The sequence below is a fragment of the Lycorma delicatula genome, chromosome 13, assembly GCF_047948215.1.
Source record: "Lycorma delicatula isolate Av1 chromosome 13, ASM4794821v1, whole genome shotgun sequence".
NCBI classification, from domain to species: Eukaryota; Metazoa; Arthropoda; class Insecta; order Hemiptera; family Fulgoridae; genus Lycorma; species Lycorma delicatula.
In genome coordinates, this window is record NC_134467.1 from 12454987 (window position 1) to 12527075 (window position 72089).

At 32.4% G+C, this 72089-nt stretch overlaps 1 protein-coding gene across 1 annotated transcript; it reads right to left on the bottom strand.

Annotated features, from left to right (window-relative positions):
- Positions 1-25799: 25799 nt before the first annotated feature.
- LOC142333545 (26S proteasome regulatory subunit 8) lies at positions 25800-54797 on the bottom strand. The gene is made up of 8 exons (XM_075380821.1): positions 54675-54797; positions 47953-48097; positions 42159-42382; positions 37570-37762; positions 31749-31881; positions 30421-30574; positions 28716-28925; positions 25800-26235 (listed from the first exon to the last, which is right to left on the bottom strand). The coding sequence occupies exons 1-8, from the start codon at positions 54693-54695 to the stop codon at positions 26095-26097; spliced, it is 1221 nt and encodes a 406-aa protein (XP_075236936.1). The 5' UTR covers positions 54696-54797; the 3' UTR covers positions 25800-26094.
- Between the last annotated feature and the right edge of the window lie 17292 nt (positions 54798-72089).

Consider the following 72089-nt stretch of genomic DNA (forward strand, 5'->3'; position numbering starts at 1 on the left):
ATGATAATGCAGACGGTGAGTCTGCGTATATTTACTGGTGTGTCGTGAGGTCGCTCATGTATATGGGGATGCTTTATCTTCGGAAATTACCGAGGCTGAAGTGTGTCAGGTTATTTGTAGTTTTGGAAAGGTTATGGCCCCTTCCTTTGATGGTATAACAGTGGAGCTTCTTGTTTGCTGTGTTGGAGTTTGTGTCAGAACTGTCACATGGGTTTTCAGGAGATATTTGTTTGCTGGGTATTTCCCAGTTTGTTCGAGGAAGAAAGGATTAGTTAAATTATTATTTAAATGCGGTGACAAGGAAGCTACTGTTTGTGCCTCTTACAGGCCCTTGACGTTGCTGTCAGCTCACGGTAAAGTTTTTGAGAAGGTTCTGTATCTTCGTGTGAATGAGAGATTGACCTTGTGATGTTACTGAAAATCCTCAAGGATGTACTGAAAATGAGTTGCAAGTTCTGCAAAGTTATTTCAGATGACATTCATTTCATCAAGATGTGGTGCTTTGTGGAAACAGCCATGAAATTAGTAAGACACTGTCTAAGGGTTGTCTCCAGGGCAGTTTGTTGGACCCTCTGTTGTGGGTGGTAGAGTTTGATTCTCTTCTGAGGCATAGGTTGTCCAGCAGGTGTTGTGGTGGCTTATGCTGATGGCAGGCTGCTGCTGGTCAAACAGTCCTCACAAAGCGAGGTTGCATTCAGATCCACTTGGGCATGCAGGATGCTTGAACCGTTGGGTCATCAACATAAGATGATGTTCAGCTTGGAAAAGACCACGATGATACTCCTTAAAAGTCCATTTGGCAGCAAGCGTATATTTTGATGTCAGGCCAGCGAATCAAATATATTCAGGTTCAAAAGTGCCTCAAGGTGTTTCTTCATGGGAATTTTTGATTCAAGGAGCACTTACAATATGTCGCAAAGAAAGCTTGTAGTACCTTCTGTGGTTTCTGTGGTATTCGACATGTGATCAATCCTGATGGGGTTCTTAATTTTAAGACCATGAGTATGCTGTATAAGGGTGTGTATGAGGTAATAATGCTATATGCAGCGCCTGTCTGGGTGAAAAAGATGAAATTTAAAAGTTATTGGGATATGTTATTGATTGAGACCCAATACGTCTTGCTGTTAACATTGACAGGAGGCTACCATATGATGACATGAGTCAATCTTGGTGATTGCTGGAGTGAATCTTGTGTCAGAGGAGCAACAGTGATATGTTTCTGAGAAGTCAGGAGAGTTGACTTCAGAAAAAGTTTGGACTATAGAGCAACAGGGCTATCCTTTATGGCAGGAAGATGGGGTGAAACAGTTGATGGGCATGATCTGTTTCCTGATGTTGCTGGTTTGCAGGGCGCCTTTTGGGTATGATCAAAAAATTTGTGATGCAATTTCTTCCAGGGTATGGCATGTTTAGGGGCAGATTGGCTTGCTTTGGCCTGGTTGATTCCGTGTTATGTCTACAATGTGGTGCGCTGGACAATTACGTTTATGTTTTCTATTAATGTTTCAGTATGATATGAAGCATACAAAAGTGATTTGTTTGCTTGATGTTATTAGGTCGACGTTAGACTTCCATGAAAATTGGAAAAACCAGGCTGAATGGATCATCATTGAAGAAAATATGGGATCTCTTGTAAAAGAAAGGATTGCTGAAGGTGTGTAGAGTAGGTTCCCCCTTGGGTTTTCCATTTGTTGTTCTGTTATGGTATTAGTGTTCATGTTTTATGTTCTTGCTCTTGTTCCCTATTTACTTTTTGCTACGTTCAGTTTTATGTTTTTGTTTTATTTTATTCATGCTGGTGTGTGTTGAACTCAACCTTTCCTATTAGGTGTAGTTTATTTTATTGTCAGCTCAATCGGTCAGTCTTGTTTAAGACTCATTGATAGGTTTTTATAGGGATAATATGGAGAGGATGACATTGCGACCAGAATCATCACATGGAGGGTGTCTATTCCTACAGTCAGGATGGACGTGATACAGATGAAACATAGTTGTGAAATAAAATTTTATTAATGAAATGAAAATAAAATAAATTTTAATTCTGTATTTATATTAGGTAAAATTAAAAAATATTTACAACTAATCCTTCAGATCTGGTGAACAGGGCTATTGTCCTCTGCTGACGCAAAAGTTGTATGAATGTATACTAATAAGTTGTTTAATGTGCAACACATTGACTTCTTCCATCAAGACAAAGAAACAGTCTGTTGCACGTTAAACAACTCAGTATAATGTTTAAACAACGGTTTTTATCCACAATCTTAATCGAGTAAAGAATTCTTGAAAATTGTACAGAATACTTTTGTACTGACAATACAGTAACAAAAATTGTTTCCTCCCATATATGTTCACCAGAAACAGCAGGAAATTCATTCGCTAGTCTTGAAAATGAAACCATGCCCCTCATCTGACAAAAAAGTGTAGATCGGGTGTATCTGATATCGACAATGTTTTTGAGAAGTCAATCTGCATTAATTAAGGTGTTACGGCTAGTTCTCATATGTTGTTACATAGTACGGTTTCAGATTTAAATCGGCAAGAATCTAAAGGCAAAATGTGTAATTTACATCGCTTTATTGTGCTATTTAATATATAAATTTTTTGGACAGGCAGATCCTTCTTTGAATATCAGCAATGGCCTCTGGAGTCATTATAATGGAAGGTCATCTATTTCATTTTTCAATTTGAAATCAACTTTGTTGTATGCCTTTTTGAATTGTGTATGATGCTTTTTGCTTGAATTCTGTCATTCAGAAATTTTTCAGCAAATATTTGATGTGTTCCCTTAAAGGATTCGAGGTGTGTAGAAATGTGTGAGGTGTGTACCACAAAAGTGCTAATTTGTAAGAGATGTTTTTATTTTATAATCTTATATACTTATAATACAGGATTATATTATTGTAATTATATATTATAAATAATGTTTTCTTAGTTATATATATATATATATATATATATATATACATATTTATTTACTTATATATACAATACATACCCTATAATCTACAGGGTGTCCAGACTAAAAGTATCCTAAAGTACAACTTGTATTAAGAAAACCAGGTAATAATTTTTACAACTTTCTTCTTTTTTTTTTTATTAAACTCAACATTTTAATGTAGGTTAGTCAGCTTTAATGTATGCACCTTTTTTAGCTCATCAGACGCCTAGACGATAATGTAACTCTTGCCATGTGTTTAGGAGCAACTGCGGCATTGTTAGAGCAACACCTTTAACAATTTTTTTTTTTACGTTCAAATCTCAAATTTTTCTTTGTTATAACTAGGCCACCTAATAGACTTACCTAGACTGGCAGTGAATGCATCGCTTACTTGATTCACAGTCTCTTGTAACTAAAAAAACCTTTTGATTTCCAGTTTGTGAAACCAAGCTTCCAGTCTCTCTTGAAGTCATATGTTGGGAATATGATGTCTTGGATGTAGGAGAATTGATATTTAATTCAGTTTGTACAAGCCGTTGAACATGCATAACTAATTGAAACTACTAACCAAAGCATGTATCTAGATAGTTGCATTGGAGTCAGCTTGTCTGCATTTGTGTATTCTGCTGAATCTGAGAGTATACTGAACAAATCTTGGGGATATATCGTGTCGTTTGAGCTTATGTTGTAAGAGATTTCAAGGACTGGTTTCCTAAATAGGGCCATAGTTTTAGATACCTTCACCCCAGACATCGTGTATATAAAATGTGTGGGTTTGTTGATCTGATCAATATGAATGTAGAAGTAATAAATATATTGACCTGTTATTAATTTGCTAACTAGTTGGTTTTCTTAAAACATGCATTTGATAATAAAGTTTCAGTCAAGAGTATAAACATACTATAAAATAAGTAAAATTCCTTATTATACTAAAGTTAACTCTATGATTAATTAATATTCAATACCATGTTAATTATGAATATATGTTTAAATTATTCAATTTTTTATACGTATTTAGTGGCTTTTTGGAAGATAACACTTATTAATGTTATTGTAATTGCAATAATTTTTTATTAATTCATAATTATAACAAAAAATAACTTAATTTGCAGGTTGCTATGGATAAAGGAACTATCAAAGGAAGTACCAAGAATTTTATTACTTGTAAGTGCATAAATAATTCGTTAAATGATGGAATTATAAGTGAAAACACCAGTGAATGTAATTATGCTTATGGTGATGTAACGATAAAAAATTTAATTGAGAATATAAGTAGTGAAAACAAGTTGCTCGAGCAGAAAGGAAAGAAGTTGGTTTGTGAATATTGCAATGAAAGATTCAGATGTAACTGTTATTTAAAGAGACACATTAACATTCATACTAAACAGAAAAAAAATAATCGTAACTTTTGTCAAAAATCATTTCATTTTGAAAATGTCTTAAAAGAGACATCTTAATATTAATACAACAGAGGAAAATTATGTTTGTAACTTCTGTCAAAAGTCATTTAATAGTAAATCTCATTTAGTGAGACATCTTAATATTCATACAAAAGAGAAAAATTATATTTGTATCTTTTGTCCGAAGTCTTGTTATGATAGTTCTACTTTAAAATCACATTTAAATATTCATATTAAGGATTATGTTTGTAACTTCTGTCAAAAATCACTTCATAGTGGATCTTCTTTAGTGAGACATCTTAATATTCATACAAAAGAGAAAAATTATATTTGTAACTTTTGTCAAAAGTCATTTAATGACAAAAGCCGTTTAAATAAACATATTAATAATCATACAAAAGAAAAAATATATTTGTAACTTTTGTCAGTAGTCTTTTTATGATAATTCTACTTTAAAAACACATTTAAATATTCATACTAAAGAAAAAAAATTATATTTGTAACTTTTGTCAGAAGTCTTTTAATACTAAATACAATTTAGTGAGACATCTTAATATTCATACAAAAGAGAAAAATTAATTTATAACTTCTGTCAGAAGATGTTTAACCATTTTTCTAATTTAAAGTTGAGTATTAATTTACATCCCAAAAGGAAAAATTATGTATGTAAATTTTCCCTATGTATTATGTATGTGAATTGCAGTTGTGATTTTAAAACACATTAATTTCCACTTAAAGAAAAAAATTAATATTTGTAACATTTATCAAAAATCTTTTGATCAGATTTATATTTTGGAAAGACATCTTAACAATATCTTTATTAGAGAATTGTTATGACCTTTTAAGAAAATTGATTAAGGAAAAAAGTAATAGCATTCTTTCATATGTGTATAATTTAAAACTAGTATGACAAAATTTTTCTTATGTCTATAATGTAACGTTACATTTTTCTCATTTTTGTATGTTACAACTTAAGGCGGGGAATTTCTATCTTGTTTGCCTCAAACACAGATTTGTATATTACTGTAGTTTATAATATATGATGAGTATGTACATTTTAACCTCAGAACGATGGCAGTCAAGAACATTTGGTGTAAAAAAGTTGTGTAAAGTTCTCAAGTGAGACTTGTATAAATCACAAGTTACATTTGTTTTTCTTGAACATTTTACGCTGATTTTGAATGAATCTAAAAGCCTCATTTTGATTTTATATTAATTTTAACTTCACATCGTGTGTCTTACATTTTAGTAATGTTTTCAAATATTAAAACCAAACAAGCTGTGCCTGTTATCAATATTGACCCCAAAATCTTTACTATCTTTTAATTTATTACCAACATACAGGTAAAAAAATTAGTGCTACTTTCATGTATCAAATTTCTTTAAAAATGTCTATTGTTATCTGGGGTTGCGAATTATTTTCCTCTTTTTATAAGCTTTTATTTAACTCGTTTTAGTTATAATCAAATCTTGCAACTGCTATATCTTTTGATCTATCGTATGAAAATCAATGAAATTTGGTACACGTATGTAACTTCGATGACAATACAATACTATGGTGTTAGAATGTGGATATGACCTAACCCCCCCACCCATCCCACGCACTAACCCTACACTATTCATGCATGTTGCTAAAAATTTTTATTTCTCATGAACTATCATATAAAAATCAATGAAATTTCATTCACGTTAAACATTTCATTTTTTATTAATTATGAATTTTTATTAACGAATTCATAATTACGATTACGATTATAATAACGATAACAATTAATCGTTTTTCAGATTACTGTCAAAATGTAATAACTTTGTGCAAGATTTCTAAATTTAATTTTTATTTTTAATCTTATTAACCCTTAAAGGTCATCTCGGTGCAAATTTGAACCGTCAAAGAATTAAAACTCGAGTAATTTTATTACAGATAAATAAAGTATATACATATACTAAACAACCTCATTAAATAAAAAATATATTTTAAAATACAGCAAATGTCTATAAATACTTATTCGAAAAGATTGTTATAAAAACTGCGCCACGCTTTTATTTATTTAAAAATGTCATTTTTCTATGTTTAATGGTCAAATAGTTATTTAAGTGTGTGTTTATACAGTGCCTATACTTCTTATTCTTTTATATGTCATTATTGTAATGACATAAAAGAATGCTTTATTTTCTTGTTTACGGAAAGTGTTAAAGATAATTTGTATCAGCATTTTTTTTTTGTTTTATGAGTTTTTAAATATGTTTATGAGTTTGTATAATTTATGAAATAAAAATAAATCGCTTAACACTTACATAAATAGTGCAGCCACAGTTACATTATTACTATTATTATTAGGTGACTTTAAGATGCCAGGTTTTGCTACGTGTTATCAAAAAATACTGCTACTCACCTTACATATTCTTTAAAAATTGTAATCTTTTACAATCAAATAATTGTTAAAACTCTTGAGGTAAATTCTCATGATTTTGTTTTTTCTAATCTTACTCGCATTAATGTTAATATTGCTTATGCTGAAATTTTTTTATCATGATAAATATCATTTACCTTGGAGATAACGTTATCTAAGATTTTGAATTCTAATTTTATACCTCATAAAATCTTACCAGTTATAAAAATATTAATTTTGTAACATTCACTAAATGAGAGTTTGATTGTAAATAATACTTATTCTTTTATATTAGTAACCTTGAAATTTGTACATGGAACATGGAAACTGAATTTTATAGCATAAAAGAAATGCCATGCCTGAAAGGGATTAGATATTAACCACAGATAAACAAATTTTTTTAAGGAATTGCAGTTATGTATTAACAATATTGTTGATTATCATGTACCAAAAATATTTATAAAAAAACTTAATTTTCAAAGTGGTTATCACAGCTGATAACTTATTATCACAATTATTAATAATAAAAACTTCCAAAGATTCAAAAACAATATAGATCTACTTATAATTAAGAATTATTTAAGAACAAAGTATATGTAATATTGTTAGTCACAAAGATTTATTTTTTAATTATACTGTTTCGTTGAGAAATCTTTATCCAATGATTCAAAATACAAATTACCCACCCCTTTGCTTGAGGATAAAAATGAAAAAAATTAGGCCTTAACGCCAAAGAAAATTGAAAAATTATAGAAGTACTTCAAAAGATTATTAAACTACCTTGAACTCGAGGAAAGATTTCGATTCCAAAATCCAGCAACATGAAAAAATGTATGTATGTAGTAGTGGAGATTTGCCAGTTGAAGCATAAACTTTAATGAATTGAATAAATGAACTGTGAGTCTGTATCACTGTTTGAGCTGATGATTTGTATCAGTCAATTGAATAATATTACAAATACGAGTAATATTAAATAATTTAAAAGATTTCTGTTTAACATAAGGCTTCCTGTGGAGACTGCGTATGAGGCTAGAGTGGTGAGATATACGTGCACCTCATGGGAAACTAGACCAATCATTAACATCAACGGGTAACAATCAGGATGCCCCTAGGGCATTGTTTTGGGAGGTGCAATATGGTGCTCTTGTAACATCTCTGCAAACAATTGTCCAATTTTCAAAATTCGAACAGGGTATTTTTTAGTAGGTTAAAAGCTAACTTTTGCATGAATCAGGTACATTCTCCAGATCATAATTATTTGGAAATGTGTATATATATATATTTATATAGTCTGTTTGTTTGTTAACACATCATGCAAGAACCAAATGACCAATTATTTTCGAATTTGCAGGATAAACTCGTGTTATCCCAGAGAAGGTTTTAATCCTTCAACCGAGTCCGTAGCTCCCAGGGTGGGTGAAGTTGTGGATTAAAGATATTCATTAAGGAAAATATAGATTAATCCTTTTACTTCATTACTATATTTCTGCTACCATTGCAAAGAAATGTTATGAATTTTTTGTCGTCAAAGGTATGAGTACTTTAGTTACCACAGTTTTTATTATTCTTTATTTTGTAATTTAGTTTCTTTTTCAGGTTTCTGTAAAGCCAGAATAATATAATTATTATTTATCAGTATTATTCTCACAACCATGAGGATAACATACAATGCGAAGGACTAGAAGGTAGAGCCCTCTGAGTGGATGGCAACCTAAGCAAACTTTGCGGTGTCCAGGGTGCCAGTCCAGGTAAATTGGGAATGGCTAGCGAAGCGACATCTGCAGCCATGGGGTAGGCTAAGATTCACCTGGGTTTATCTGAGCCCTGAAGGGTCTAGATTCTGGTTAGACAGCTTGGTATTTTATACGAGACCTAACATGTGCTTAATCCCTATTTAGGCAACCAAGTTAGAGAGGTTTTTTATACAGAAATTAAAAAAACCTTTAAATGAACATTTTTGAACATACATTTTTTATAACGTTATAATGCTGTACAAATATAAAACCCTCTACACTACCGTATTTTTAAAATTGCACTAACAATAACTGAAGGTGAACGTTCACAAAAAAAGTGAAGTCATTGATAACATTTTGCATCAGATGACTGTCAGTATGATTACTTTAGCATTTCTGCAACATGTCTGCAGGGTAATAACTTCAAATATCTTTTGTAATAATATGAAAATATGTTAATTTTCCTAATGTAAATACAGAATTAAATTTTATTTTATTTTTATTTCATTAATAAAATTATATGTCATGACTGTTTAATCTGTACCGGGTAAGGTTTAATTACTAACCTAATAAATATTCAAATATGACAAATGATTTCAATTAACAACCGATTACCCAGAGCTTATTAAAATGAGAACTCTATCAACAAATTAAAATACACACATTTTAGACATCACTGAAGTTTAAAAACAACACTTTTGCCCTCACGCATTAACAATTTATCATTTACACACAACTTAATACGTCCGTATTAATTAAATAGAAATAAATAAAATTAAAAACAATCTTTTTAAAACAGAACTCACAGAAATGAAAAAAATACATTAATTAACAAAGAAATACAGTAATAAAATTAACAGGAGACAAAATCAATCATATTTGTTACAATATCCAATAATAATAAATACTTACATGATCTGGATAAAATTCTACCTCTTCTTCTGTCTTCACAGTGTGTAAATAATTTATTTCAAGTTTATCGGTTTTCATGTTAAGATTAAGCTGCGGTAAAACTTTCTCAGATTCCTTTAAAAATAAGATAAAGAAAAACCCTTATAAACTGTGAAAACAAACTAATATTTAATAAATATAACCTGTCAGAGAAAGGTTACTGTTTTTATTCTGATAATTATTATTGCCTCTGAACTTGCTTTGGCTTTGAGCGAATGAAATACGGACTTACAGGTAATGTAAGAAAATACAGGCATAGTATTCCAAAACATAAATTGCAAAAGAAATTAAACAAAAATGAAATTCATGCAGAGTGTGATAAGGTGGAAAAAATGTTGTTGAAGCGGCAAGATAAACGAGATGTTTTAGGTTTGACAACTAAACACAAATTGGATTGTGTAGAAGTAGTATGGAAAGAAAGAAGGCAATGGATCCAGATGTTATCAAAGGTTATTATATTATGAAGGTTATGACCTATATATATATATATATATATATATATATATTAGTCTCTTAAATAACTGCAATTTGTTCAACTAACACCAAGCCCGGTGTCGGTCTTTGACTGCTTTGTCACATTCTTCATTCCACCATTGGTGTTTTTTTCTTGGGTTTATAGGGGCTAGTTCTTCATCTATTTCTTTCAGTTGGGATGTCAGTTCTTTTAAATTATTAGTTAATTTGATTTTTTTTGTTGTTTCTTCAAAGATGGCATTGTTTATTAATTTATGTGGATCATAAGCTCTTTTGTTTTTAGGTTGGGATTTTTTCTTTTTATGCGGGGTGAATTTTATTTTAACTTTAATTAAGTAATGGTCCGATCCAGTATCTGTTCCTCTCAAGACTTTTACATTATAAATCTCCTAGTATACTATATATATATATAGGACTTTCCTAAAGTAATTACAAAAGCAAATTTGTACACATTGCATTTTTTGCACCACATTACTGTACCATATTAATTTTTTCTTACATTGTACATATGTTAAAAATTTATTTTTAATTTTACATGTAATATATATATATATATTTATTACATTTTTTAAATTATCTTTTCCAGTTATCCAGATCTGGCCTTGCAAAGGTTCATCTAGATTTGGTGTTCCAATGTATGCAAAATCTAACACCCTTACCACTTCATTTTCAACTCTACAGTTTTTGATTTAACTGAGTTTGTCTCTTCAATTGCTAAAGGATCTTTTGGAATATCACCATTAATCGTATCAACCTGTTCCTGTTTCAGTTGTACTAAATCTACTTGCTGCAACACAGAACAAAAAATGAATGCTACAAAGTAAATGTTTATGATTTTTTGTATAATTCATAAAATTAAAATAAACTATACCTCTAATTCACTCCCCCCTCCACACACACATGCACATTAACTATGTAGCCACAGTCAAATTATTATTATTATTATTTGGTGACTTTAATGGCCCAGGCTTTGTATGAGAAAACCTAGAAAATGTTTGTTAGGCCAAATTTAATCATCCAAATTCAAACGTTAAAAATGCACTCACCTTACAGATTTTTTCTACATATTGTAATCTTTTACAATCAAATAATTTTTTCAACTGTTGCAGTAATTCTACCAATTCGGTTTTTATAATCTTACAAACATTAGTGTTAATATTGTTTTTATGGTGAAATTTCTGTGACAAATATAATTTGTCACCTTTAAAGATAATGTTACCTAAGATTTTAAATTCTAATCTTATATCTAATGAATACATACCAGATTATAAAAATATAAATTCTGTAAGATTCAACATTTAATGAATGATAGTTTGACCCTAAATATCTATTTATTTTTTGTTGTCACATAAGCTTAAAGCTTGTGTGTTGAATATGGAAATGGAATTTTATAGCGTATGAAACATGTCGTGCCTCACCGGAATTTTATATTGATCATGATATAAAAATCCTTGCTGAAGAGTTGCAGCTATGTATTACAGTGGTCACTATGAAAGATGGCGCTTGTGTTTAAACTATTGCATCTTAGTTTTAAAAAAAAATCACACAATAAAAATGAAGGTATCAGAAACTCCAATTATTTTTGCACTAACTGGATTCAGCCGATTTTAGTTAGTCATTCGTTTGAAAATTAGGGGCGTGAAAGGTGAATTTCTTGCAGTTTTTTTTTGAAAACATGAACTTTAAATTGCTATAAAGTCCAAACCAATACATAAAAAGCTTCTATTTTTAAAATTAGATTAAACAATTGTTTCTCAATAATTGTAATTAAGATTTAGCCCAAAACTACTACTATTTAAGCATACAGGTTGTTTTCAGGTAAAAACATCACATTTCGGTTAACATTAGGTGTAAAAAAAATAAATTTCCATTAATATCAGGCATTAATTTTGTAGAATTTTTATTTGTTGAGTTGAATTAATAAACATTCCTGTTTTATGGTGAGGATCATAATAATAGATTTAAAATTGTGGAAATTGGAAATATGTGAAGGGCTGAAGAAGCATTCTCAGTAGGCAGTACAGTCTCAATATTGATTACAGTATATTAATATTATGTCATTGTATATTAGTAAAAATCAATTGCAATGCCAGTCTTCAGTCTGATGGGTTCATTAAGCCCTTAGCTATGATATCTAATAAATCATACGAATATTTTATTTTGATATGTTCAGTTCGTGCTGGTTTCTTAGCAAGTTTATTTAACAGTATCGCCCTATGTCAAAGACAGTTTAGAATAGTAAGTTAAGCATTTTTTTATTGGGTAATAAGTTAAAGATTTTTTTGTAATTTCTCTGTAACTATCTTAAGTGTAATATGAATGAGATGGAGACACCTTTGTTTACTGGTCAACAAGGCTGTACAATTAAGAGTGGTTTGAGAAATGCAATCTGCAATAAATAAACATTTTTTCAAAAGCTATAAGACTTTGAATTCCGTAGTGCAATTTACTTTGATAAAGTTCATGAACCCATCACCGAAACATGAACATTAGATGAAGGTCACTACAAAGGATATGTAGGAGTGCTATTGTAATGACAGTTGCATTCAGTTTGCAATGCCAAGGAAAATAGGACACGGAATGCAAATCTGTTACTGGAATATTTCAACAGTCATGCATTGTGCACAATCTTATATCAGTACTACCCCTACCGTTCAGAATGAAATCCCTACCATTAAGAACTTCAAAGAGGAAGTACGGGAAAACTGGATGTAAATCTATCGTCTACGACCGTTCATCGTATTGTGAAAAAAATTGGTTTTTGTTATTAAAAAAAAAAAACTGAAGATGGTCAACATTTCTTGATGGAAAAACCAGATATTGCATTAAAAAGAATTGAATTTTAAATATATTTCACAAATTAAAAGTTTCATGTGATGATCAAATATATTTGATGATCATATATTTTACATAGATAAGACATGGCTTAATGAAAATCATTTTCATAAATGCATATGGAAAGATTCAAAGAAAATTACACATTAAAACTAAAATGCTCATCAGAAAGGCAGTCTAATAGTATGTCATGCAGGTTCAGCTAAAACAGGATTCTTAAACAACGTAAGGTTTACAGCAGTAAACTGAAAGCCTGTTCTTCAGATTATCATTCAGAAATGAATAGGGACAGTTTTAAAAATTGGTTTACAAATTAATTTTTTAATTATTTACAAGAAGGAAGTGTAATAAGAATGGAAACGCAACTTATCACCAGTTTGCGGTAAATAAAGTTACTACCAACAACTGGAGGAAAGCTGAAATCCAGTAGTGGTTCCAGAAAAAATTGTTGCTTGCAACTGCTTTTACACTTTTTAAGTTTCATAGTTAAAATAAATGTATAATGTTAACTGATATGATTTTTTAATACCTTTATGTAATCTGTTGTTCTTTTTATACAGATGAGTCTTTGATAGAAATATTGCGAACAGTTGCAAAAATAAATGAAAATAACAACACCAACAGTACAATAATAATGCAAAAATTATACTTCATAATATTAACAAAGTATAAAGTATCTGATAAAACTGTGTGAAAGACAATATTAACCATGCCTGCATGTCGCTGGTCATAATAGCAACAAACAGGATACATGCTCAACTACTAGCTGCGACTGTACTTTTTGAATGATCTTTTCAAACCTTTCCAAACTCAATTAAAAGCTTAATATTAAATACTCTATTTTCAAAATATCGTCAACTTATTCAAATTGTTTCCATGATTACAATGATGTGTTTTCCCCCCAAAAAAATAATCATTGAAACTAAAGATAGGTTGTCTCGTAAGAAACACTGTATGCTTAAATAATACTAGTTTTGGGCTAAATCTTAATTAAAATTATTAAGAAACTTTCAAACATAGAAAATTTATATTTTAAAGTTTAGGAATCTTTATCTGATGATTCCAAAGATTTTTTTAAATTTGCTAATAATAATGACAACAATAGATCTATCTACCTTGTATGCTTTTTGAAATGAGTATGCTAATAAGGGCACTGGTATTGTACAACGTTTTTGCTAAAAAAAATTTGGGAGTGAATACTAGCAATGATTTTTCCTCAACTAAAATTACATTTAACTGCTGCAGTTAAACATTAACTGAGAATGATGTTGAAAGGGGCCATTTGATCTAATAATTCTTTGACAGGCCCAGAATATATTCATCCTCTTTAGTGAAGAAATGCTCTGCCTTTTTTATACAGTTTTTAACTAAGCTCTTCAATCATTCTTGATATGCTCTTCTTTTCCTAAGACAAGGCATACATTTAGGTTCTACAATTTTCATAGTATTTATAAATGACATCAGTTTCATTACACACTACTCATATTTTTATTTTTTTATTTTTTGCAGATATGAAATTGTTTAAGCCTATTATTATAAATCTAGCTGATATTCAATTACTTCGTTGACTTGAACTTTGTATAAAAATTAACTTATATATTACTTCTTCCAACTTAAAAAAAATTGATTTCATACTCAATTTAGAAGGTTTGCAAATGTTGATATAACTGTGTAACTGAATAATACAAAAGCTATCTTCTATTAAAGACTTAGGTGTAGGTTTTGATACGAAGTTATCCTTCAGTCAATACGAAGATTATACTGTAAGACACTAAAAATTGTAAATTTAATTAAGAGATTCTCTACAAATTTTAGAAATATTAACTCGGGAGAATTTTTTTGGTTATGCATTTTATATACTGTAGTACTAAATTATGGCTCTGTTGTCTAGTGACCTTTTGCCGACTTGCAATTAAAATTACTAGAAATACTACAGAGAATTTTTCTTAGATATGCAGCCTATAAAATCTGTGATTCTATGCACTTTACCGATCATTAACTTTATTAATATTTTTAATTTGTTAAAAATACCAAGAATTGAATCACCTCTGACAAGGACAGATTAATATTTGCTAATAAAATTTTTAGTAGTTATTTTGACTATCCTAAATTATTTCAGTTTTGACTTACATATAATAATGACTAGACTGCTTAGGCATAATTTTCAATATTTTCTTGGTTCAATCAAATCTCATATATCATCTATTACTAGACTACCTTTACTGTGTAAAGTACACTTACAGTACAGTTAATACCTTATCAAGAGCTATTCTAACTTATGAATGATAATTTTGTTAAGTACTTATGTTTTTTTTTTTAATATGATATTGTATTCATGGGTTTCATGCCTGTCTATTTCAATTAAATAAATAAGTAAATTAAAATTTACCACACTTACCAAATATCAATCACCCAGCCTTTGCTTTAGGGCAAAAATAGAAAATTAGGCCATAACAACAAAGACAACTGCAAATTTCCAGCAAGTACTTTGAAAAATTACTAAACTACCAAGAACCTGAGGTAATATTTCAATTCCAAAATCTAGCAACATGAACTGAAAAACCCAAAATACATAATTAAATGAAAATAGACAAAATCACCCAGAAATTAAATTATAAGGAAGCAGATGATAACTTAATTGCAGCAGAATTACAGGAAGAATCATGAAAAAAAACAAGAGAAAACTGAAGAACTTGCTAGAAGAGAGATAGAAAACTGAACAAAATCTCACAAGACTGGAAAAATGCATTAATACATAAACTACACAAATAAGAAGATGAAACGTAAGTAAACAACAACAAATGAATTTCCTTCTTACCTGTGACAAATAAAATCCTTTGAAATGCACTTCAAAATATAATTGAATTAATATAGACTTAACAACTGGGAGAATATGAAGAAGGATTCAGAAAAGTAAGATCATGTGCAGAGCAAATCTTGAACCTTTAAACAATAAGGGAAAAATTACAAGCCATAAAACTAAGTAATTGTCTTCGTAGATTCAAAAAGGTATACAACTCAATCTACAGAACTTCCTTATTCAAAGTTCCTAGAAGTATTTGGTGTGGATCCCAACGCAATTAACATTACTGAACAGACTCTTCCAATCACAAAGTTAGAACTTATAAATTTTATATTCAATTTTAAACACACCTTAGTAGCTATAATGCGTGCGTACGCATACATATAGACATATCTGCAGAGGTGGTTAAAGTTCACAATAGTTGAATTTTAAATTATTTTTTCTACCGTTGTATTACGCGGTTAGAATCCGTTATCATACTGAAAATCCATTGTGAAACAAATTTTCATTAAGATACAGGTGTACAACCAATGAAAATCCTACTTTTTTCAAACACTAACCAATCAGAAATAGATATTATTTATCAGAGGTTTTTTTTTTTTTTTTTACTTTGATTTTAATACAATTTGTAGTAGTTACAAAGGTTACAAGGGTGATACAATACTGAGATCTGAATTTAAGAGAGCATTAAAGGTTTTAAATGGCAGAAAGACTCCTGGGATAGACGGAATACCTGTAGAATTACTGCGCAGTGCCGGTGAGGAAGTGATTGATAGATTATACAAACTGGTGTGTAATATTTATGAAAAACGGTAAGTTCCATCAGACTTCAAAAAGAGTGTTGTAGTCATGATACCAAAGAAAGCAGTAGCAGATAAATGTGAAGAATACAGAACAATTAGCTTTACTAGCATCAAAAATCTAAACTAGAATCCTGTGCAAAAGTATTGAAAGGAGAGTGGAAGAAGTGTTAGGAGAAGACCAATTTGGTTTCAGGAAAATTATAGGGACAAGGGAAGCAATTATAGCACTCAGATTAATAGTAGAAAGTGATTAAAGAAAAACAAACCAACATACTTGGCATTTATAAACCTAGAAAAGGCATTCGATAACGTAGACTGGAATAAAATGTTCAGCATTTTAAAAAAATTAGGATTCAAATACAGAGATAGAAGAACAATTGCTAACATTTACAGGAACCAAACAGCAACATTAATAATTGAAGAACATAAGAAAGGGAGTCCGACAAGGATGTTCCCTATCCCCGTTACTTTTTAATCTTTACATAGAACTAGCGGTTAATGATGTTAAAGAAGAATTTAGATTCGGAGTAACAGTACAAAGTGAAAAGATAAAGATGCTACGATTTGCTGATGATATAGTAATTCTAGCCGAGAGTAAAAAGGATTTAGAAGAAACAATGAACGGCATAGATGAATTCCTACGCAAGAACTATCGCGTGAAAATAAACAAGAACAAAACAAAAGTAATGAAATGTAGTAGAAATAACAAAGATGGACCACTGAATGTGAAAATAGGAGAGAAAAGATTATGGAGGCAGAAGAATTTTATTATTTGGGAAGTAGAATTACTAAAGATAGACGAAGCAGGAGCGATATAAAATGCCGAATAGCACAAGCGAAACGAGCCTTCAGTAAGAAATATAATTTGTTTACATCAAAAATTAATTTTAATGTCAGGAAAAGATTTTTGAAAGTGTATGTTTGGAGCGTTGCTTTATATGGAAGTGAAACTTGGACGATCGAAGTATCTAAGAAGAAAAGATTAGAAGCTTTTGAAATGCGGTGCTATAGGAGAATGTTAAAAATCAGACTGGTGGATAAAATGACAAATGAAGAGGTATTGCGGCAAATAGATGAAGAAAGAAGCGTTTGGAAAAATATAGTTAAAAGAAGAGACAGACTTATAGGCCACATACTAAGGCATCCTGGAATAGTCGCTTTAATATTGGAAGGACAGGTAGAAGGAAAAAATTGTGTCGGCAGGCCACGTTTGGAATATGTAAAACAAATTGTTAGGGATGTAGGATGTAGAGGGTATACTGAAATGAAACGACTTGCACTAGATAGGGAATCTTGGAGAGCTGCATCAAACCAGTCATCAAACCTTTACTAAACTAGTAAAGGCTAGTTTGTAAACTAGTCTTTACTAGCAGAAAACATAATTGCACTAGTCCTACTCTCATTCTCAGATTTAACAAACGTTTTGCTTTTTCTCAAATAAGAAGTGAACTGAGAGATTCTGTTTATGTTTGAATCTTTGATCCATAAATTCAAAGCTGTTTTGGTTTTTTCAATGTTTGTGTCATGACATACAAAAACAATCGTAGCCAATTGAGAAAACCTACCGTTAAACTTGTCCTTACTTTTTCTTTATGTAGTGAACAATTGATTCATTAATGTTACATAGTTTTGCTACTGAAGCTATGCTTTCACTAGTTTTTAGTTTATGAAGAAAGTCAACCTCCCTAATTAGAGTCTTAATATTTTTTGTCATCTTTTCATTGATAAAATGAAAAGAAAAGACCAGACTTATTAAAAAAAAAAACCCCATGATGTGTGTCTCAAATCTTACTAAAACCACACACAAACTGAATGTATCTGCTCAATACACAACTGCAACTTGCCAGTTGGTTCTATTAATATACATACTGAGCTGGAGAAAATGAAAATGACATAAGTAGTCCGCATACCAACTGCTGCGATTTGCAAATGTCAGCATTGACACCAAGTTTGTTGATAGTGACAAAGCAGTTGCTGGCAATGCTTGTATTTTCTTTATCATCATAATTAGGTTCGGTTAAAATAAACATTTTCACAAAAATATACATATCATGTAGGCTTTGTGTAAATTTATTATCTTGTACTATTATTAAATAAATATTATGTTTATTATTTAATATATTTTCCTGTAATGCTGACAACCTCTTCCCAAATACGGGTGAGAATATTGTTTTCAAATGGTAAAAGATAGTACACTAATAACAAAGCATTTGTTAACTGCCGTACTAAATGTTAATTTATTTGCAGTTATACTAGTAAAATTCACCCAAAAAAATTGGATGAGGCAACTGCCAATAAGTAAAACTGCAAACAGTGAGGGATTATTTTACAGCAAATTTATTTAAACGATTAAAATATGTTGAAAATGTTACATTACTTAGTTTAAAAAAAATTGTGTTACCTGTTTAAAACTTATTTTGACTGAAGAAAATTGTATTGTACTTCATAATGTTCCTTCCTGTGACATTATTAAGATATCTTTTGTTTAACATCTCTTTTGAAGATATAAAGTAGTTTTTTGTCAGTAAAAAGAAGAAAGCAAGACTTTCTTAGTACAAAAATATAATATTGATTTTATTATTAATTGTAAGTAAATTTTAAAATTATCTAGTTTAATAATAACTACTTTAAATATATTTTGTTTAGCTGCAAGAGATGAAGAGATCACTTTGAAGTCGTGATCGGCGTGCTGCTGAATTACAAGTGGAAACTGAACAGTTTAAAGAACAAGCTGCTTAAAAAAATGCAATTATTGCTTCATTAAGCAAGAGAATAAAGGTGGGCTTACAGTGTAGATTATTTTTAATTCATATAGAGATTGGTTAGGTAGAGTATTAGTTAAGGAATATTGATGGCTGAACAGAGTGGAGTTCTTTTATTTGTTTGGTAATTGATTGGTTGGGGTGTATAAGCTGGCCAGTTTTATTTCCACAGTTTCATAGCTGTTATTAATGAATGATAATGTAAAAAATATAGTTTTTTATGTTTATCATTTGGATTATTTTTTTAGTTTATTGTTTGTAAAAATGGATGTGCTCAGTCACCAAAAATAAATGGCATAATGTTTGAGGGTGTATTGGAAAATCAGGATATCGATAACATTGGATAATCTTAAATTATTATTGTTATTTTTATGTCTCTAGTTGGAAAATATTTACTCTAAAACCAGTAAAATTGGACACAATATTTGCATCACAGCTGATATTAGATTGGAAACTTTGTTAATTGGATTTTTATTTTCTGTTATATTATGAATGTAAGGAGGTAAAAATGTATACCCTCAAAGAGAAAGTGTTGTGTAAGATTCATTCATACTTTTGAAAGAAATATAGTTATTAGTGAATTCAGAAAGAGCAAAGTTTGTTGAAATAAACAGTGGTACTGCTTTATAGAAAGTAATCGATATAAAATCAATTTGTGCCTCTTGTAAGGTTAATGTAAATATATTTATCTTATAATAGGAAAAAGTTCTGATCGAGTCCTATCTTGAACGGTTAAAAGAGTTATTTACTTACACTCACATAAATCAGGATTATATTTTAGGTGTTGATTTTACTATCTGAGAATCAGAGAATCATAGAGAATTAGAAGTAAGCAGAGGAAGTGAGGAGTTGGTTAATGTGTGGAGAAGAGTGAGATCAAACAAGAGATAAATACAAAAATTTTAAAAACACGATTGCCAAGAAAAAAAACATTGCTCTTTAATATAGGATAATTAAAGAGAATGTGGGTGACAATTTTTTATATAATATAATTTATGTAAATATAAATATATATACATATTATTATACCCTATGACACTTTACTGGGAAGCATGGAGCTTCATAAACCTTGGTTTATTATATGAAGGTCCATGTTAATTTTAGCTCAGATAATTAATTTTAACAAGATAATTAATTTTGATTTTATTGTACTTACTACTTTTTTAAATTTTAGATATGACTAATTAATTAATTTTGGCAAGGTGTTTAACGAATATTGCATTACATGTTGTAAATGGTATGTTGATTTGCATAAGTACTACAACATCATTTTTGGTTAATGTGCGTAAGTATAATGATGGATTGATTGATTTGTTATTTTCTAATGGGAAAAAAAACTCTGATGGGAGGATTTACCTACGGTGTGAAAAGAGATTGACTGATTGACTGAGATTGAAGAATTTTGAGGTTCAGTGTGATGCTGAACATTTTTTTGCCTTTTTTTCAGAGTGTGCTTATTACAGTGTGACATGATTAGGGGCAAAGAAATTTTTAATATGTATAATTCAAGTAAAATAATAAAAAAAATCTTTTTGCTATTTAAAAAAATATTTTTTATTTTGTTACTTAACTCGATTTCTTATGTTTAGAATCGGATTTCACATTCATCACTACAGCATTCATTTTCCTCCTGACATTATAATAATTCAATATTAAAGTTTTACGTTTAATAAATTATTTTCAACTTTTTGTAAAAACAAAAAAAACTGCCACAATTTTAACAAATAATATATGAAAATGACTTAAGACACTTTTTTACAATAGCTATGAGTAAAAATAACTTAGTATAATACTAATAATAATAATTTTTGTTAAGCATTAACACAACCCAAAAACGTAGTAGTTATACATAAAAATTCAAATAAAATTTACGTTATTAAATGCAATAAACAGTAAAGTACAAATAAAATAGTATAGTATAAATTAAACAACCAGTAATCATTTTTAATTATTTTATACATTTTTGTCTGATGTTGACAGTTGGAGACGATATTAATTTAAAAATTCATACTTCTGTTAACGACGATCCAAACCAAATTTATGATTTTTTTCTAGAAAAACACACTTCACAAGAAATTAGTTGTCTTTTTTTTTTACTGTCACTCACTGTCTAAATCCCCCCCCCCCCCCAAATAACTTGTGAAGACCGGAACTGTGTGAAAGTGGCCAGCAAGCAACACAGCAGAGGAGCCCGGCCCGCAGGTACCCACATAACATGTACATCCGTGTCATTAGTTTAGAGGATATGTGTGAATGTAAATGTAGTCTTGTACAATCAAAGGTTGATTTTTCCTGAGATGTGTAGTTAATTGAAACCCAACTACCAAAGAACACTGGTATTCACGATCTAGTATTCAAATCCGTACAAAAGTAACTGGACTATACCAGCCCGTTAGGAACCACTAGACTACCTCTCTCTTTTTCTGTTTACCTCTGGAACGTAGTCTAACCAAACCTAACTGGGGCAGATGGACACCCACCACTCCAGCAGGCTGACCACCATACTATTTCTCAGCCCCCTTACAAACAGTGATGCTCCTCATTCACTAACTCGGAAATTCCATTTGATTACGTTGTTCGTGTCTAGCGCCACAGGAACAAGGCGAGTCTTGTTCCTTTCGGTCTAAACTAAACTGACCTCTGTCTGGAGTGTGGTTAGTAGGCAGTCCCTTGCACATCTACTTAAGATGTCCGTGTTTCAGGGAAAAGCGAAAGGAGTTATTAGATTCCCTGGGCTATGGAAATATGTTCCAGGTGGAAGACATTCAACAAATATTAATGAGCAGAGAGGAAGAGTGGACTGTGGTGGATCGATGTGCTAGGAAGGTGACAGACAAGCTGCATCCATGAGAGGAGTTCCAGCAGAGAAGACGACGTCGGAGGTGCCAAGCTAGACAGGTCTGCAGCTGAGTGCCTGGGAGGCTCCTGCAAGCGTTAGGGGGTCACGGTCGCCTTGGCACGTTGATACCATGAACACTCCAACCAGGTGCCTGAGTGTATGTGTGTTTGAGGAGATCTCATGTTCCTGTGGGAGTGTTTGTGCTTGGATGGAACTGTGTTTGATAGTCTTTAGTGATATGCGTGATGATAAGGCTTTGATGTTTATACATGTGATGATATGGCTTTGACATTAATAACATCCTGCGGAAAGCAAGCCCAACACTGCTTAGGCGCCTGTAAATGGGGTTCCTCCACCACAAAAAAAGGTAAATCTGCGAGCTGTGAAAAACTTTGGATTGAAAATGTAATATAATTACGTTAGACTTTGTTAATAATCCCAGTTACCGACTGCCATAATTTCAGATTGGATTAGGGATGGCTTTGTAAATAATTAACTTGTGCAGAGATAATTTTGAGTTTCAGTCTACAATCCAGCCAGTATAAGTGACAAAATTTAGTATTCAGTTATTCTCGTTTTTCCAAAGGTGGGCCTTTTGTCAAGGTGAATACCAAAGTATTTTGTAGAATTTGATTGCAGTAGTTGGAATATCATAGAATATAACAAATGGGCATTTGTTCAGAGCATGAAACTGACATGCATACTTTTATTTTAATTAGACTTTATTTGCCACAACTTTCAGCATGCTTCAATGTTGTTTAAATTTTCTTGAAGCTATGAGATGGTGTCTTGTGAACATCACTTACATGAGAATCACAGTATAAGCAAAGTACATTAGTAAAAGCTGCTATTTTAATGTTGGGAGAAACTGACATATTGGAAGTGTATGTAGAATACAGCATACAGTTCCTTGAGGAATGCCTGTAGAAAATAGTGGATTCAATAGACAATTCAATCTGGAATTTAACCTTGAAATATTTATTACTTAAAAAAGAACTGAAAATGTTAAAATACTGATAACGTAGATACTGATTGATTTTAAAAAGGCCAGTGTGCCACACTTAATCTAAAAGCTTGGCAGATAACAAGAAAACCGGTAGAACAGACTTTTTTTTGTCTAAAGCTATCTGAATATTAGAAAAAACCCTATGAATCTTCAATGTTACTATGATCTGTTTGAAAGCCAAACTGGTAGTCAGATATTAGTTTGCTTTGTTCTAAAAAGGTTTTTTTAATCTTGTGTACAAATTTCTTGAAAACCTTTGAAAGTGCAGGTAGCATGCTAATCGAACAATATGATGTTATAAAAAATTAGTATTTAATTTTACAAAACCAAAAATCTATTCATACAATAGTTTTATACTGTTAAGATGTGATTTTTCACTTGATTTCTTATTTCTGCATGCCACAAATATGGAAATTTTTTTAAACAACTTTTGAATTAAAAATTTTTTTAGATGGACTTGAAATTAATTTAATACATATTCTTGGAATTAACCCTCACCATGACAAAGCAGTTCTTATTGTTGACACTTCCTATCTCTTAGTAGTAGATATTTTCTGATACTGATAGAGTTTGGTCTTATTCTTGTTTATGTATAGCAATGATATAAAAATAATAATGCTTGGCTTAAAACTGCACACATAATTCATTTCACATATAACAGAATAATTCATTATATGTAATTATATAATGTATACTGGTCATAAAGCTCATGTGTGTTTTCTTAGTAAGTAAAAATTCTCAACTGATTTATTGAATGATTGAATAAGCCAATCTCTAGTGTTGTATCACACCTATATAATGTATAACACATTGAAACACAATGTATAACATTGAAACACATTAAAATTGTATAACACATAAGTGAGTACATATCCTGGTGTTGTATGCACTCTGAATTAATGATAATACTCTGGTACTGCATGCACTTTAAAAAAATGATAAATAGTTTAATTAAATAATTTAAATTTAAATGAAACATGGGACACATTCCGCATACATAAATCAGGAAGATCCATACAGAATTGTAAGGAAACATATAAAAAGCATGACAAAAGAATTGATCAGAGTTTCAACCTCTGCTCACCATGACAAATCATAATTGAGCCGCCATGGTCTATTGCACAAGAAAAGAATCTTCAGTAAGGAAACTCTAAAATCGGTAACTGAGAAAATTGTTGAACTTGGGTTCTAGACCTCTGCCTGCCATGAATAAGAACAATTGGATAGACTGAATCACAGTACTATTTGCAAATGAGAAACCATCAATAAATTCATTATTGTAAGTACCTAAAATACCAAAAAAATTACTTAGTAAAAAAGTATACACAAAAAACTTGATGAATGATTAAAAAAAACCCATCCCCAACAACCCCCTCCCATTGTAACTCCTACTAGCTCATGATATGAATATGTAATAATTATGGTGGAAAGTATAGTTAAGAAGGGTTCATTTCAAAATGGGTGGGTCTTTTGTTAATATTCGATTATTATTCGGAATGATCATAAATTATTCATGTGTTTTAGGTGTTAATAAAAAAGAACAAAGCAGCTTTGCTTACATGCAGGTTTTATTGCTGAATAGGGCATTAAACAGTTTTGTTTACAACACTTACTTAACTTCAAGTAACTTCCACATGAGCACCTTTTCTGGTGGGTAAAATGTCCAGACTATATTTAATTTCACACCACACATTACAAAGAATATCTAGAGTTATTCTACAATTACACCTTCGATTCTTCTTTTTAGTTCATTGATGTTGACAGTCTTCATTGGTTACAACAGTTTTTGACAAACCCACATAGAAAGAAATCGAGTGACATAATGTCAGGAGATTGAGGCAGGCAGGAAATTGGTTCATCATAACCAATCCAACATTAAGAAAATTGTTCATGTCAGTAGTTCCAAACATGTAAACTCCAGTGTGGTGGTTCGCGCACCATCTTGAAAATAAACATTGGGTTGTCAATGTTCAATTTGTGGTGCTGCATACTCCTGTAACATGTCTGGAAAAATAGCGCTAATAACCATCGGCTCGGTGAAGCAGAATGGCCCAATCACTTTATAAACAGTCAACACACCAACTGTTAATTTTCAAGATATCCTGTTGTGTTTGTCAAATATGATTCTCGTTATCCCAAATGTGACAATTATGACAGTTAACATGACCAAAAACATGAAATGTAGCTTTGTCAGAGAAGATTGCTTTTTAAAAAATGAAATAGCTTCGTTCACTTTATCAAAAATGTTCATGGCACAATTATAACGGCACGGGTTATCATAATCTTCAATTGCATGCACTGACTGAATTTTGTATGCTTGAAGTTTTAGGTGATTATATAGAACCTTCAGATTGACAGCGGTCATGCTATTCCCGGTTCTAAATTCACACTAAGAGTTGATTTACCCAAGCTTCTCTTAATCGATCTACAACTCCCTTGGAGACGGGAGGTCTGCCAGCACCTTTTTGTGTACCAGTAACATTTTACCTTTTTAAGGAGGATCCCAGCTGTATCCTAAACTAAAACGAATTCAAAACATCTGTTTTCATGATACCATAGTACGCACATTACTTTTCTCCTGAACGGTAGACAATGCTCAACTGATGATCCCCCTGTTGTTATCATGCCGGCGTGTTCATTCAAGGTAACTCATTTATTAACTCTAGTACCTATACTAATGTTTGATAAAATCAATGCGCAATACACACTGCTCTGATTATTTTTATTAACCACCTAACATGCGCTGAATAATTTATGTTCACCCTGAACTTTAGCTATCAGTCAGGTTATTAAATGCCTATCTTGGGAACCAGGATCTTTACTCTACCTCCATAAAGAGAACTGGTAGAAAACTTATCAAAATCATTCACATAAACATTTTATTCTTAATGTAATATTAAAGTAATCGATTACAATTTTTATAACAATTACATTACTCAAATAATAATAATGTATAACCTTCTTACGTAATTTAAATCAAATAAATCATCTGTATATTTGTATGAAAGTGTTTGTGTGTATATATACATACACACAATACACATACATATATATACATACACACTGATTTAATACACAAATTATCCAGTTTAATCTATTTATTATTTAAATTATACATTAAAAAATTTAATAATAAAACAAAAATAACAATAATAAAAAATTATTTCCAAAGTTTTTTTATTGACATATTTTTTTCTGAATCCTTCTGCATTACTTTAGCTACTGCCATTTCAAAATCTTCTTGAGTTACATGCACTCTACGTTCTCGTAACGCATACATACCAGCTTCAGTACATACACCCTATTAATAACAAAAATATACAAAATTAAACAAAGTTCAATTAGAGTAATACATATATTTTTTTTGTGGGAGAAGAGTATCACAAAAATAAATACAGAAAAATCCAATTTTATATATTACCTACATATATAGGATTACTTAATCGATTATGTTTAGGATCATATAGAATTAGGTATAAATGTGTTGAATGTATGTTTAGGATTTTTATGTTAATATGTTTAGTAACTTGAATGAATGAAAAAAATCTACATAAATTTTGATGAATACGTAAAATAAAAAAATATACATATATTTTGTATTTATATATATTTTTTCTGTATATGTAAAATACACATAGTAAAACCTCCCCCCCCCAAAAAAAACTGAATCTGACGGGACCGAGTAAGAATTCTGTTTTGAAGAGGTTTCAATCTCGCAGAGTTTAAATCGAGCTAATTTATCGTGAGGTCTTGTGTTATGAATTATACAAATGTAAAATGAAGTTAGACAACTCACAGCACAGAATCGAAAGAATTGTTTAACACAACCCAATAAATGAAAATAGGTGACAACAGCACAATTGAGTTCACTGGAACATTTTCCAGAATATCTGGCAAGAAGCATTACGGTTAATCCAGCCGTATTCATTTAAATGCTGCATGATCATCTGTTTGTAGACATGAAATTGTAAATTCTACTTATAGTATGATCAGAAATTTGTTAACGAAGCAACGTGTTTAAGAGCTGGAGATTGAATAACTGCTTCAATATTTTTGGGTGTTTGAACACTTCATGGCCTACCTGGAGGTTTCTTCTTCAAAGCTGAACAGATAGCTCTAAAATTGGACACCCATAATTGAATTATCTTCTTATTGAGTTCCGTGACATGTAATAATCACTACGTTGATAACAGAATCAACATTAAAATTTTTTTTTTGTCTTAAGCCATTTGACTGGTTTGATTCAACCTTGTTTGTTTCATTCCTTAACTAGTGCCAGTCATTTCATTTTGGTATACCCCCTACATCCTACATCCCTGACACATATTCCAAATGTTGCCTGCCTGCACAATTTTTCCCATCTACCTGTCCCTCCAATATCAAAGTGACTATTTCAGGATGCCTTAAGATGTGGCCTTATAAGTCTGTCTCTTCTTTTAGCTATATTTTTCCAAATGCACCTTCTTCATTGATTTGCCGCAAAAGCTCTTCATTTGTCACTTTATCCACCCATCTGATTTTTAACGTTCTCTATAGCACCACATTTCAAAAAAATGCTTTCTTGATATTTAAATTAATTTTTTATGTAAACAAATTATATTTCTGACTGAAAGCTTATTTCACCTGTACTATTCAGCATTTTATATCACTCCTGCTTCATCCATCTTTAGTAATTCTACTTCACAAATAACAAAACTGTTTTACTTCCATAGTCTTTACTCATCCTATTTTTATATTCAGCAGTCCATCTACTTTATTTCTACTACATTTCACTACTTTTGTTTTGTTCTGGCATAAACAACTCTCGGCTAGCATTACTATATCATCAGCAAATCGTAGAATTTTTATCTTTTCACCTTTCACTGTTACTCCAGATCTAAACTGTTCTTTAACACCATTAACTGCTAGTTTTATGTAAATATTTAAAATTAACGGTGGTAAGGAACATTCTTGTCTGACTCCCTTTTTTATTATTGCTTCTTTCTTATGCTCTTTGATAATTACTGTTGCAGTTTGGTTCCTGTAAATGTTAGTGATTGTTCTTGTATCTCTATACTTGAACCCTACATTTTTTAAAATGCTTAACATTTTATTCCAGTCTATGTTATCAAATGCCTTTTCTAAGTCAATAAATGCCATCTATATCGGTTTTTTATTCTTTAATCTTCCTTCTACTATTAATCTGAATGCTAAAGTTACTTCCCTTGTCCCTATACTTTTTCTGAAACCAAATTGGTCTTCTTAGCTTAACTACTCATGCATCAAAAGTGTTAACTACAATTCTTACTGAAGAATTGACAGGAGAATGGAGAAGTGTTAGAAACACTTCTCCACTTCAAACATTTCTCTTTTCCATAACTACAATTCTAGTTAACATTTTTGATGCACGAGTAGTCAAGCTAATTGTCCTCCTATTCTTCACATTTATCTTCTCCTGCTTTCTTTAGCATCATGACAATACACTTTTTGAAGTCTGACAAAACTTCTCAAGTTTTGTAACTATAACACACCATTTTTAAAATACGTTAACTGAAATGGCAAGCCATTTCAGTTAACGTATTTTAAATCTGCTACAAAATGGGATCCCAACTCCATAACATGCACTATTAGCACTCCACCAGCAGTAGTGGGAAATGAAAGTTACTTCACTGAATAAAATTTAAAAAAAAAACACAGTGAAAGTAACTTTTACATTATGGATAAACAATTGATATTTTGAAAATATGTTCTAACAATTGCCTGTTTTAATAAATCCTGAAAAAAAACAAAAACGAAACATACCTTAACTTCAGCACCAGATGCGCCAGGCATTAGTTCAGCAATTTTACGTAAATTGATACCACGTGTTAAATTCATTTTGCGAGAGTGGATACGCAAAATATCAAGACGAGCTTCTTCATTTGGTGGAGGAAATTCTATTTTACGATCAATACGACCTGGTCGCAACAAAGCTGGATCTAATATGTCGATACGATTTGTAGCCATTATAACCTGAAAAAATTACAAAAAATATAATTCAACATCAAATTATTTCCTGTTATTTTTAGACCTAATTGAGTTGTAAATTCTAAACCTCCAATATTCCACAACTAATCTTATAAAAAACACCAAGACAGTCCTAAAGAACTCTAACTACTCTGTACCACATATTCTGTAACCACATGTTCTCGGATTGTTGATATCTCGTTTAGTTTTTGTGTTATTGTTATTTGAGTGCAAGTGTTAGTGATTTTTGTAATGCGGGATTTTTTGATGACTGAACTTTGTCTCTCAATGTTGTAGTCTTAAACCCAGCTATCGTTTCCCATTATGATCGATCCTTTGCATGAATGTTTCATTGTCATCGTCTTGTTCAAGAAGTTGGCGACAAACATCCACTCGATGTTCTTTCTGCTGTTCGGTCAACAAACAAGGAACAAACTTTGCTGCGACTAGATGCAGGCTCAATTTTTCAGTTAAAATGTCACGGCATGATACGATTGAGATGCGAATCTCTTCTGCAAGTTCTCTTGACAGTCGAACTGATTTTCTGAACGTGTGTCATCAGTTGAAGTAGAGAGCCTTCCTGGTCAAGAGTCATAGTCAATCGATTGACGACCACTTTTAAACCATTAAAAACCATCCATAACATCGCATATGACAAAGAATCTCATAAGCTTATTTCAAAAGTTGAATCATTTCTGTAAAAGTTTTCTCCAGTTCACGCAAAATTTTATGTTGTTCCTGAAAATCGCACATTATAAAAATTGCTACTAGCACTTCAACATGATGCACTCAAATAACAATAACAAAAAACTAAACAAGATATCAACAATCTAAGAACATGTGGTTACAGAGCATAAGGTTATGGAGAACACAGTGCTGCCAACCGTATCTCAATAAATATCTCTGTTGGCATGTGGCATTAAAAATGTTCGGTTATTCTCTGAACAGACCTCATACACATAATTATTTTTTTGAAATAATTATCTTAAGATTCATTTTATTTCTCTGTACTGTTACATATAAACATATATATAAAATTTTGGGTTTTATATTTTTCATCATTATAGACATTAATTAAATTTTCAATAATACTATTAGTGTAAGAGTATTTTATATAGATATTATTAACGCTGTGTGATTTATTTGTAGGTTTCTACGTTTAGATTTTAAATTTTGTTTTTTATAAATATTATCAAAGATACAAAGAATATTATATACAACGATAATAAATCACGAGTCCAGGATAATTAAATAAATTATAATTTTTTGGGGGTTAAGAAAAAATTTATCATATCTCAAAAACTTATGCATGGAAATGTGGAATGAAAGTTTTGTAGCACGTGAAAAATGTCATGCCTGATCAGAATTCAAACCCAGGACCTTCAGGATAAAAGAATGAGACACCACCACTCTTGTCACAGATAACTGAAAGCTTCGTAAATTACAAATCACATCAACACTCTTTTAACTAATAAAATTAAAAATAACATTATTTTTATACCTTAATATTCTTAGTCGCTTCGAAACCATCCAACTGATTCAACAATTCCAACATAGTACGCTGAACTTCAGAATCGCTTCCGCTAGCAGACTCAATTCTCGATGAACCGATCGAATCTATTTCATCCATAAAGATAATAGATGGTGCATGTTCTCTATTTGATAAATAACAAAAAAAAAAGAATTAATAAATTTTTAAATTAACAACTATGGCGTTGAGGGAATGCAATCATTAGACATGTGGTCACGTTCAAATAGGTTTTAATTAATCCTTTTATACCTTCTCATTTACATACACAAGGCATATTTATCTAAGTAACATGTTTCCTTTCATTACAAAGCAATTCTGCACAACACTTTAATACTTAAATAATAATTTTATTTCCAAAGAGACTGTATATAATGGAAGTAAATAATGATAAGGGATTGTTGAAGCATTGTACTGAAAAGAAAAAAAAAAATCAAACCAAGATGGGCATAAAACACCATGAAAAAGAAGAAGAAAATAGAGAATTGAAGGTTAACATTCTAAGTAAAATATATGATCATTTAATAGCACAGCACCATAAATGTTATTTCTGCATTACTATAAATATGATTGTTTTATCATTAGAAATGCCTACTCTACATAAAACTGCTCAAAGATAGAAAAACGGGTAAAATATTCATTAAGAGCAATATAAATATTTGACACTTCATCAAATTGAACGATTTTCTTTTAACACAACTTTTCATTTTATACACAACGGGTATAAGTTCGTGCAGAGTCACCAGATGGTGCTTTTCATAGTCAGCAGTAAGGTCATTCATAGTTTTCTTCATCTCTGTTATGAGTATACATAAAGTTTCAGTAAGATACATTCGTAACTTAGCAGTCATTTAATTTGATTAAATAATGCGATTTGTGAAAAATAAACAACAAAGAATTTTATGTGATCAAACATTACTTTCTGAAAGAGAAAGCCACTTCACAAAATAAAGCAAAACAAGTAAATATTATGCTGGTTGGGTTTGTTGACTACAACAGGTTATAAGCGGTTAATTATTTTTAAGTTGGCCAAATGAGCATAAATGGTGCTGAGTATTCTGAACGGTCTGTTGAGATTAACAAGTACAAATAATAATGAAAAAAATGTTGCATCATAATGCCAGGCTGTATACAACAAATCAGAAAATATATTGAAATTAAAGGCGGCTATATAGAAAAGTAATAAACAAATGTAGTTCTTATAAGTACGTTTCTTCATATTTAAGTTTTGTTTTTTATCTCAGGAGACCTTAGTTTAACAACATGCCTTATAATAAGAATAACATTATATAATAGCTTACCTTGCCATTACGAATAATTCTCTGACCATACGTGAACCCTCTCCAATAAATTTTTGTACCAATTCAGAACCAGAAACTCTGATAAATGTACACTCAGTATGATGTGCAACAGCTCTTGCTAATAAAGTTTTACCTATATAAATGCATAAACAAATAAATACGGGGGAAAAAAATATATTCATAACACACACAAGAATCATTTTTAAAATAAGAACGGTTTACATACATTAACAAAAGCTGACACTAAGGAATGTAAACTTGCGATTAAAATGTCTTAAAATTACATCCAATAGTCATTTAATTATAACTTGCATTAGACAATATTATTCAGTAGAATTTATTAAATATGTCAACTGATCATCAATCCTACAGCTTGCAAGACATGATCGATGACTTTTTAAATGGTTTTTTAAATGCAAAACCAAAAGCATGATAAACAAAGTAAAATGTATGGATAAACTGTTCATGATGAAACAAGATTTAATACTCGGCTATCATTACCAAAGAGTTGAAAACTGTTGTCGATATATACATTAGAAAAAAATATTTAATAATACAGGATACATATTTGAAGAAATGATGAATTTTCCCTAAATCTTTCCATTTTGATAAACACAACTGTTAAAGGTATAGCTTGCTTACTAAGGAGATGCTAGATCCTCACATTATTTGAAGTACACCAGAAAAACTGCAAATGTTTTGACAAGTGACAATCCTTTGAGGTGCAATGTGATTTCATCTTTTCTTGAAATAAAAATCATTTTTAAATGGAAAACACATAAATACTCATAGTGACATTTATCAAATTTTTCAGCTTCTTTCTTGTTTCTTTTTCCTGTTTAGCCTCCGGTAACTACCGTTAAGATAATTTTTCAGAGGATGATATGTATGAGTGTAAATGAAGTGTAGTCTTGTACATTCTCAGTTCGACCATTCCTGAGATGTATGGTTAATTGAAACCCAACCACCAAAGAACACCGGTATCCACGATCTAGTATTCAAATCCGTGTAAAAATAACTGGTTTACTAGGATTTGAACACTGGAACTCTCGACTTCCAAATCCGCTGATTTGGGAAGACGCGTTCAAATGTTTCAGCTTGGAAATCGTCAAGCTTTCTGTCCTAATCTCAAAAATACTTAATCTCAACGGAGATTATAATACTGAAAGATTATTTTAAGGTTTTTTCATAGTAAAAAAGGAAAGATTTTGAGTTACAATAGTCATCAGTTTATAATAAAATGATTCTTATTTTTAAAAATGCCAGCAATAAATCGCATAATGTTCCTGGGCTATGTCGGTCAAGTTATTAAATTCATTTTTTCAATTCGATCATTTTAAGCTCTATTTGTTATATCTTTTTGATAGAATAATTCCTTTTTATTGAAAAACAATAACCGATATTATGAATCTTTTTTTACAAATTTTTATGAAAAAAATGTTTATTTCTAATTTTATGAAACACAAAAGAATAATTACAAAAAACTGATTACTTCTATACTCGATAAATAAAAAATTATTCTTTGATTATATGTAAATCTTCAAATTTTAATTACTGAAACCAAGAAGTTCAATAAAATAATGGGATAACAAAAATTTTTAATATTAATAAATTAGAACTACACTTTCAAAAAATATGATTTTGCCTTATATAAAAATTTGGGAAATCATGCATCACGAGACTTTTTAATGATTAAAATATTCGCTAAATTGATTTCAAATAAATTATAATAAAATTAAAAAAATAAACTGTTCATTTTTATTTTTAATTTGGTAGCTCCCCATCAGTCAGGGGAGAGATATTAAGTTATTTTAGTAACATAGCTGTTTAACAAAATACATTTTAAATATTAAAATTTGAAATTGTGAAAAAGCTTTTTCTTTCACTTTGGGGCTCCTATACTCAAGGGGAACCATTCAGGTAAAATAAATTTGACAGAAAAGCCTTAAATAGTGAAAATAAGTTTAAAAAATTCAATGGTAGAATCATAGTTCTAAATAAATGAAGTTGTAATATTCTAAGAGGAGAGTAAAAATTTTTGCCCAATTTTTTTTTTTTTCAGGAAATACTAAAGAGTATAAAGTCTATCAAGAAAAATTTTAATTTAAAATAAACCTTAATTTTTTTTTTAAATTAAACATTTGTTACTTCAGACCACTGAAGTGGAATGAGTAAAAAATATTTAAATAGTAGTCTGAAGACCTATTTAAATCAGCTGATTTCGAAGTCGAGAGTTCTAAGGTTCAAGCAGTTACTTTTATACGGATTTGAATACTAGATTGTGGATACTGCTGTTCTTTGGTGGTTGGGTTTCAATTAATCAGGAATGGTCGACCTGAGACTGTACAAGACTGCACTTCATTTACGTTCATACATATCATCCCCATTCATCCTCTGAAGTAATACGTTATGGTGGTTCTGGAGACAAAACAGATAGAAGTAATGTTTAAAGTAGTAGTCTGAAGACCTATTGATGAAGAAAATATATACAAAAAATCAGTCATTAACTCCTTTTTTGAAGCAAGATATAGCTAAAAAAATTAAAATGTATAAAGTCATTTTTTGGGAAGGAGTGAAAATACTAAGAAATCTTTGGTTATTTCTGATTCAATAAAAAACTGTTCTAAGAAAATATTTTCTCTAAGTGCCCAATAATAGAGATTTGAAATTTTATTTTGGTCAAACATCCCCACCCCTTTTTCTAAATTTAGAAAAATGTTTGGTACCTGTCTACCAAATTTGAAGAAAATTGATCGACATAGTCCAGAGCTATAAGATCAAATACAGGACAACATTCATGCATAAGCACAAACATTCTTTTGGCAAAAATAGATTTTTTAGACTTGAGAGCACTGGAATAAATTTTTTTCTGAGATTATTTACAATTTATTTAAATCTACATTTTTTTTTTTTGTTAAAACAATCTTTTAATATCTCCTTAAGGCACAAAAGTTAAAAAAATATAAACTTCTTTACATACTTTTTTAACTTTATCGACATACTTTCCCATTATTTTTTAGCTGCTTATTAGCTTATTAATTAGCTGCTCTACAGTAACACAACATATAGCTACAGATGGGAGAGTAATTTTTTTTTTAGCCTCCGGTACCTCCATTAGGTATCGCTTCAGAGGATGAGATGAAATGACAATTTTGTAGCGTGTGAAAGTGTCTGACAGGGATTCAAACCTGGGACTGCCATATGAAAGGCTGAGATGGTTTCACTTGAGCCACGGAGGCCGGCGTAGCTAGGAAAGTAATAAGTGACTGATATATTCAATAACAAAAACTATTTTAGAAAAATTTTTAAAACAATATAATCTGCTTTTTTAATTAATATTCAGTGGTGCTTAATGGCCAAATCATATTTAAATATAAAATAAGTTGAAATAATTACGTAGACTTTTCTATTATTTAATAGCGGCTACTATATACTTTATAATGGCAATTATACATTTCATATTTTTATATCATTTACATTTCTATTCCTCAATGAGGCTATATGACCCGATTACAATTCATTATCTCCTATCTCAGACAGGTGATTAATAAAACTATCTGTCCAAGGAAGAAGAGCTGAAAAAGAAGAATAGGAAGATGGTAAAGAAAGGGGACAATCAATCTGCAGAAGAGTTTCCTCTAATCAAGACAATTTTTACTAGGACAATGATTTTTAATATGTACAATAGAAATCTTATCGGGAAGACCAGAGTATATAGAGTATATATAGAGTGATTATGAAGGAAAGGGAAATAATTAATTTGGATGCTGATTGCAGAGCTAATAAGGAAAAAAGTCCATACAAATGTATGTTTGAAAATGCTTCATCACGTAATGACTAGCAAAAAATTTTGCCCAGATTTCAGTTCTCCTGGTGAAATGAGTTCATACTGAAATTTTTAAGGCATTATATAAGGATAAACTTTATGATTTCTAATGTTTTCTGATCTGAAAAATAAAAAAAAAGATCCTTAATATACGAGGTGTGACAGAAAAATACGGTAAATGAATTTTTATAGCGGCAACTGCCGACGCTATATCCATATGCTGTAATTTGTCCAACAGCGTGATCAACTGAGACAGGCAGGGACAAGTTGTAATACGTTCGAGGTTAACAGTCAGCTGCCAGAGCCGCTAGAGTGAGGTTGTGTTTGTCTAACACGGATCGTGTCTGTCGCCAACACGGATTTTGAACAACGCATTAACATTAAGCTGCAAAAGTGCCAAAGAAGCTCATGAAATGTTAGAATCGGTGTACGGCGACAATGTGGTAACTTTGAAGATGTGTACAAGTGGTATGACCGATTTAAAAACGGAAATGAGTCTGTTGAAGACGAGCAGTGTGCGGGACGTCCAGTAACCTCAAAAACAGCTGAAAATGTGCAAAAAGTGGAAACAATGGTCCGTTCAAACAGGCGAATGACTATTCGTGAGCTATCGGAAGACCTTAACATCTCGTAGATCCATAAAAGCGTTCAAAGCGAAACGACATACGAAGAAAGTGACCAGAAAAATGGACCAATGGCTTCCTTCTTCACCACGACAACGCGCCGTGTCACACCTCGCTTCTCATTCGCGAGTTTTTGGCCGAAAAAAGTGTTCCTGTCTGTCCACATCCGCCATACGCACCGGATTTAGCACCATGTGACTTTTGGCTATTCCCAAAAATTAAAACTGTGCTTAAAGGAAAACGTTTTGACACCATTGCTGACATTGAGAGGGCCACGACCGAGCAGCTGAAAGCCCTTCTGAAAGACGCCTTCCAGAAGTGCCTCCAGTCATGGAGTCAACGTTGGGATAAGTGCATTGCTAGCCAAGGACAGTACTTTGAAGGAGATTAAATTGAATTCTATGTAACATTATTTTTTTTAATAAAAAATTATTCACCGTATTTTTTGATCACACCTTGTATCTTACATATCCTATCTTAATCTTAATTAACTTGCATATCCTTAATATATCTACTGTAGTTTTCATGATAACCAAAGTAAAACAGAAAAATTTGATGACAAAAACACATTTTTAAGGTTTGAAGTACAATAACTTTTGTAAATTTTATTATCAAAACTTGTAGAGGATTTAATTCTGAGAAAACTGATGTAATAAAGTCTATGAAAAACAAAAAAAAAAAAAATCACCTTTTATCATTAAAATCAAAACAGAATAAAACTTAACAGAAAAACATTATGAATCAGTAAAAATTATAAACAGCTGTGTTTTTAATACAATAGATTTAGACCTTTGAAAAATTAGGTTGGCAAACTAACTGAATGCTTCGAAATTAATATGAATACTACTCAATGTTGTCATAACGCATTAATAATAAATGTTAGGTGGTTAGTAGTTTCTGACATAATATAATAATTTTGATTGTGTTTAATTATTTTTGAGAATCAAGTTATTTAGTATTGTTATATTTAAAACCTAAAAAAAAAAATTGTTTTTCATCACCAGATTTTTCTAATCTTATGTTGGAGATCATGAAAACTACAGGAAATACAGTTTTGAGACCTATTTTATTCAATTTTTCAGGTCAAAAACCATAAAAAACCATCTTGTTTACCCCCTTATATAATATCTTAGAAATTTCAGTATGACCTCATTTCACCATAGGGAGGGGGAACTGAAATCTGGGAAAAATTTTTATAGCTGGTCGTAACTTGATAACAAATGTTTGTATCAACTTTTTTCCTCGCTTCAAGCTCTAGAATCAGTTTACAAATCATTCAGCTTTCCTCCTGAATCATCCTGTATATCACATATTAATCCAAAGATAAAACGTACTATTAACTAAAATATAATGATATTTATTATTTAGTTACCTGTACCAGGAGGACCATATAATAATACACCTTTAGGTTGTGCAATACCAAGCACATCAAATAATTCTGGATGTTTAACTGGCAACTCAATAACCTCCTTGATTTCTTTAATCTGTTTATCAAGACCACCGACCATTTCATATGTTGAATCCGGAACTTTTTCTACCATCATCAATGAGACCAATGGATCAACCTAAAAAAACGTTTTTTTAATGTTTTTTGAGTTACAACAAAACAGTGACCCTCACAACACTATTACAATGTGAGAATTGCATAACTTTCATTACTAACTAACAAGAGCAGGCAGAGTCAGCTTTCAAGAGAGTTTATTGATGCTCTTTTCCAAGTGGGTAAAAGAGGCATATGTTGTTTCGACATCAAATTCCACAGTTTAATTCTACATTTTGGTCACTTAGGTCATCTCATGAATTTTTTGGGAACTATAATACTCAATTATTTTTTCACAATATCACTCTTTGATAACTGTGAGTTAAGAGTTGATTGTATCAGTCAATGTTTAACATTGCCTATCATAATAATTAGTTAATTTAAAACTACACGTGACTGTAATCTCATAGCTTTAGTTGGTATATATATACATTCGAAGAAACTTCCTAATAATGGACTCCTCATAATACCAGACGCTTTTAAATTCCCCGGTATTTTTATAGTGGTATTAATAGATAAAATACTTCTCAATAACAGACACGAACAATGAATTTACCTATAAAAACTGTTCAGTTTTGAAAAAGAGACAGCAGAACTAAAAAATTGTTAATTTCTCTTGTTTCATTTTATACATAGTTTGACTAATTTGTTTACATATTGTGAATTGTATTGTTTCCCACTGAGCTGGAAAGAGCTGATCTTCCCATACAGCTGATGTTATGATTTCAATCAATTCATCATCCAGCATGATTTAACGTCAGTTACTGAAAGTGTATTTTACATTGCAAGTATACATTAAGTACATACATTTAGTGTACATTAAACACGTGTAATATTTTTGTTACGGTATACTATACTGTATTTTTTTTATTTTAGTACATTTTCTATGCATACATTTACTGTACGTTCAATTTTGTGTATTGTACAAAAATTATTACAACCAATGTTACTGCAAGTTAACACCTCTCAAAAATGTAAACACTTGACATTAAAATAAAAAGTAGCTGTTATAAATGTCTATAAAAAAAAAACTCGTGCGTGATATGGCTAAACGTTTTGATGTTGGAAAAACTAAGATCAGCGATATCTAAAAAGCAAACTTGATATCCTAAGTCTGAACTGAAAATCAGTTAAGCTAATGTGCATTTCCAAAAATGTCAGGTTGACAATTTGACTTACGACTGCTTTTGATATGTGAGATAGCCCTAGAAATTGCTAAAGAACTCTGCTACAATGAGTTTAGAGCATCGGAGGTTGTTAGATAAATTCTGAATCAGACAATGTTTCATTAATAAATGTTTGTGGTGAAGCTGGAGCTCTAGATAGGAATTTGGTGTCTGGGTGGAAGAAAAAGTTAAATGAAATATGCACGAGTTATAATGAAAGAACCATTTTTAATTGTGATGAGACTGATTTCTTTTCTGGGCTTTATCCAGTAAAACAAAGTGTTTGAAAGAGGAAAAATGTACAGGAGGAAAGAAATCAAAAGAAAGACAAACTTTTATGTTGGCTGTGAATATATCTGGTGAATTTGAAAAACCTTTAAAAATCGGTAAAGTTGTAAAACCATTATGTTTTAAGGGCGTAAACATAAATTCAATGGAAACTGAACGGTATTCAAAAAATCTTGGATGACTAGGAACATAATGATGGAACGGCTTTTAACGTCAACCACCTGATCAGGGGATCTATCAGAACTTAAAAATTTAGTACAGAAAAAAGGTGTTACAGGACTTATTGTCAACAATGAATGTAGTCATGGATGCTGATGAGCTTTCTAAAAGCATTAGCAAGCTGGAAGCAGTTTTATGGATTCGTGTTAGTGAGAAATTGTTTCATAAAAGCCAGTATTAAACCTCCACAAACTAACTTCAATTCTAACATTGAAAATCTTACTGAAACAAACAAAAATTGTGTGGAACAAAGTAAATTACAAGAACTTATTGAACCATTTGGAAACTACAGACTAGCCAATATTGATGACATGCTCAACAAAGAGGACATTATCAACTGACATCCGTGATCTTGTTGCTGCCAAAGAATTGATTACTTCCAAAATGAATGATGATGAACCTGGATTTACCACCATGTGTAACAAAGCTAGAGAAGAGGTTAGAAAATTAAAGCAATATTTTTTATGAAAAAGATTATCAGAAGACATTATTTTAATATCAAAAGTGCAGTCACTTATTGAAAAAAATACGTACCAGGACTTACTTTAAACTAAAATAGACAGCTATTTTAAACCATCTACGTATAAATAAATTGTATGTATTCATATTTGTTTTATTTTGATTTTTACATTTTTTTTTGTACATGTATTTTGATTAATATTTTTGTAGTGTATATCGTATTTTGTTTTATAGTACAGTAATTTTATTGGTTGATTATAGAAGTACAGTATTAGTTTTATTTTCAGAAAAACGATAAAAAAAAACTTGAAATATGCAATACTGTACAATAAATATGCAATACTGTAGTTCTATTCAAAGTGTTGTTTTTTCCATACAATAATCAAACGTAATACTGTATTTAAAATTTTTGTGTACAGCAAATGTCTATATATAACAGACAGCTACTTGTTCCTGAGCCATGTATGATATTGGAAAGTTTTACGTGGCTGGTGTCTGACGTTTCCTTTGTTCATAGCATTTACATTTTAGTCGTTGAGATGGAGCCGTGGACACTAGACCAACGCCTGTACGCATATGACAGTTTTGTGCGAAATGACGAATCCGTAACTGCTGTTCAGCAAGATATCCGCCATCAGTTTAATATCCACTGTAATGCAAGTGTCCCTTCTCGTAACACAATATTGCGACGGGTAAACAACCTTCGAACAAGCAGTTCAATATTGAAGAAAAAGCCACTGGGTCCCCGACGAACTGCTAGCACTCTGGAGAACATCAAACGAGTAAGGGAAGCCATTGTCACTCTATTCAGAGACATTCAGCAGCCCTTTAAATGAGCACAACTAAGGTAAGACGAATTCTGCACACAGACCTGCATTTCCATCCTTACAAGATAGCCGTTGTGCAGCAGTTAGAGCAAGATTTCACACAGCGATTACAATTTTGTCAACAAACGCTTACCCATTTTTGAAGAAAATGAAAATTTTTTATTGTTAATGAGTGACGAAGCCCGTTTTCATCTGAATGGCTTCGTCAACAAACAGAATTGCCGGTATCGACAGAAAGAAACCCACATCAGCTTCATGAGAGACCACTTCATAGCCCAAAGGTGACCGTCTGGTGTGCAATACGAAAGGTCAGTGTTATTGGACCGTATTTTTTTGAAGAAAATGACGCTGCCGTAACTGTAACAGCCGATTGTTACATTGCGATGTTGAATACGTTTTTCATCCACGAATTACGAAACCGGGGAATCTATTTTCAAAATGTGTTATTCCAGCAAGATGGAGCTACAGCGCACACAGCGAGGGCGACGATGGCCGTTCTCCATAACTTGTTTCCGGGACGGATCGTTTCCAGATTCGGCGACATTCCTTGGCCCCCTCGGTCCCCCGACTTGAGTAGTTGTGATTTTTTTCTGAAATAGTTGGGGGTTTCTGAAATCGCGTGTGTACGGCAATAAACTGCGTACATTGGAGGACCTAAAGATCGCAATTCATTGAGGCCAATTACCATGAAAATCTACAACAATGTATTGCCCAAAATGGACATCACTTGCCGAACATAATTTTTCGTTCATGAGTAAATAACAAATGCTTTGATTTAACAAGTGTTTCAGTACCAATAAAACTTTTTTTAAGTAAATATTCAATTTTTTATGATTATTTTAAAAACATCCAGTTCCCGTGAATGACTCTGTATATATATATATATATATATATATAGTTTAAATCTGTGTAAGTACAAGCTCATTATAAGGTTTGTGTAAATACTTCTTCACAAAAACTACTTTAAAATATCAAAAATAGTAAACATGATATTTTATTATTTGAAATTTTGGTGAAAGAATATAAATATTTTGGATCAAGAAACAATTTTTTTTTTTTTTAAATTTCTAGTTAAATTTTTCAATTAGGATTTTTAGTTAATCAATAGAATATGTTAATAATCATTTCCTGTTTACCTATTATTACCTACCATCACCTATTTAAGAAACAAGACTAGCCACATCTTGAAATATACCCACAAAGTTTATTACTCAGTTAAATGTGTTTAGAATAGAGTAGAATCTATTCTGTTTGCAGTATATTTTTAAAGTATGTGGAAAATATTCCTGGTTTCATTCTGAATAATTCTAAATGCTACACAAAAGGGATTGATGTAATCATTAATGTCATCAAAGTTGTAAAACTCAATTTTATTAAAAATTTACTGCACATAAGAAATATTTTTCACTGTTCATCTACAAAACCGTACGCTGAATGTTAATCGATAAGAAAAAATACTGACCTTGTTCGGTAATATTTTATGCAGAGTATATGATTCATTTCGTAATGCGACTCTTGAATTAGGTGTAACATCGTTGATATCAATATTTTTATCGAGATCGACAACAAATTTACCTTCTGGATGTACTTTAACTAAAACTTTTTTCTTATCCATCGGTTTAACGACTTCGCCTACATAAGATCCTTGCTCTTGTAACAACTGTAATTCTTCACGTAACATACGTACTGAAACAAAAATTAATTTAATTTAAAATTTATAAAATAAGTTAAATGGAGTGGCTATCATATAAGAATGAGAAAAAACATGAGAAGTGAAAGTGTAATAGAACCAGTAAGTTACTACATTTGTTTATATGTCCTTTGTTTATGTTTCCTGGAACCGACTGAGGTTTTTCAAATGCTGGTGATAGCTATCATACTGGAGTAGCTATCATTTTAGACAGAAAAAATATGAAAAAACTTGGAGTAAGTGCAATAGAACCACTAAGTTACTATATTTAACATTAAGTCCTTTGTTACAGTATATGTTTCCTGGAAGTGACAGGTTTTTTCAATTGCAGGTAATATTATTGAACCATAATATTGATATACATAATGTGTTACTCTTGTACTATTCTGTACACATAAAGTGTTGATCGAAATACTATAATTTGGTGGGCAATAACATTTTGTGCATCACCAGAAGCCAATAAAATGAGTACTGTGAATGAACATCACACTGATTGACCGGATTCTGTGAATGATGATCAAAAAAAGGTGATGAATAAATAGATTCAAAATGACTCGTCACATCACACGCTAATGCAACTTTTTTTCTCTTTTTCTGTTTAGCCTCCAGAACCACAGTAAGGTATTACTTCAGAAGATGATATGTATGAATATAAATGAAGTGTAGTCCTGTAGTCTCAGGTGGACCATTCCTGAAATTTGTGGTTAATTGAAACCCAACTACCAAAGAACACCGGTATCCACAATCTAGTATTCAAATATACATAAAAGTAAATGCCTTTAATAGGATTTGAAACATAGAACTCCCAACTTCAAAATCAGCTGTTTTGCAATGACAAGTTTACCATTAGACCAACCCGATGGGTAGTAAAGCTACTTGGATAGGCATATCAATAAAACCAGATTGGTTACAATAAAATCTGTTTGTGATGGAGACCACGCATTTTCAAAGAAAAGAACAAACAACAAGGAAAGGAATATTTGAAAACAGATCCTGAAATGTTATCGTGAAAAGGGAAAATGACTCCTTTTCAGTAATGTATGAGATAAAACTGTAAGAAGAAAAACAGCAGAACATGAAATACAGGCACTATGGTACTCATAATAAAAAAAATCAAAACACAACCCTCAAAAAAAATCTCTTAACAGTGTTCTGGGATTCTAAACACATATTCCTGACAGACCTGGTGGGAACCAGGTTGTTTGTAAATTCTGTTTGATGCAGAGACACTAAAACATCTTAGGAGACATATGTGTCACGACTGACAATCCGTGAGGCCGATAATTTTGTAAAAATAATCCTCAGCCATCTAAATCACATGCACCACCAAGAATTTTGTGAAGATGAAATTTGAATCTCTTCTACAGCCTCCATATTCAGCAGAATTGGTGCCCTGCAATTTTCAGTTCTTTCCATAATTAAAGTTACATTAAGGATACTAAAGGACACAGTGAAGATTTCGTGGATGAAGTAATGACTGCCAAAGAGCCCTTTTCATCGACTGAATGAGAAAACTGATTCATCATCAGGTGATATGTGTAGCTATAAGATTGTGGCTAAGTGGAAAAATAAACCTAAGTAAGTGTATTTTTATTCCATATTTGTTTCATTTGACTACCTCTTTTCATTTGCAGGTTATGAGCAACTGTGCATTACACTTCAGCCACTGCTTATATTAATAGCAGTTAAACTTTTCAGGACTAACATACTGCAAATCCTACTTCATCCACAGACTAGGTTAAAAACTCTATTAGTAAACATGGTAAATTCATTACATTCGTGTCCAGATTTCTTTTCATTATGTTTACAACACGCAATTAATGTAATACGATTGAAATAATTGAAATTTTGCTAAATGAAAGATCAGGTAATGAATGTGAAAGTGAATATTCTAGTGATACTTTTGAAGATCAAAAAACATGTCTGCAAGTGAGGCAAGTGAAGTTTGTTCGGTGTGTTTATTGGTAATGAAACTGCACCAACTTCTAATAATAGTAATCAACAACAAACAGAAACTGAATCTGAAACTCCAATTCTAATTTCAAATGAAAAAATCCACAAAATAAAACACAAAAATTAACACGTGTATCTCAATATAAGCTAATACGCTTCTAGAATGCTAGTAACATGATTCGAAAATATTGCAATATTCTCTCTATTTCCAGCTGTTAGCTGCAACCTATTGATAGTACAAATAGTTCTTTTTAGAGACAATAGAGTGTAGTACACGTCAGTTAAAAAATTATGTTAGTCGTATTAACATGTGAATAGTACTCTAACGATAAAGTTCTAAAAATGAGTTTATGCGACAATAAGTCTATGCAGACAGTTTACTGCAGTCGCATGAGCATGATGGCAGTCTGAATAAGGTTAAAAGTGGGATGGTAACATAAGAGAAAATTTTTGGAAATTCTTCTCTGAATTCATACAAGTAGGCCTTACCAGGTAAATTAGCTGGAGGTACACATTTGTAAGTATAACACAAAAAAATACATTTTTTGACAAACTTAAAAATAATTTAGTAATATTTTAGTATTTTGTATATAAAGGATCTACATCATCATCATCATCATCATTAATATTATCATCATATAAATCAATTCAGATTTCCCACCACTCCATTCTTAACAAAATTCATCAAAAAATTGCATCAACAAAATTGTTCACTGTAATTAATGGTCATATGTATGAGTTTCCAAGTCAACTTTGCAGAATTTTTTCCTAATCATATTATCTCTTAATTTAGGAACATCATGCAGGTCACTTATCCTTCACTATGCATTTTCTTCCTCTGGTGGAATATGAAACCTTATATATATCTTATACTTTTTTGGAAAAAAATGTTGGGGTTGAAATAATGACTACAGGAAAAACATAAAAATATTGTGTGTTTCTAAATGAATATCAAAGTTTTAAAGTTATGTAATATTTATTAAGTTTTACTTACACTGATAAATTACAAATTAAATGAGAGAGCAACTCAAACAGGCTTTCCTGTAAATGATCAATGTAAGCACCAATCCAATTTACCAATCCAACCCAGCACACATCCTGCCGATAGGAGTTCATTCCATACTTTAATAAGCTCTGGAGTAATTGATACAACAAGTGCTTCAGTCCTATGTCTCAAGTCAGGTAGATCAGTCAGTAATAGTGGCACATACACTTTATCCTTTATAAACCCCTAAAAAAAAATTTCATGGGGTCAGACCAGGTGAACGTGAAGGCCACACCAAATAAACCCTGCCATCTTGTTTGGCCACGCCAAACAAGCGACCAATCCAGCAGTCAAGGAGAATTTCATTCAACCAATCACATATAGCATTATACCAGTGAGGAGGCGCACCATTTTGTTGCCAAATAAAGTTCTGTGGTTCGTATGCAGTTGAGAAAAGAGCCATATTTTTAGCGTATCGATAAAGTTCATTCCAGATTCACTTGCTTCCACAAAAAGAATGGCATGAAAAACATTCAGTTTTGATTACAAATACAGCCAGTGGTTTCAAACTGTTTATACCATATACTCATATAAATGTTATTGTAACCTGGAAGATCACAACAGAACTTCAAACGGAACACACGTAAAACATAATTACAGATCCACTCTTTGCAAATCGCAAAACACACAATCCTTTCTATTGGACAGGGTCACCATCTTTGCTATTACTGCTTTCAAGTGGAAGGTAAAGGAAACAGTTTATGAATTTTAGCATAGCTAAAACTGTTGCTGAGTTGCTCTTTTGTTTCATGTATAATTGATCAACGAACGTGAAACTTGAAAAATGCTACATAGCTTTAAAACCTTGATATTCATTTTGAAACACTATGTAGTTTCAAAAGTGGGTATACAGAGTGATGGGTAAACTATGTACCATATTAAAGTGCCTACATCAAAATGATAGTATCTGAAGCATGTTATTTAAAAAAACCAGGTAAAAATTATATTTAAATGTTTTTTTGTATGAAATTTGTTCTTACATTTAAAAATTAAACAAAATAATTTATCTCATTCGATTTTTAGAATTACCTGAATTATTGAAGCGCATATTAAATCCCACTAGTTTCACTTTTGTGTAAAATTTGAAGTTTTTAAGAACAGATATTTAAAAGTAATAAACACAATTTTGGAGCAGCTTCTCCACAAACTACAAATATAAGGCACAAGATAAAAAATGCATTTTCCGTGACATCTTCGATAATTTATATCGCCAACCTCTGTGACAAAAGAGACTAAAAGCATCACTTGCATGACTGAATAACTTTTACAGTTTGGTACGGACTTGCCACTGTAATGTACAAGATTTACACATTTGCTTTACTACATTTGATATAGTAAAGAAGTCAATTTGAGGAAAAATGCATTCTTTTTCAACGATAAGCCTGGCAAGAAATACATGTTATTCTTGAAAATTACTATGCTATTTTCAGAAATACTGTATTCTTTTTTTTTTATTTACACATTATTTTTGGCAAATTTCCAAAGAATTTGGATATCACTACTGCCACAATTCTATTTATAAACGTTTGTATAAGATTTTTTTGTCCACTCTACTGGATGCAAATCTTAACAAATTTTGACAAAACTTTGTGGAATGAATTAAATCTAATGAGACTCTAAGCCCTACTGATTTTCAAGCAAATCATAAAGCTTAAAAAAAGTTTTTTGGTAAATTTTCAGCTTTTTTTCCCCATTCTACTGGGTGCAATCTTTAACAGATTTTGTTTAAATTTGGAAGGATAATGTAAACCTAGTAGAAATAGAATCCTACTGACTTTCAAGTGAATCAGTTCACAGCAACCAGAGTTATGAGTCAAAAAATGAAGTTTTTTGGTATATTTTCAAGGTTAACTAAAATTGGAAATGTGCCCTTTCTGATGCATTTACTGTGACAGTTTTTTAATCGTACTTTTATAGCTTTAATTTTTTTTGTGTTTACATTATCTAACCCAGAGAAAAACAAATGAAAATTAAAGTTTTATACTAAATATCATTTTAACAAGAAATAATTTTCCTATTAGGCATAAAATATTCATGTTTGTTATAATAATAGACAGTGCTGCACAGGACTGGTTCAGCAATCACTTTCTGAAGGAGCACTTACCGCAGCAGAAAAAAAATTATATTAATACACTTCTATAAAAAATTATTTTAAAAAGAAATTCAATTATTGTAACACAGTTTAAAATGTCTATCTTATAACTTTCTATTTAAATTACTAAATTTCTATTAAATCACCTGAAATAATTTTTATCTCTTGAACTTGAGGTGAAGGTTAAATTCTCTTTTTAACATAGTTCGATTTACAACATTCTCTAATAACTATACATTTTTTTAAGATAAATTTCAACAAAATAAATAAACACATAAAAACAAGCTTCACTCCTATAAAAATCTCATTTTTATATCAATTGATACAAAAATGTATCTTTTCAAACAATCTATTCATTACACATACAAAAGTAAATATTCATAATTATAACAGAAAAATAATTTTAATTTAATAGAAAATAATAGAAATTTATCACATAAAAAGTAATAAAAAATAATGAGTTAATACGTATATACCTTTAGCATTAAGTTCATTTCGCTGTGCTTGAAGACGTCGTAAATTTTGGCTTTTTTCAGCAACAATTAGTTGTAATTCTTCTATTTTAGTTATGTAATACGGTCGAAAACCTTCACCTTTGCCAGGTTTATCATCAACTTCCATCTACATAAATAAAATTTTAAATGAATAAATAAGAATTTCAAAAAGTAACACATCATTTTTTTCAAATTCAATAATTTACTATGAAAACAAAACAAAATTTAAAATAATTATATTACAGTATTAATACAATAGTTAAGACATATATCAAGTAATCGATAGAAAGTTGGGATAAAATCTTGATTTCGTTTCCCCATAGTAGAGGGAACAACAATTTTATATATTAACAACTGCTTGTATATACAAATGGTAAGAATGAATGGACCAAGTTACTCCCAGTATAAGGAGTTCCTTTCATTGCAAATGTTGACGACCTTCTATGATGGTGGATGAGCAGTGGTGCGTACAGAGCACTATTGTCCAGGAGGTGAGAAACTGTCCTCAAAAGTGAAGGAGCTTCTTCTATAAGCCGATGGTATTAGAAAACAGAAGATGATGGAAAATCACTATAATAAAGATCCTAACAATAATTCTCTTCATTATGGAATGATGGCCGTCGCTTCCGTTGAATGTTCCACAGTTAAATAGCTTCTCATTCAGATTTCCAGAAGCATGAAAAGAATTAAAGGATTGGAAGATCAGTAGAATGGAAAAGAAGGATGAAGATAATAAATACGATCAGAAAAAACAAAAGACAAAATGGAGACAGTGATGGTGTAAGGGACCAACCGCCAGGCAGAACACCAGGTGAGAATTTATGTTCGTTCAAATACAAACTTCCTTTATGATAACATCGGAACTGATCAGCATGCTTTACTATTATTATAAACCATTCTCTTACAGATAATTGATCATTCCTATTTAATATTTCAAACGTGATCTCAAATTTTTTACGTACAATCTAAAAATTAATAATTTTTAAGAATATCAAAAGACTAAAACATTTTTTAATAATACCAAAAATGTGCAACGATGAGCACCAGATTTAAACACCCAATCATGTAACTCATTTAACAGGGTGTAACCAAAATACAAATTTTCATCATCTTCACAGTCACTATTATTTTCATTATTATTACTATTATTATTATTATTGTTGTTATTATTATTATTTTGTTGTCTGTGTTTATGTTCACCTAATTTTGTCATACAAACACCCATTTTTATACAAGCTAATCAAAATAATAATGTGAAGATAAAATTTTACTGAAAATTTTGAATGTATAACAAAAAAAAAAAAAAATATTACACTACATTTTAATTAGATTAATAATATTATTATTATTACTATTACACCAATTAGTACCAAAAATAACCATGGAGATTACTTTATCTATAAATATGTAATAAAATTTAAATTTTTTTTAGTTTTGAAAACTATTTCACTCACTTATATTTGGGTCATTTTGAAATATCATCAAAGCTTATTATTTAAACTAATGTTAATCACTTTCTTTTTTTTTGTTAAAGCAATTACCTTATGGGAATCTAAAGTCCCCACATTTATTTTGTATATTAAGATTAATATAATGCAATATATTTCAGATAATGTAAATTATTTAAATAGATAAATAAATCTAGTTATTAATCGAATTACATCTTCAGTATAGAATGTTTAATAACAAAACAAATAATATGCCTATTAAAAAAAAATTTATATACATACAATTAACAATGAAAGCAAAATAATAGGAAAATAAATTATCAAATTTGACAGTTATACAGAAATATCCAAAACAATTATGTAAAATCATAAAGCATTGTCTACAGACTGATAAAACAAAACTATATATATTTCATTACAATGTAATCTCTATCCACATGTAAAACTTTCTTAGCAACCGTTCACATATTTTCCCATAAAATTCTTTATTTGAAGTAAATTTAATTTCTATTGAAAATATCAAAGAAAACAAAACTGCTAATCTGACAGAATTGTTTAATATATCAACTACTTAAAAAACAAACCTTTTACTCTCTCATTTTGGCCAAAACTAATCGCGTTCTCTGAAAGCAATGATTATACTACACTACAGTCAATCCCTGCCGTATGAACAGAGTGAAGGTGTATAGGGCTAAATATCATTTTTTAGTTAATTTGATATGCAACAATATATTTGGCTCGGTGAAGAAAATAACAGAAAGCCAATTATCACCTGCTCTATTAAGCCTGGCATGGAAACTTGTTATTCTTAAGAATGGCATGTTCATAAGAAATTATCTCACTTTTTTTTTTGTCTTCAGTCATTTGACTGGTTTGATGCAGCTCTCCAAGATTCGCTATCTAGTGCTAGTCATTTCATTTCAGTATACCCTCTACATCCTACATCCCTAACAATTTGTTTTACATATTCCAAACGTGGCCTGCCTACACAATTTTTCCCTTCTACCTGTCCTTCCAATATTCATATTTTATCATATTCATATATTATATTCAATATTATCTCCAACTTGTGTCACTTAAAAACTTAAAACCATTATGATTATATCACTTAACATATAATATAAATTTTCTCTAATCTAATAAACAATAGCTTATAAAAAAAAATTAAAAAAACAATCCCTTCCTTTTTGTAGCAGTTATTTTAAAAAGTTAACAGACCAAAAGTTAAACAATGAAAAAAGAGACCAAATTTCAACCACATGCAAATGTTCTTCATCCATTTAGCTTTTTTTCAGCAAAAATAGACACAAAAATTTATTTCATATAATCTTGAAGACATTTTCCAAAGACATATGTACTGAAGACAAAAACCTGACAAAAGTATAACCTAAACATAATTTCCAGTTTGTTTAAAACAAAAAGTAATCCAAAGAAGTAAACCCCACATGAAGTAATAAACTCTTTTTTTAAGGCTCTTTAAATCGACTGCAAAAGAAATCCATTACAGCAATTCTGCCGTACTGGATTTCTTTTTGGGTAACATGATATCAGAGTAAATATCTTCCAGTAGCAAACAATAACTTACAGAATGTGAAATAAGCTGTAGCATTCACTTTAATATAGTTAAAACACAGCACTTAATATTTTAAACAAGTCAATTTTTCCTATACATGTGTATTTATGTAAAAAAAAAAATATTATGGATGCATTTCTGATTATGATTTCACATAGAAAAGTGAAATTATAACCAGATTTTTTAAAATATAAGGTGTTATAAAAAAGTACTTGACCTCAGCCCATAAAACAATAATATTTACCCTCTTAGTTCAATGACTAGTTTCCTTTAAAGTAGGCCCCTTACTGATTAACACACTATTCCAGTGGTGTTTTCATTGTTAGACGCATTTATTAAAGTCACTTTTGTTGAGTACTGTAGTAAATCCTCTTGTCACACTTCTTTTTATCACTTCTCAGTCTCTCTTTCCTTTATGTGTAATTTTAAGCTTAGGAGCCAAAAATTGCAGGGAGCCATGTCTGGTTACTTTGAAGGAGAAAAAGTCATTGAACTAAATAGGTTAAGTATTTTTATTTGCTAATGTTGAATACTACTGTTGAATATAGGAAAAAGTTAACACTTATAAACAAGATTGAAATTTTAAAATACATTAAAAAAATTGTGCTATATTATATCTTTTACTGGTTAATGCAGAGTGCAGGTAAGGAGTAAAGATGGAATTATATGCCAACTGGTCAAAAACTTCTGATATTAAAAACAATTACAACTCTTATCATGTTTTTTTGTCTCACAAGCAGTTGAAGTCAGTAGCAGTGTGTAGGTGCACGTGCACATGTATGTGGGCAAATGTGTGTTTTTGTATGTTTGTCTGTTTCAGTACACGCGCTTTACTGCTACATACATTTTTTTTTTCTTCAGTCATTTGACTGGTTTGATACAGCTCTCAAGATTCGCTATCTAGTGCTAGTCGTTTCATTTCAGTATACCCTCTACATCCTACATCCCTAACAATTTGTTTTACATATTCCAAACGTGGCCTGCCTACACAATTTTTTCCTTCTACCTGTCCTTCCAATATTAAAGCGACTATTCCAGGATGCCTTAGTATGTGGCCTATAAGTCTGTCTCTTCTTTTAACTATATTTTTCCAAATGCTTCTTTCTTCATCTATTTGCCGCAATACCTCTTCATTTGTCACTTTATCCACCCATCTGATTTTTAACATTCTCCTATAGCACCACATTTCAAAAGCTTCTAATCTTTTCTTCTCAGATACTCCGATCGTCCAAGTTTCACTTCCATATAAAGCGACACTCCAAACATGCTATTCGGCATTTTATATCGCTCCTGCTTCGTCCATGTTTAGTAATTCTACTTCCCAAATAACAAAATTCTTCTACCTCCATAATCTTTTCTCCTCCTATTTTCACATTCAGCGGTTCATCTTTGTTATTGCTACTACATTTCATTACTTTTGTTTTGTTCTTGTTTATTTTCATGCGATAGTTCTTGCGTAGGACTTCATCTATGCCGTTCATTGTTTCTTCTAAATCCTTTTTACTCTCGGCTAGAATTACTATATCATCAGCAAATCGTAGCATCTTTATCTTTTCACCTTGTACTGTTACTCCGAATCTAAATTGTTCTTTAACATCATTAACTGCTAGTTCCATGTAAAGATTAAATGTAACAGAGATAGGGAACATCCTTGTCGGACTCCCTTTCTTATTACGGCTATTTACATAATTTTTAAATTAAAAACAAAATAAATTTATACTTAATTACAGTTTACTTTAACTATATTTTTTAAATAACAATTCACGCTTGAAAATTCCATTATAAAACACAAATGAGATAAAATTCTAAGCAAATATATAAGCATTTTAATGAGTTTAAAATTTAATGACAATTAACAAGTTTAAAACTTAAGTTTGAGGGGACCTATAATTGAAAAAAATTATAATTAACAGGCTTTTATAGAGTAAGAATGTTTCATAAATTAGTAAACATTTAAAGGCAAGCATTAAAAGGAGGGGGTACAACACTAGTGAATGAAATAAAAATCCTGGCAAAGAAAGTTTTGGCAGAGATATATAACTCTGACTGGTGAAGGGAATTTGCTGCCTCGGCTGACTACTAATTAAAAGGAAATAAACCAATAGGGAATTTTCATGACACAAAAACTGTTAACTTTTTCCCTCATCCTCTTAGTTTAGGGTCAAACTGCACACAAAAATAATCAAAAATTTTAAGTCTAATAAGAGATTAAATCATGTAAAAAAAATTATTCTACTCATTGAGTAAATTTTTGATATGGGATCTATGGTGACCGTATCTCCCTACAACCATAACCACTTGTAACAAAAATGAAATTGCATCAATGAAACCATATTCTTAAGCCCCACACACAAGGCCCAAAACAAGTAACAATAAAAAAAAAAATTCCAACTACACCATACAAAAACAGGTACGTATCGGTTATCTGCCCACCACAATATTTTGTTCCAACAGGGTAAAACTGTAGTTAGTTCTTAGATGGCGTACTGAAACACTATATAGAAATAAGAAAATAGATAAATAAAATAATAAATATAATGAATGAATTAATACTTATTTTCTTAATTCAGTACAGCGTTTCAGTGGTGCCATCTAAGAAACGGTTTGATTAAAACTTTGATTTTAAACGATAGTACGTGACGAGCAGATATAACTGATAAGTACCCAAAAACAGAAATAAGTAACAGTAATTAAGTGGTTGAAATAGAACATTGTAAAAAAGTTTCAACAATCCATAAATATTTTTCTTTGTGGTTGACATAAGCACAAATTTGTGTTTTACCAAAGTAACAGGTGATAGAAGAGCAAAACTGTAGTAGCAGTAATACATTTTTTACAAAGTAAAAGGGAGGTAATTATTTAGAAAGAGGATGTGCATTCAGCAATCAATAATCTTGGCATAAGTCTTTACGATCATGTTAATAAACTAGAAAAAAAGTGCTGCACTACCATAGTTTTTCAATGTTACTATCTTTTTGTTGTCAATAACATGATGAATTTTTTAATTACAATAATTAACAGATTAATGAGCTACAGTATTATCATTTACATATGGGATGTTTATCAAAGTAATTATATAAATTGCATATCTTTCAGAAATTAAATCCACTTTCTAGAAAGATCAAAGCTAAAACCAGCATATTTAAAAAAAAAAAATGCTAATCATTATCATACATTTTTTTATTTTGTCTTTCCTATTCTGAATTCTCACGTCAAATAATGCGTATTTTAGTACTAGATTAAAAAACATAATTGTATTATTAATACAATTTTAACAATCATATTACATACGTTAATAAATTATTAACATTTATGGAAAAATTAAAACATATAAGCAGACAGTACCAAACCAAACGTTTCATTCCATTTTCTTTTCGGCATTATAAAAAATATAAATAAAACCACGAAAGTCGTTCAAAGAAATACAAAAAAGTCTTTAAAAATGTGAATCGGACTTGAAGGAAACAGGTATCAGGGCAGGAAAAAACAGGATCACACCTGCAACATATATAATAAATATCTAAACAAAAAACTTCTCATACTGATTAGGTTATGTTCTGCATTACATTTCAGAACTATATTTACTAACCACTTCAGACAAATAACATAAAATAAGAAATTATGAATAATAATTTTTTTTTTAATTTAAATTAATTTTGTTAAATAAATCAAAAACTTTTTACCTCAAAATTAGTTTGAGTCATTTTTGCTTATTTCACTGTCCACTAACGTAAAATAGTTCTTATACACTGCCATCTAAATTGAATAAATCACACAAGTTATACATTGAACGCAGTTAAAAATTTACTTACACATTTAATGGAATAAAAAATATATTTTCTAAACTTTGTGGTATTAAGAATATTTTTTAGTTTAATCATTATATGTGAATATCATACACAGAATTATATGCACAATCATTTCATAAAGTAGAAACATAAAATAATTTGACATAATTTATACCAAACGACAAAAATATTTTTTTACAATTTTTATACATATAATTTAAGGCAAATTAAACACCGGTAGTTTTTATTTAAAGCTGATTGTTATGAACAAAACAGTTCGTACCGAACCGAATCGTTCACTAAATCGAAGGTGCTTTATTTTAACCCACCGTGTTGGTCTAGTGGTGAACTCGTCATCTTATAAATCAGCTGATTACAAAATTTAGAGTTCTACGGTTCAAATCACACTAAAGGCATTTACTTTTATACGGATATTAATATTAGATAGTGGATACTGTTCTTTGGTGGTTGGGTTTCAGTTAACCACACATATCAGGAACGATCGATCTGAAACTGTACACTTCTTTTAAATTCATACTTATCATTCTCTGAAGTAATACCTTATGGTGATTCCAGAGGATAAACAGAAAAAGAAAGAAAATGCCCTTCATTTTCACCACTTTCACGTATTAAACTGATATTCAAAATATATTTTTTTTATGTTTCTCTACGATCGATAGATAGGTTTTTCTTTACTGATTTTTTGTGGAATAATATAGAAATAAACATTTATAAAAATAGAGTTGTGATGTTATACAATTAAATTCTTTTATATGGATTTAATACATTTAAATATATTAAAATACAAAAGAAGACTAAATTACCAATCGGTCTTCTTTTATAATTAGTTTTGAACACATTCTGAATTAATGTCCAGACATAACCTTTGTTTTTTCCCCTTGTTTAAGCTGCAGAAACACTGTTAGGTATTGCTTAAGAGGATGAGATAAATGATTTGTCACGTGTGTGAAAAGTGCCATGTCTGACCAGGATTCAAACCCGGGACCTCCGAATGAAAGGCCAAGACATAACCTACTAGCATATAAGCACACCCATTACCTTCTTAGTAGTTTTCATCACAGAAATATGTTGGTGGGAACGTCTACTATGTTCAATCTCTAAAGTTTGATGTAAAGACAAAAAAGATTATAGAGCAGTTTTTAAACTATATCAGACAAATCTATAAAGAGTTACCAGGTTAACAAGCTTGATCTAATTGCAATTTAGAATTCTTAATATTCGTACAAAGTTTTATTCTATTATTTTATTCCATAAGATTTATTCACCAAAGTACTAATAAGTTCGGAATGTTGTGAAATACTGAAATTTTTTCAACCAGATTTCAAATTTACCTCCATTCTATAAATGTCAACCTAATTTGTATTTATCTTACAATACCTTCTTTGTTTTCCTGTTTAACCTCCGGTAACTACCGTTTAGATAATTCTTCAGAGGATGAATGAGGATGATATGTATGAGTGTAAATGAAGTGTAGTCTTGTACATTCTCAGTTCGACCATTTCTGAGATGTGTGGTTAATTGAAACCCAACCACCAAAGAACACCGGTATCCACGATCTAGTATTCAAATCTGTGTAAAAATAACTGGCTTTACTAGGACTTGAACGCTGTAACTCTCAACTTCTAAATCAGCTGATTTGGGAAGACGCGTTCACCACTAGACCAACCCGGTGGGTTATCTTACAATACCTAATTAAATCTTAGCTCACCTAGCAAGCTAATGATGATAATTAGGTGTGGTTCATAAATATGTATTTCAAAGTCTGAAAAAAGCTCGCCTTCATCCTTATTCCCAATTCATCATCATTATTTTCAACCTAAACTATTTCTGGAACCTTGTGAACCAGAAGGACTTGCGAATATCCTCAGTTTTACATCATTGCAAAAAGGAACTGAATGATTAGATTTCATAGAAACTTTAAATACATTTGTCAAATAAAAATAGCAGTTAATAATGTGATCTTTTAATTCACATCAAACCATAAAAACATGAAATAGCTCAGTGTTTTGTTCTCTTTTTAGTCATTCCCTTAATTAGATTAAACAGTTAGTCCATATCTTATTAGTGAACTCCACCTACTTCACAGCCAAATAATTTATAATCTTTTTTATTAAAGATGTAATGGTTTTTTTAAGTGTAATTTTACAGCTAAATTATAGCACACAACCAAAAACTCTCCACATCAGTTATATGTTACAAGGAATGTAACATGTAGTCTTTATCAACAGTTATTAATCTGAAATTTACTTCATTGTAATAATCATTCAGTCTAAATTTTATGAAAATAAAAACAAATCAGTTTGTGCATGTTTTAAATATGCAAACTTTTTTATTGAACGACCTTTATTTTATCCAGTTGCATATAAACAACTTATATTTACCCTAATCTACAACCTCTTAAATGATTTTCCTAAATTCTACTAATTTTATTCAAAAATCGACTGGATTGACTGGACAATTAAACAGTTTTCATTGCTTCTTTCAAATTGTACTGAAATAATTCTGGGTCTAGCCTATGATAATGTTTGGTGTTTGTTGACCTGGTGAAAATTAAAAAAAAGATTTTAAATGAAGCGATAAAAATCCACTTCGGTTTGACCAGTGCTGTTAATTGAATCTAATTGATAACATATACAGAAGGATCCAAAAAATTGTGCTCAATATTTGTAATTAAATAATATCTAAACAAGAAGACTTATACTCAGTAATCTAATATATAGTATAATGAAAGGTATTTGTCGAGATACGTGGAGCTGTCGATGCGCATATGCGCAGGTGATTGGTGGTGGAATCAGCCAATCATATTCCAATAGAAGACAATCGAATAGCAACGATGACTAAGATTTCTTATCGTTTGTTGAACGTAAAACTATACTGAAATGGTACCGGAAGTACAATACCATTCATGAGAACCACAACAAGTCCGACGTCCAGTAATATGGTGTTGGAACATTTCACTCGATCACCACAAAAATCAGTTAACCAAAGAGCACGCAAAAGTGAGGTGATCCAATCAAATGTATGACGCATTCTGAAGAGTGGAAATTGTACATTCCACACGACATAAACAAGGAAGACCCCCCAGATCAAAGTACTGGGAATGGTTTCAGCATGATTGGCGAGGATGAGGAATTTACAGGAAAGTTTTTGTGGATTGATGAAGCGCAATTTAAACTAACTTAGATTTAAACTTAAACTTATTGTGAACCGCCACTATTGTGTTCGACTGGGCTGTTAAAAACTCTCATGCTTATGTGGACAGGGCAGTGAATCTACCGGAAGTTGTTGTATGGTGTGGTCTAATTCCCCACACGTCGCTACACGCAAGGTATATTTCCTATAGTGTCTGATTTAGGTGCGATTGGATGGGTCTCCCCAATCGGTATATCACACAGTTTCTCTCCGGGCATGGTGCCTTTCGGGCGAGTTTGGTGGATTCGTGTCATGCCCGGATTTCGGGACTGATGATACAGTGGACCACGTCTTCTACGTCTGTCCCCGATTCGAGGTCGAACGTTCAAGGAACTTGAGAGAATACATTCCTTTCTAGATCTTCGTATTAACTGGATGATCCGCGAGGTATGGTATATAGAGGCTGGTTTTCTTCGCGCCCTTGCGGTGTGTAAGTCTGCAGAGGGAGTTTAATCGAGGTACTCGATCTCGAGTGGCTAGAGTTCCGGGTTAGGCATTGGATTTGTTGGAGGTAGGCGCATTGGCATCGTGCCACGGTTATACTGGGATTGTTTGTGATTCGCTTCCACGCTTCCGCTGGTGGGTCTGGCCGCGCCGTCGAGGTATGTTAACCCGTGCGACCGGGGTCATGGCTTCCCTCCGCCGGTGGCGGTCCTGATCGATCATGACTTGGTAATGCTACGCGAGACACCATGATGTGATCGGGTGGGGATGCAGGGTTTTTTCCGGGCTCCTGCATGGACCAGAATGTGGTTGCGTTCCCCTTGTTAGGTGACCTAAATTGGTGTAGGTCTGAACTTCTATGTTGCGTAAAACATAATACTGATTGGTACGAGTGCAGCACTGATTTAACGACGGCTGATTTTAACAACAGCACTGATCTAACGACGGTCAGTTAGTTTGAGGGAATCATGTTAGGTTGGATGTGATGACCGTTTGAAGCCTATGTGAAGGCGAAATTCGATATGTATTTTACTGATGCAAATGTCTGCCGAGTTATTGAAATCGATGGCATCCCGACCGAGGCCTGGCTGATGATTGTGAGATGTAATCAGTTAGAGAGTCTAAAGACGACCTCCGGTAAAGCCCATTAGGGCTTGAAACGGAGGGCGTGCTGTGGCGACCGGTAACGTCACAAAGAGGGTGTCTTCCCCTACGGATTTATCAGTACGTAATTTTTGATTGGTCCTTTCTTCTTCGACAGTACAGTAACTGGTAAGGTGTATCTTGATATTCTTTTGACAAAGATTTCGCTTGCCATCCAAAACCTGTAAGATGAATCTTTTTACTTACAATAAGATAGAACCCGACCTAACTACCATCAAGATGTCAGGTTATACCTCGATAAAACATTACACGAACGACGAGTCGGTCGAAGAGGTGCTGTTGAATACCCACCTACATCTCCTGATTTGACACCTTTGGGGGACCATCAAGAATGACGTGTATCGATAAAAACCAGCAACAATCGACGAACTACGAGAAAAAAATCGTAGTCATGAGCTGGCATTACCCCAGAATACACCAACAGCCGTAGTTTGGTGTGGAGTTCGGCGCCTTGGGCGTTGTATAAAAACTGCTGTTGGTCATTTCGAACACCATAACCCTCTTTCAGTGCCAAAAATTGTTACGTAAAGACAAATTTGTCACGAGATATGGACTAGCAAACAGCGAGTACATTTGTTTGGACCCCTCTTTAATGAGAAACAAAAGAAAAATTGAGAAAATCCTATTTCTACCTACAAAAGAGTAGAAACCTTAAGATTTATCACACACTACAAAAATGCCATCGGTATAAAATACTACAATACATGTTGGAAGTTACATCAAATCTGTTTAATTGATTGAACTGTATGATATTCTGAAAGTTCTATTATTCATATTTTCGGTTCTTTTATTTTACAGAATACATTAATTTGGCTTTGAAAAAGCACAGAAAAAAACTTTCTAGAGCAGCACCCCCATTAATTTTAGTTACGAGCCGCCCACTACTCTTTTCTATTGTTTTGAAGAAAATGAGATGATTTGTGTAATTTAACAGGAAAATAAGAGAACCATGGTTTTTGTAATAAAGTTATAAACTAATCGGAAAAGATATAGCCCGACCTGAATAGTAGATCCCAACTTTATAGATATAAAAATAACAAAATGGCCGATAGTGTTTTGGGGGGGGGGGGGAGAGAAAGAAGGAGAAATTACCATTTTTTCTAACGATGGTTTTTGTTTAGTTTTACAAGTAGAATTCGAAAATTATGCCAGCCCACGATTTTCGAAATACTCTGTATATATAAAAATAATCATACAAAATAGTAATTCAAAAGAGAAACAAAATTAATATATAAATATAATAAAAACTCAAAGTATTTAAAATTAAAGTAACAACAAAATTATTATAAATACTGTTTCATAGCAACAGTTCAAAACGTGTAACTAAAAAAAATTCGTATTTATTTTAGTAGTTTATAAGCAGAAGACAAGGCTTGTCAATGGGTGGTGTGCCATGGAACCATGGCCGCCAATGGGTGGCTGGGCACCAGTTGAAACACTGGGCTCTTTGAGCCATTGGGTGACAAGCAGGATGTTTCCAGTTAGGTGCTCTGACAAGCTAAGCAATGGATTTTTATATTCCGCCGATCACCCCATCGGGAAGCAACAGCTCCTTCGGGCGCTCAACAGGTAACATTTTGCTTGTCAATGGGTGACAAGCCTAAGATGAAAATAATAAAAAATAACGGTAGGCTACGTCGTGGCTTACCAATTGAGACATTTTGATAAAATGTTTAAATAAGTGCTCTTTTAAAGAACATTTATTTAAATTGTTGCTATATACGAGGTGCGACAATAAAGTAATGAGACTGATGTGAAAAAAAAATGTTGCTTACCGTTTTAGTCATTTTTAGTGTTGTCTCCTTCAAAGTAGTTTCCCTCTGATTGCAAACACTTATTCCAGCGCTTTTGCCATTGATGGTAAATTTCTGGAACTCATCTTTTGTAATATCCTCCAAGACTCTCGTCATAGCTTTTTGGACATCTTGGGTTGTTTGAAAACGGTGTCACTTGACCGCCATTTTGACTCTTGGAAATAGAAAAAAGTCGCACGGAGCGAAATATGGTGAATAAGGTGGCTGCGGTAGTACTGAAATTTGTTTTGAGGTTAAAAATCGCTGTGCTGACAGAGCAGTATTGGATGGCGCATTATCGTGATGCAGAATCCAATTATCAGCAATGTTGGCACGGACACGAAGAACTCGTTTACGAAGTCTTTCTAAAATTTCTTCGTAGAAATATCGGTTAACTGTTTGTCCAGGAGGCACCCGCTCTTTATGAACAATTCTCTTGGAATCGAAGAAGCACACAAGCGTGCGTTTCACTTTTGACTTTGTCATGCGAGCTTTTTTTGGTCTGGGTGATTCCTTTGAGCACCGTTGCGAACTTTGGCGTTTTGTCTCCAAATCGTATTGAAACAACCAACCTTCATCACCAGTGATAACGCGGCTAAACAAATCTGGATTGATTTCCGTTTGCTCTTACAGATCGACTGCCACATTTTTCCCGCTGTTGTGTGAGATTTTTGGGGACCATTTTTGCACAAATGTTTCTCATACCAAGATCTTCAGTTAATATTAGACGAACCGTTTCTCGATCGATGTTGAGTTCTTCTGCGATCATTTTCACGGATAATCTTCGATCAGATCGTACGATTTCACGCAAGCTGGCCAAGTTGACATCTGTCCGTGAGGTTGACGGTCGTCCACTGCGGTCTTCATTTTCAACATTCGTTCTGCCTTCACTAAAAATTTAATGCCGCCGAAAAACTTGAGCTCTTGACATGACATAACCTCCTGTCCAAAAGTCTTCTGAAGCTTACCATAAGTTGTCGTCGCGTTTTCACCCGATTTAACGCAAAAAGAAATGGCATACCGTTGCGCGATATTTTGCGGTTTCATTTCTGCGACGAGAGACACAAACACGTGTTCACTTATTACAGCACAACTCACGACCGAGCAGTTGCATCAGTGTTCCGCTTGGACTAGAAGTAGCTTATAGACCAAGGTCAAAGATGGTGTGCCTACGCAAGCTGCAGGGTTGCCACATCTTGCAAAGAAAAATCAGTCTCATTACTTTATCGTCGCACCTCGTATAACACGTACTTATTTCTTATTTATTCATCTACTGTTCTGGCCTTTTTTGTAAGCTTTTTATAAAATAAATAACTACAATAGATTTGCCTTTTTTCTTTTTGTTCCTCTCACTCACTCCCTCCTCCCCCTCTCTCTCTTTTTCACACACACACACACACACACACACACACACACACACACACACACACACACACACACACACACACACACACACACACACACACACACACACACACACACACACACACAAACAAACAAACAAGGGGTTGTGGACCAGAGATTGTTGTTTGGAGAGACAAAAAATTATAGATGGAAAAGCAAATCAGTGTTTCGTTCGGTCGTTACACAAATTCAAAATTATTTAAATTCAATTAATATGATTATATCATAAATATATAAGAAACTAAACTTCACATATTATTCGATAAGACTACTATCCCTACATGTACTAATCCCACCCGATTTGGATTCACCTTTGATAAACATGTGCATAATTATCCATTAAAAAAGTAAAAACCTACTTTTTACTAGGAGAGGTTTGCACATCTAGTCCTGAGTTCGATTCCCGGTTTCGTTTTACTATAGTTTTGTATATATAACATTTTGTTACTTTAATCTCATTTACTATACCTAGTGAAGGGTCATGCTACTATCTTAAAATATAAAAAAGAAAGAAATAAATAAATACAAAAGAAACGTTTACAGAAGAACTAGAATCACTGAAGAGAAAATATTACAATATAGAAATATAATAAATTACAAAATACCTGAATTTGAAGTAAAAAAAATTAATTATTTTCGTGAAATAAGTGACGTAATATATAAACTGACAGGCATATTACCTCCGATTAAACGATCTATGAACGTTGGAATAATCGAAATTACAGATATTCATTTTAAAACACCTACTTCAGTTTTTTTGTTTTTTTTTTGTCTTCAGTCATTTGACTGGTTTGATGCAGCTCTCCAAGATTCCCTATCTAGTGCAAGTCGTTTCATTTCAGTATACCCTCTACATCCTACATCCCTAACAATTTGTTTTACATATTCCAAACGTGGCCTGCCTACACAATTTTTCCCTTCTACCTGTCCTTCCAATATTAAAGCGACTATTCCAGGATTTGGCCTATAAGTCTGTCTCTTTTTTAACTATATTTTTCCAAATGCTTCTTTCTTCATCTATTTGTCGCAATACCTCTTCATTTGTCACTTTATCCACCCGTCTAATTTTTAACATTCTCCTATAGCACCGCATTTCAAAAGCTTCTAATCTTTTCTTCTCAGATACTCCGATCGTCCAAGTTTCACTTCCATATAAAGCGACGATCCAAACATACAGTTTCAAAATTCTTTTCCTGACATTTAAGTTAATTTTTGATGTAAACAAATTATTTTCTTACTGAAGGCTCGTTTAGCTTGTGCTATTCGGCATTTTATATCGCTCCTGCTTCGTCCATCTTTAGTAATTCTACTTCCCAAATAACAAAATTCTTCTACCTACATAATCTTTTCTCCTCCTATTTTCACATTCAGCGGTCCATCTTTGTTATTTCTACTACATTTCATTACTTTTGTTTTGTTCTTGTTTATTTTCATGCTTCAGTTTAGATATTTAAATTTTATTTCAGCTACAAAAAAAAAAAACAAAGAAATTTTTTTAATGTCATCAGTAACTTTTTTAACTTCCGGAACCACCGTTAGGTAATGCTTCAGAGGATGAGATATAAATGACGTAGCGTGCGAAAATTCCATGCCTGACCGAGATTCGAACCCGGAACCTCCGGATGAAGGGCCAAGACGCTACCACTTGCGCCACGGAGGTTGGCTATCAGTAAGTTCTCTCTTTTTCTGTTAAGCCTGCGGAACCACCGTAAGGTATTACTTCAGAGGATGATGTGTATGAATGTTTTTTATTTTTTGGGGGGTTGTTTGTGGGCGAAAAACGCCTGGGCGTTGTCATCGCCCGGTAGTTATTATTAAAAGGGTAATATAACTCCAAAATAGTAAGCTATACAAGGTGTAAATGTAATATTAATCATATAATAAAAATCTACTAAAACAAGCAAAGAAGGCAAAATAAAACCCAAAACTAATACCACAGACTAAGTTGATAAAATATTAAAGATAAAATAATAGAATAAAGAAAGCATAAAAACTTACCTAACTCTGATGGGTTGTGCAAAAATCCCCACCCCGGATAGTAAAATTAAACTAAAAAATCATATCGAAAATAAAGGTAAAATTATTAAAAAACTCTCCTTACAGAAAAACATATATAAGTATATTAAATCCTTTGCGGTAACCCAGTATTATGCAAAAAGAGAAACATTCGTTCCAAAACCCTGCCATCATTGCCCAAGACATCACGACTGCTGCTGGGTATATTAAACTGACGACGCAACGCCGCATAACATACGCAGTCCACGAGAATGTGGTGCTCAGTCATGCGGCAGTTGCATCGTGTGCACAGGGGTGGGTCTCCTCCTGACATTAGATATTCGTGCGTGATCCTCGTATGCCCCAACCGTAACCGGCGGAGGACCACTTCCTCACGACGAGAGTACCTGCAAGAGGAGCTCCACGGCGTCTCTTTAATCCGTCGAAGTTTACTATCGACGGCAGCCGTCCAGCCACTTTGCCACCTTGCTCGCAGTGATTGTTTTATATGATTAATAAAATCAAAGGTAGTAAGTCGGGTGGTGAAAGAAGGCTGAATACACGCATCTTTCGCAGCAGAATCTGCCCTCTCATTACCAAGAATCCCAACGTGGCTAGGGATCCAGCAAAAACCTACCCCCTTGTTTCGTTTTTCTAACTCAGCGATTTTATCATAAATGCCAACGACGACAGGATGTCCGGAATAAAGGTTTCCCAACGCCTGGAGAGCACTGTACGAGTCACTGCAAATAAGAATGTTCCTATATTTAGGGCCAACTATACTTAGAGCCCTATCCACAGCGAGTAGTTCCGCGGTGAACACACTCGTAACACCGGGTAGGCCAAACATATAATTCTGTTCATTGAAAACAAAAGCACAACCAACGTTACCGTCATGCTTCGACCCATCAGTGTATACCACCACGTCTGGGTTCGACTTGGTGAGGAGAAACTGGAACACCTGCTGGTAAACAATAGGTGGCGTTGATTGTTTATCATACGTTGCAAGATCAAACGTAAAATTTACACGGTTTATTCTCCACGGGGGATTCGAGCACGGACATGATGGAAAGAACGAGGGAGTGCCAACATTCATACGCTGTAGCAGACGTCGTGTACGGACACCCACAGGCGCAGTACAACGTGGACGGTCTTCATACTTCCTCAAATTAGGATTCTTAAGAACCGGGTCAAAAGCCGGGTGATTCGGCTGTCCGCTGAGACGGACAAAATAAGATAACAAAAGCTGGTCTCGTCTATCCCAAAGTGATGGCTCGCCACTGTCTACAAGTAAGCTTGCGATAGGGCTCGATCTAAACGCACCCGTAGCAAGACGAAGAAAAGAATGATGCACACCGTCCAGCATTTTAAGTAGGGTTTGACGAGCTGAAGAATAGGCAACACAACCGTAATCCAAACGGGAACGAACAAGGGAGTAGTAAAAACGTAACATACACGACCGATCAGCCCCCCCAGTTGGTGTTACTTAGGACCCGCATCATATCCAAAAGTTTGGAACACTTTGTCCTCAAATCCCTCATATGTGTGACCCAAGTAAGACGGCTATCAAAAAGCAAACCCAGAAACCTGACGTAAGTAGAAACAGCAATAAGCTCCCTGTTCAGAAAAACCCGCGGATTAGAAGGGTTCCGTAGCCGAAAAAAGACTACACATTTCGTCTTGTCGGGTGAAAATGTGAAACCAGTAGTCCCTGACCAAGCCTCAAGGCGAAATATAGTGTTCTACATCAGTCACTCCGCAGTGGGTGTAGAGCGGCTCGCAACGTAAATAACAAAATCATCAACGAAAAGACAACAAGAGACAGGAGCCTGTACACAATTGGTAATGCTGTTTATGGCCACAGAAAACAAGGTGGCACTTAATACACTACCTTGCGGTACTCCATTTTCTGAGACGACACTGTCTGAAAGTGAATCGTCTACACGAACAAGAAACGTCCGGTGATTCAAGAATCCCCGGATAAAAGCAAGCATGTTGCCAGTGATCCCCCACCTCCTAAGGGTGTTAAGAATGCCACGTCGCCAGGCCGTGTCGTACGCCTTTTTTATATCGAAAAAGATAGCAACGAGGTGTTGGCGGTTCAGGAAGGCGTTTTGTATGGCTGTCTCCATCGACACCAAATGGTCAATGAAATATCTCCCATGTCGGAAACCACACTGTTCCGAAGAAAAAAGCCATGTTTCTCTAAGTACCACGCAAGCCTGCGGTTCACCATCCTCTCAATTACTTTAGATTATTCCATTTCACCATTACTCCATTTCACCATTACTCCATTACACAACACGCTTGTTAAAGAAATAGGGCGGTAGCTTAAGGGATCGGTTTTCTCTTTGCCAGGGTTTAGTACTGGTATAATAAATGCCTCCGACCAGTCGGGCGGAAAGACTTGTCCGGAGAATAAACCATTATAAAAACTCAAAAGATGTTGTAGTGCTGAGTCAGGAAGGTGCGAAAGCATACAAAGGCGAACGTTGTCCGGTCCGGGGGAAGTGTCACGAGAGTTCCTAAGTGCGTGCAACAATTCTTTAAGTAAGAATGGAGTGTGCAATTCACCATCCGAAACACCAATATTCAACCCCAATACTTCCATCCGTGCTTTGTACCTACCTTTGTACCCTATGAATGTAAATGAAGTGTAGTCTTGTACAGTCTCAGGTCGACCACTCCTGAGAAGTGTGGTTAATTGAAACCCAGCCACCAAGGAATACCCGTAATCCACGATCTAGTATTCAAATTCGTATAAAAGTAACTGTCTTTTTAGGATTTGAATTAGAATTAGAATTGTAATTCCAATATTTAAAAAGATGCAAATACACAATACATTTAAATTAGTTTCTTTTCTTTTTTTTCAATTTATTTGGTGGTGAAGATCTTCACTACCAAAATAATTCATACAAACCCGTTTCAAAGGGTACAAAATTCATTAGATTTATTAATTTATGGTTTGTAGATGAATAATTTAAACTTTTCAATTTATCAAAAATATTAGACATTTTTGCAAATATATTTTAAAATTGGTAGAATAATTTGGTGGGTCGAATTCGGCCCCACAAAATTTTTTATATTTAATCGTTTCATAGGGGACAAATCCACTAGATTTAGTCATTTCTGGTTAGATTTAAACTTTTCAATTTGACATTTTTAAAGATTTGAAGACAGTCCAAGACAAGGTGGTTAAAAACTGTTTGCTCAAGTCTCTATGATAAAATAAAATGAAAATGTGTATTTTACTAACTCTGGTAACAGTTTTGATCACCTTCAAATTAATTTTAAAAAATCGGCCATCATTACTTTCAGCGAAAGCGGGATGATGGGTGATGGAGGTTATAGATTGTTTATTTTATTTATCGATGAGGTGGCTAATGACACTATGATTGTGTAAATTTTATTTTGATGTTTGGTCATCAATACTTTCAGCGAAATCTAGAGTTTAAACAATTGTATTATAAATTGATCGATTCGCCATATACGTTTTCACACTATAAAAACAAATAACCCTTGTACGTGATTGATTGTTCACGACAGGATGAATCAATAAAAAGGGTCGTTATTGATTTGAAAATTAATATTGAAGTTGAAGAGAATTTTAAACCAAATACAATCCTGTATTGTTAAAAATGTAGTGGCTTACTTACCGTTAACCGGCAAAGTAATTAAACAACCTTCATAAGTAGAAATTTTAATTATTTTTTAATTTCTTTCGCTGAAAGTAATGATGTCCTATTTTTTAAAATTAATTTAAAAGTGATTAAAACTGTTAACTGAACACATATTAAATTCATATCTGCATCAATTTCAAAAAATGTTGTGAAAAGGACGTATCTCGAGAACGGCTGGATTTGGGTGGATGAAACTAGTGCGAAAAAGATTTTTAAGTCGTTTCCCACTATTATAACATAATTTTCTTACATTAAAAAAACCCGTATTTGTCTAAAAGAAAAGGATAAAAATACAGGTCGATGTAGAAACGTTATACGTTACGTTCAATAATGATGAATTTATCGATGTTGTTTCAATATCGATCTTAAGGTAACCAATCATAAGGTGAGAATAATTCTTATCGTTATCGGGCACAAAATTCCAACCAGTCGTATTCTTTGTTTTTTACCCAATCATAAGGTGAGAGTAATTCTTATCATTATCGGGCACAACTACCTCGGGCACAACTACCTTATCCAAAAACCTCGGTTTTTGGATCAGCCGACCAAAGGTCACTGATCCAGAACCTTAGGTTTTTTCTCACGGAGAGCACTGCCACTTTCCAGTTAAATTCTCATCATGCAAGCGTCTATCTACTGCAAAACGTATACCAAAACTCGACTCTGTTTTCTTCAATAATAGATGAATCATTTTTTTTATAAATTGATCCAAGCTCCGAGGTTTTTCTCACTGAGAGCACTGCCACTTTCTAGTTAAATTCTCACCATGCAAACGTCTCTTTTCACGGGTGCTAATTAGTGGAGAACGTAAGATGACTTCCTCTTCCCTTAAGCAAGCTGAAGAGTATCTATTTTGACATTATTCGGAAAATCCAGAACGACTAACAAAAAGTATTTGACATACTTAAGAACTAGCAGAACTTCCTCAGGCCTTCCAGTAGTGGAATCAGTCTAACTAAACTGCTTTAAAGCAAATGGTACCTGAACTTGTATAGTGGCGAACAAATTAATCCACAGTATTTTTAAAAGAAAAAATGTTTAATAGACAAAATTACTCAAATTTAATAGTTTATATATCCTCCTTTGTATTTCATTATCTGATTAATCCTCTTTGGGAGTGATTCCACTAAGGTAGAACAATGATTTTTGATTTCTTCATCTCAAAAACAAACCTGTATCTCTGAACTAATGTTTGGTCTGTACAATTCATTTTCCCAAGTATTAGTTTGGTCCATATAAATTTTCAACGGGATTCAGGTCAGGAGAGTTCCTTGGCCACAAGAGCACTCAAATGTTTTGGTTTTCGAAGAACTCTTTTGCTTTCTTTGACGTGTGACATGGTGCAAGGTCCTGTTTGAGAATGACTTCCGGGTTTTTCTGCAAAAGCGGGACTATTTTTTAGTTAATGTATTTGGTCCGATTTCATCATCCCGTGAGAGCTCCTGGGGCCCTTCTACCAGGAGCGTAGGAGCCTTCTCAACTGCTCACGTATGAATGTAGGCTGCTACTTTTCCCCTTGGACAAAGAAATGAGTCTCATCTGAAAAAATAACGTTTTTCCACATCTTTATGTTCCTTTGCTCGTTGAAGTCTTTTTGTCTTTATAACCTGTGTCAGTAACTGCTTCTTTTTAGGATTTCCAAGCAACAATTTCCTACGAATTATCATATAAGAAACATTAGTCCCACTGGTTCTCAAGTCCCTATTAAGGTCAAAAGGTGACGATCGTGGATTAATTTTGCTTTTTCTTATTAGTAATCGATCCTGTGTAGACGTGGTTTTCTTTTTCCATCCGTATTTTCCTTTTTTTTCTTTGGAGAGAGACGAAACCTGTTTTCTTAAACCTTCTCACAATTTCATTTACAGTACCACACTACATTCACTGACAATCTGTCTTAGTCATCTGTGCGTGTTGTGACAGAGCAACAATTTCTGACCCCTTTCGTGGGGTTATATCCATTGTTTTACTAGAATAAAAAGTTTATAACAGAACCTCATAAGGTCGCCAAAAACTAATCGACAATAAATTATAAAAACCACTAATTCTGTTTTTGTATGAACTAACACCTGAACACCAAGCAGTCTGCCACAGAATGAAAATTCCCTACAACAGAACAAAAATTCCCTTTGTTTGGATTAATTTGTTTGCTATTGTATCACGTAAATCTTTTTCATAAGTCTAGTCTCAGAATTTTATTATTACATCACATACGTAGCCCATTCATTGTAGTAAACAGAGAGAAGATGTTGCTTGTAGGCTAAATATGAATTTCATTGGGTTAGGCATACTGATATACAAAAATATATTCAGATTATGAAGAAATCAATGCGAAACCACTTGACTTCTCATATTTTCTATTAAGTCTAGCATAGGGTGTTTGTTATACTTGAGATTGATTATATTTATTACTGACCTATGTTTCATTAGAGATTACCAACAAACTGTTGAATTATACAGGTTGATTCAAAGAAACGGGAAATTTTGAAAGTTGTATTGGTAGCCGTGGGCGATTAGTACCACTTGATAAGTGGCGCCAGCCTCTCTAACCTAACCTACCATTTAGTTGTCATGGATCCTTAGAGCGGTGCGCAACATGCATTTGCTATCAAAGCGTTTTACAAAAAACAATGACAGTGTGGAGGGTGCGCGTAGAGAATTTCGCCGTCATTTTAATCTGGGACGGCACGATCGTGTTCCATCAGCACGTGCAATTAAAACATGGATATCTAATTTTGAGGAAACCGGTTCGGCGATGAAAAAGAAACCTCCATGCCGTGAGCGAACCGTCCGTACACCACAGAATGTTCAAGCTTTACAAGATGCTGTCACAGGAAGTCCACATCGGTCAATCCGTCGTCTCTCAGCATCTTTACAATCGCATAGTTCAAGTGTTCGAAGAATGTTAGTGAAGGACTTGCAATACCATCCGTACAAGTTGCAGATCGTCCAGGAACTGAAACCGAACGATGCAGTTGTGCGAGCACAATTCTGTAATGTAATGCTTCAGAAGATAAACGATAACGAAGAGTTTGTTCACGAACTGTAGGTGTCAGACGAAGCGCATTTCCACCTCAGTGGATTTGTTAACGAGCAAATTTCAGATACCGGGCACAAGAAAATCCTACGCAGCTACACCAGCGTCCGTTGCACGGGCAGAAAGCGACCGTGTGGTGTGCTATGTCATCTTACAGTGTTATAGGCCCTTATTTTTATTTGAGGATGACAACGGTCTTGCGATTACAGTGACGTCGGCTCGTTACGTAGCCGTGCTTGAAACCTTTGTTGTGGAACAACAAAAGAGATTTCCTCCGATTCTTAACACAGCCTGGTTTCAACAAGACGGGGCAACGTCACATACTGCACGAATATCGACGGCAGCTGTACGCCGATTGTTTGGACAACGTATCATTTCACGAAACGGTGACGTTAGATGGCCTACCAGATCGCCTGATCTTTCAGCTTGCGATTACTTTTTGCGGGGTCGCCTTAAAAGCAAAGTGTTCCGCAGTAGACCTGCTACAACGGAAGAACTGAAGGCAAAGATTCGAGAAGCAATTGCGGAAATTCCAGTTGAGATGTTACGTCAAACCACGAACAATTTAACTAAGAGACTTCGTGAGTATTTACGTAGAACAGGAGGTCACCTGCAAGATGTCATCTTTACAAAATAATCTAAAATGGTAACATTTGTACAATTACATGTAATAAAATTCATTTTCTAAAAAAAAATGTTCATTAACGTTATTTAATTTTTTTTATTTCCCGTTTCTTTGAATCACTCTGTATATACATACGTCAAATTATTCAGTGTTTAGCTTGTTTGGTGATAAGCCTGAATCCAATCGTTAAATACTTTTTTAAACTATGAAAATCGATTACCTCATGCCGAAATTATTAAATAAATTTTAACCATTTGTCATGATGGCTGCCAACTTATGAAACACTACACCATCAGCTGGAAGAAGCAATTGATGAGACTATAAATTATATAACAGGTGTATCAAAAAGGACCAACCCTAAGATTCAGAAGGTAGAAGTCACGCATATTTAAATTTTATTTCTCCTTACGTGTCAGTTGGCAACAGTGGACTTATGATTAGCAGCTTGTAACAGTTAAA

Coding starts and splice junctions, on each gene's coding strand:
- LOC142333545 (XM_075380821.1), bottom strand. CDS start 54,695: ATGACTCAAACTAATTTTGAG. Junction 37,763..42,158: donor ATAAAATATTACCGAACAAG/GTCAGTATTTTT, acceptor ACGTTTTTTTAG/GTTGATCCATTGGTCTCATT. Junction 30,575..31,748: donor GAATTATTCGTAATGGCAAG/GTAAGCTATTAT, acceptor TTTATCAAATAG/AGAACATGCACCATCTATTA.